Here is a 70,254-nt window from a genome sequence, read left to right on the forward strand (position 1 = left end):
TGCAAAATCATTCTTCTTCCGCGTTACCTGATAAAGGGGGCTTACAATGAGGCTGTAGTTTGGAATGTGCATCCTCCAAAAGCCCACTGCACCCAGGAAAGATTGTGTCTCTTTCTTGCTAGTTGGTGGAGACATGGCAGTGATTTTGTCGATCACATCTGCTGGGATGTGACGACGTCCATCCTGCCACTTTATACCTAAGAACTGAATTTCCTGGGCAGGTCCTTTTACTTTGCTTCGCTTAATAGCAAAGCCAGCTTGTAGAAGAATCCGGATTATCTGCTCTCCTTTTGTGAAAACTTCTTCTGCTGTATCACCCCACACAACAATGTCATCAATGTACTGCAGGTGTTCAGGAGCACCACCCTGTTCCAGTACAGTTTGAACCAACCCATGGCAAATGGTTGGGCTGTGTTTCCACCCCTGGGGCAAACGGTTCCAAGTATACTGAATGCCCCTCCAGGTGAAGGCAAACTGTGGCTTGCATTCTGCGGCCAAAGGAATAGAAAAGAAGGCATTGGCAATGTCAATGGTGGCATACCATTTGGCTGCTTTTGACTCCAGCTCGTACTGGAGTTCCAACATGTCCGGCACAGCAGCGCTCAATGGGGGTGTGACCTCATTCAGGCCACGGTAGTCTACTGTCAGCCTCCATTCTCCACTGGCTTTACGCACTGGCCATATGGGGCTGTTAAAAGGTGAGTGAGTTTTACTGATCACTCCCTGATTCTCCAACTGGCGAATCAAATCATGAATGGGGAGCAAGGAATCCCTGTTGGTGCGATACTGCCGTCTGTGCACTGTCTTTGTAGCAATCGGTACCTGCTGCTCTTTTACTCGTAGCAGCCCCACAACAGACGGGTCCTCTGACAGGCCAGGCAAAACAGACAGCTGCTTAATGTTGTCCATGTCTACAGCAGCTATCCCAAAGGCCCATCGATACCCCTTAGGATCCTTGAAATGCCCCCTTCTGAGGTAATCAATACCCAGTATACATGGAGCCCCTGGGCCAGTCACAATAGGATGTTTTTGCCAGTCTTTGCCAGTGAGGCTTATTTCAGCCTCCAGCACAGTCAATTCTTGAGAGCCCCCAGTCACTCCAGAAATATGGATTGATTCTGTCCCTTCATGACTGGAGGGCATTAGGGTGCACTGTGCACCGGTATCCACCAGCGCCTTATATTCCTGTGGTTCTGATGTGCCAGGCCATCGAATCCACACAGTCCAATAAACTCTATTATCCCTTTCCCTCCCCTGACTGAGGGCAGGGCCCCTCTATTGGTTACCTGTGATGACTGGAGCAACTCCACTGGTGGTTGGTATGTCTAGTAGTTCTTTCACCCGTGCTCGTAGTGCAGACGTGGGCTGATCATGCCACTTCCTCATGTCTTCTCCACGGTCACGTAGGTAGCGCCACATGGAAACACGCGGTGCAATCGTACTGTTGTTCTTTGCTCGAGCTGGGAAGCGTGTGCGTTTAACAGCTGAGACCTTTGATGATGCAGGTGGGGAGTAGGACTGGACTAGTTTGATCAGATCCTTCATTAGACCTGGTGGCCCGTACGAGGATTGACCTTCATCAGTTGTTTCTGATACTATTACGGGATCATTACAATTAGTTGATGGAAACAATTTCTTGCACATTTCATCTACTCGGTTTTCTAGCCGTGAGATGGCAGAAACTGCGGCATGCAGTTGGGGGAGCTGCTGATCGATGGTTTGAAGCATTATAATCAGCTCAACAACTCGGGGCCATCTGTCCACGAATCCTTTAGATCCTGATACCAATGACTGTGCAATTCTCTCTGGTGCTGTACTTGTGATTTTCTGCCACATGTCAGGATCGGCCCTCACTCTCTCAGGGTCAAGTTCGCTTGGATCAGGGCTGTACAACATTTTCGCCATGGCCAATTCCCTCAGGCGCTGAATACCTTTTTGGACGGTATTCCAACTATCAAATTTAGGCTTCAAAGCATCCTTATAGGGGTACCTTTCTCTCACGGCTTCTAACAGCCGCAACCAGAGAGTAGCAGCTCCATCCGAACATCTGCTAATCCCTCTGTCGATACCTGCATCTTGGGCAATGCTTCCTAGTTGGCGAGCTTCATTACCATCTAGAGACAAGCTGTTGGCCCCGTTGTCCCAGCAGCGAAGCAACCAAGCAAGGATACCTTCATCTTGACGCCGTGTAAACTCCTTTCTTGAGCCTTGGATTTCAGTCAGCTTCAGAGGTCGACAATAGGTGATTTCCTCCTCATCATCAGTCTCTTCTTCATGCCTCTTGGTTTTTGCCTTTGCTTTTTTCGGTACTGCTCCATGCCCGGCACCTGGGTCTTCTGCTGCCCCCCCCTGTGCTTCTCCTTCTTTTCGTTCTAGACGCGTGGACACCCGTTTCCATTTCTTGCCTTCCACAGGGGCAACTGATATTGCTACTGATGCCTCCTGTGACTGATCAGAATTAACTTGGGCTTGAATCTCAGATCGGAAACTCTCTCTCTCCAGAATAGTATGATACAAAGCACGGTATGCATAAGCCAAACCCCACATAAGGTTTACCTCCTTAGATCTCTGACCCAAATACTCACTTAATTTCTTAGGGTCCCTTAGGTGTTCAAGAGTGAAATCCCATGACACTGCGGGTCCCCATGCTTCTAAGACTTTTCCTAAACCTTTCCATATTCCCTGCCAGTCATCATTCTCTGGTTCTGGAGGAGACTTCCGCATAGAACGAATGCATAGGAACATATATGCATGCATTGATAGTGATAACATGAATGCAAGTATGAACCCTATCTCAGTTATTGAAAAGCGTGTGGAAATCTGAGAGTACAACCTAAATAAAAAGGGTTTTTTTAGCCTGTACAATGAATTAAACATGGTGGTGTTTGTAAAATTGCCTGTTCCATCTGGGATGCAAGTATTTGTAAAATTGCCTGTTCCATCTGGGATGCAAGTGTTAGTAAGATTCACAATTGCATCTGAGGTGTAGATGCCAAAATTCTGACCATACCACATCTCGTAAAAGTACCAGGCAGGTGTCTCCATCAGTATCCACCTTATTAGGCTATATATCTGCACAATTCCACAACACCAAATTATGGTGTTAATAGTTGACCAATACTTTAAGAAGATCATAATTGCTTTCAATCCCTTAAACAGAGCAACTGGGATGAAGAGTGGATTCATAGCTGGCAGGCTCTGTAAAAGTCAGAGCTAGCTAGCTTTGCTCTAAGGGAGAAAGAAATCCCTTTGTTTTCTACACAAAAGTTAGATAGCAATGCTGAGAATGTGCAGCAGCCCTTAATGTTGACAATTTGTCTGGTATTTCAAGGTCACGTTCTCCGTAAGCAGCTACGGAAAGATAACACTCCGAACACTCCCGTAACGAAGCTCTTTAAGAGCAAAGAGAGAGTTGTTCTAAAAGCTAAAAAGCTCTATGCCCGCATTCTCCACCAAAAAATCTGTCACAGGTTACTTAGATTTACCTATGCCCGTGACAGGGGAAGCCACCCCACGCCCCCCCCCCGGGGCCCGGAAAGGAGGGGGAAAAGGGGAGTGGGATAAAACAGTGACAATCTAAGGAGGAAAAACTTATTTTACTAAATATGATATCGAAATACAAGATAACACAATATAATATAATTAAGGCTAACAAAATCGAACGAAACAGAGAGAGAGAGTCTCCGAAAACCGAGAGGCCTACTGTGAACTCTAGGCGACACGGCTGGAACGCTTCCCACTCTCCGAGAAGTTCGAGAGAAGAAGGAGGGCACTCCAGCCTGGGAACGAGATTATATAGAGTCCTGGTCCCGTGACTTATTGTTACTCCTGTTGTTCTCTGGGATATGTAGTCTTCTTCTGTGGACTGCACATTCAACAGAAGTATCCATACTTGACATGATGTTATGATGTGGAATACTGATAGCAAAATTACAAAATTACAAAACCATGACAGTGTCCTAAGAACTTGTAGTCAGAGGCATTGCACTTGCCTTTGGTTTGTTGAATCCCACGTTGACGACCATTCGTTCCATGTTCTGTAAATGTAATGATCTGTCGTGAATCCATTGATACCTTTCTAATTGTACATTTCTCATTAGTCTGAGAGTTTAGCACGGAGGTAGATCTCTCACTCCAGCTGCAGTAGATATTGCTCTGGTGTCAGTATATTTTGCACAAGATCTGGTAAATTTTAACTTAGACTCCAGATAGCCATGGGCACATCAGCTGCATTCTGAGTGACCATTAGTGAGCTGGCTGATGACGAGGGTTTGTCTTCTGTTTTATTTGTAGCTGCACTCTACAGGTTTTTGCTCATAAGTCATCTTGTTCTCTGTTAACTTTACAGTTCTCGTCTTGTATTCTGCGCTGATTAGGACAGGGAATCTGTTTTCTCCTCTTCTTTCTTATGGCAGTGAACACATTGGAGCTTAATCCTGGTCAAGGTTTGGCATTTGGTCAGCTATGTGGAGGAGCAACTGTACTGGGAGTCTACTGCCTTTCTGCTCACACAGACCTGGTGTCCTTGCAGGGCATAGCTTGCGTTCTGTTCCCTTGTAAAGGTTGCAGTCTTTGCTCTCTCCATCTTGGGGCATTCTGCTCCTTCAGTCCCTGGTGTGCAATATATCTCTGCTCCTGTAGTAGACAGTTTTGCTGCTGCCTGTGGTGTAGACTCTAAACCATCAGCTCTTACTGTTCCCACACCACGTGGATGTGATTCTGGGGCCTTTGGATCTGTTCTGTGAGTTGTGTAGCTCATGCTTTTGGCTCAGGAAACTGGCAGTTTCAGCAAATAGTGGTTTACAGAAAGGGTAGATTTGGGAGGTATCTGTCAGAGCAAATGAAACATGAACGTTGACAGAAAGACTATGGCAACAGCTGGAATCAACCAAGTTAATCCTCAGCAGCCAAAGCCAGCCCACGTCTTATTGCAGAGGTGTAGGGAGAAAACCCAGAAATGTAGTGCTTTTACTCTTGAATTTTGCTAGCTGAGGGCTATTATTAGCTGTTTGCCTCAGAAACCAAAGGTTTTCTGTTCTCTTTCAGACCGGATGAGCTCATGGCTGCACAGGGTAATGTAATACCTCCTCCTCTGCCATACGTGGAGAGTGCTTGCCTAGCTACTGTTGCTGTATTTCTTATGTATTTCTCACTGTAACATGATGTGCAAGTCCAGCCCTCACTGCAAAATGATGTGGTGTGAAAGTCAGGAGGGATTATGAGTACTCTTGGAGTGGCTGGCTCTTTCACTACAGAAATCCTCATCTTACTAGCTTCTCCCAAAGTGCAATGGCTTTCTGAGTCTTAATTTGTCCTCTTACCATTGCACTCAGAAAGATTTTCAGCGTTCCTCTACCCCAGGGTTCCACTGGTAGCACAGAACAATCCCATTTTAAGGACATGTTGAATGTTAGGTGCTGAGTGTTGAGCATTATGGGATGCAGATTAGACCTTCTTGCTTAAAAGAAACAAGTGCTGCACACCTTGGAAACCTATAGAAAACTAGAGTAAAAAGGGCTGATTCTGCCATCTCATTATCTCAGTATTTGTGGTGCATGCTGAAATCCTTATTTGAAGTGGGCCAAAGCTCCATTGCATTTGTGAGAAGTTTTGCATCACCTGTTTGGTCTAGGCCATGTTTGTTGTCTTGCTAATAAGCAACCCTTCTGATCTTCATCAAATCATTTCGGTTGGAAAAGACCACAAAGATCCCCACATCCAGCCTCACCCCATCCTACCATGCACACTGCCCACGTCCCTTAGTGCCACATCTCCATGGTTATTGAACACTTCCAGGGATGGTGACCCCGCCACCTCCCTGCAAAGCTGTGCCACCACATCACCATTCCTCTTCAGAAGAAGTTTTTCTTAACATCCAACTTGAACCTCCCCTGAAAACCATCAGTCAAAACAGGGGCTGTTGAAGATGGGCGGAGAGAATGATGCTTCTACAGTCAATTCAAGCAGGGAGATCAAATGTAGAGTGTATCAACTGCATTCTTGCATTGGCTTGCTGCCCTGCTCCCTCGCCTTCAGTGGACTGCAGTGCTGGTGGTAGAGCTGTGGTGTGAATCCTGGGATTGCACGTACTGCAGCGGTCAGCAGCACAGGAACTTGAGCTGAACTTACCCTCCTGGGCAGCTGCTGCCAATCAGAATTCAGACAGCATGCAGAGGAGAAAGTCATGAAGGAAGGGAAAGGGGTGGCAGCAGAAGGCTTCACAGAGTGACAGCGGGGAGGAAGGAGATAGGGGACAGGTCCTGGAAGGGTTTGCCATGACTGCTGGGGAGCAGGAGCCTTCCCGGTCACCTGAGCTGGGTATGCCTGAATATGCTTGCATGAATGATCTGAATGAGTGGTCTTTCATGTCTCCACTGCAAATAAAAGGCAATGTCAATCCCCCTCACACCTGCTAGTCCTGCATTCATGCTTGGAGCCTCTGTCTTGGTATCAGCATCAGGACCCTGGGATCTTTCCTGGGACCCAAACAAGCATAGGAAGCTTATTCAAAATTGCTCTGCTGTTAGAAGCTGGCTAGCACTAGAGAAGTCCATGATGTAAGTGCGTCAGAAATATTCTGCACTTCTACAGCCTTCTGTAGGGCAAACCATGGAATAGAAATGGAAGCCCATTTATTTAGGATTTATCTGTTCTTCCACGCCTCACATAGGAACTAGCATGAACGCTCTCAGCAACCAGTTGTTGGTAAAAGGAGAATCAGATAAAACAGTCATTAAAGTAATCAATAAAAGATTCAATGTATCAATCGATCCCACTTAGCAAAGTGATTAACTGAATCACCTTAACTGAAGTGTGTATGCCTAACTAATTACACTTGATATCTTTCTGATGCTAACTCCATTTGTTGACACAAAGGGTAAGGTGGGCTTTAAACACTTTCTTCTATATGTGTTAGGTATTAAGAGGAGATGACCTCAGCCAGTTCTCTGAAGAATCAGGGGTTGCTGTGAGAACAAAACCATGCTTTATGCATAAAACTGAGCTACAAAATCTAATGTAGGCCAAATATTCACCATATTAAGGGCTATATCATTACCAAAGGGTAGAGTCAAATGATGGTTTTCTGCTCTTAAATTTCTATGGTTTCCTGATTTTGAGGTCTTCATAATTGAGCTGTACTTGGCTGATATCCAGTGCAGAGTGGAGCAATATCAAAAAGACAGACAGATGAAGATCTGTCATTGTCTTCATTAGAAGTAATCTGAAAATTAGGAGTCCAAGCTGATAGTAAAGACTACCCAGAGGGATGGGATGACCATAGGGACTGTGCTGAGGATGCATTATAATGTGTGATAAACACTGTGAAGCAGAGTTGCTCCAGGAAATGGTCGAATACAACATAGAAGCAACTTTTAATGTCTTCCAGTCACAAGTTGCTCATATCTAATGTATATTTTACCCAATGTTTTCCAGTTCAATTCCAGAAGCAGAGGATGCCTTTATGAACAAGCAGAAGGTGCAGAAGGAGGTGAAGGCTGCACCAACAGAAAATGCCACGCTGAGCTGTGAGGTGGCCCAGGAGAAGACGGAGGTGAAGTGGTACAAGGAGGGGAAACTGATCACCTCGAGCAAGAAGTTCAAGGTGGAGTCAGAGGGCAAACAGCGTCGGCTGGTGGTGAGCCAGGTGGAGAAGAAAGATGCAGGGGAGTACAGCTGCGAGGCTGCTGGCCAGAAACTCACTTTCAAGATTGATGTCACAGATGAGAGAAATTGTTTCGACTGTATTGAACCCCCCAACAAAGAAGGAGGGGAAAGTTAAGTGGTTTGACACATTTAACCCCAGCATTCAGTGATGTAGACGGTGCTTAAATTCTGTTTAATTTGTGTACATTCCTGTTTGCCTTCTGAAGCTATGAACGCAGAGGACTTGGGAAGCCTCAGCTTAAGACAGGCTGGAAATAATTTGGGAATTTCCCTGGGGATCTCAAGTAGATGCAATGATAGCAAAACGAGAAGTCAATAATTTCAGGGGAAATTAAAGAATATTAAAGATATCTTCAGGGCACAAGCACACCCCTGCAAATGCTTCTTCCTAAATAGTCTCAGAGACAGCATTTGGTCACAATGCTAGACGGCGGCATTGGTGGTTTCTATTAAATTAAAGAAACCTTCAACTAAAAAGGTTTTCCAGTATTTTCTTTTGTTTTCTTCTCTATAGCAGGTACAAAAGAAATGCTTAAAAATAGAAAGGCTTCAAGCTGGTGCTTTTCATTCCAAAATGGAGGAAGACAGGCGTTCTATTTATGAAGAGAGTCTGATAAGAAAGTGGAAAAAGGCTTTTTACCAGGGTCTGTAGCAACATAAGAAGGGGCAATGGTTTCAAAAGTGAAGAGGGTAGACTCAGTTTGGACATGAGAAAAGTTCTTTATGATGAGGGTGGTGATACACTGGAACAGATTGTCCAGTGCAGGTTGTGGGTGACTCATCATTGGAGTGTCCAAGGCCAGGCTGGATGGGGACCCTGGGCAGCCTCATTTAGTGAATGATGTCCCTGACCACGGCAAGAGGTTGGACTGGATGATCTTTAAAGCTTCCTTCTATACCCAAACCGTTCTATGATTCCATAGGGGAAACCATTTTATTACTGCCTCTGAAAACTCAGGAGATATTAGAACTGTTTTCAGAAATAAGTAGGTGAGAAAAATACATTTCCTCACTATGACTTAATCACAAACAGAATTTAACCTTGACCCCTCACCTGGCTTTTGCTGGCAAAGCAACTTACAGCTGTCAGCTTGTTTGGACAATTTAATGCCTGTCCCTTTGTATGAAACAGACTTTTCAATGACTGCGTATGCTGGTGTGCTGCTGGACAGTGGGGAAAGGGGTGTTTTTTAATTTTTGAAGATTTTGGAACATGATACTGGTGGAAATGAAAACAAGTTTAGGGCTATCTAAACTGTTTTGGTCTGGCAGGGAGGAAGTTCTTCACTGGCAATTGATATAGTTGAGATGTTGGCATTCAGTTCATAGCACTGTCAGGAAATGTGAGTGGGAAAGCTGTCCTCAACGGTACAGTCCAAAGACTAATTTGGGCATTTGGAGAAGGCTGTGTAGAAAAGATTCATGTCTTAAATGTGCCCATTTGCCTTCAATTCCAGAAGCAGAAGATGCTTTTATCAACAAGGAGAAGGTGCAGAAGGAGGTGAAGGCTGCACCAACAGAAAATGCCACGCTGAGCTGTGAGGTGGCCCAGGAGAAGATGGAGGTGAAGTGGTACAAGGAGGGGAAACTGATCAGCTCGAGCAAGAAGTTCAAGGCTGAGTCAGAGGGCAAACAGCGTCGGCTGGTGGTGAGCCAGGTGGAGAAGAAAGGTGCAGGGGAGTACAGCTGCGAGGCTGCTGGCCAGAAACTCACCTTCAAGATTCATGTCACAGGTAAGACAGGTGTTGTCTGAAATACAGCAGAGATCAGTAAAGTAAAATCTAGTTTCTATTATACAGTGATCCAGTTGCAGTAGTCTGTGCTGAGGTTTTACTCCTATACTTGATTGCCTGGGTTTGTAGCAAGTATTTGGATTTAGTATGGCACAAAGACCTGTTTCAGTCTGTCTGTAGAATAATAATTACTGATATATGTACAATGGAAGCAATATTCAAGATATTATTCAAATCTCTCCAGTGCCTGAGATCCCAAACTGTAATTCTTGTTCACCGAAACATTTGACTAAGAGAAGTATGTGCAGTGAGGCTGGAGTGCATGTTCTACGTGCAGCCTTTCATGGCAGGAGAAGCAGGAACTTCTCCTAGTAGTACACTGCCTTTTTACTATGCCTTTATGTTGGAGGCTGCATCTGGATAGGTGAGTCTGCTACTCACAGTAAGAGACCTGGTAGAGCTGACTATTCCCAGAGCTCAAAGTAAAATAGATATCTGCAAATCACACACAAAGAACAAAGGACTGCGTTGGTGAGCATATTTCCTTTGTGCCTTTGACAGTCACAGTTGTGGCAATGGTAGAGGCCATGAGGAGTCTGTTCAGGAAGCTAGGAGTACTGTTCTGGGTCATGAAAAAGCAGCCAGTGGTTTGACTATCACATGTGTATGTGTTTTGATGTTTCACAGTGGGTCTTAAGTAAAAGGAACTCAGGTTTTGGTTGCCTGCAGGACAGATGTTCTTTTGGGTTCAATATGTTTGCATAGTGACTTGCAACCATGGGACTGGTGTTCAAGGACCCTCTTGGTTCCTTCAGTTCCTAGGTTCTTTCTTGCCTAGATTTGACACTTTGTGTCAACAGAAGAGCTGATATTCTCTAGTGAAGGCTATTAGTTCGGGCACAAGTGGTAACCTAAACCTGTTCCAACCTGTACATAAAACCTGCAAGATGGTCTCATTTCAGTCCCTCAGTCAATACTTTTTCTTTTCTTCCCTCAGAGCCAAAACCTGTGTTTATAAAGCAGGAGAAGGTGCAGAAAGAGGTGAGTGCTGCCCTGGCATCAAGTGCCTCCCTCAGCTGTGAAGTAGCACAGGATCCAAGCGAAGTAAAATGGTACGAGGATGGAAGACTGCTTGCCTCCTCCAGAAAGTTCAAACTGGAATCTGTGGGCAAAACACGGCGTCTGGTTGTGGAGCAGCTGGAGAAGAAAGATGCTGGAGAATACATCTGCGAGGCTGCTGGCCAGAAGATGACCTTCAAGTTGGAAACAGCTGGTGAGCATTCGCTTTGGGAGCACTAAGCAGCTTTGGTGGGATGTGGATGTGGGGGAATGGGTGGTTTCATTGACATGAGAGAACAGGCAGTGATGCTGTGAAACCAGATGGATGATGCTCAGCCTGGCTAAATGACCTTAAAGATTCATTCCATTCTATTGTTTTTCTACCCTTAATTTTGCTGCAAAGGTTTTAGAATAAATGAGATTCTGGTTTCCATAAAACTGTTTGCAGGGAGCTCCTTTGTAGCTAGTAAGTCTGTCTTTAGGTTCAAGGGCAATAATGCATTGACTGTGTTGAAGAGAGAAATGACTCGTGAATGGATGATGGTTTAGAATAAAACAAAATCCTACTTATTTTCTATGTAAATATGTGTAAGGAAAAGATGCTGCGCTCAGTTCTGGAAATACCCTGACAAATATATCTCTAGTGGTTCACAGCTGGAGATATCAAGATTGTTAAACCACTGGAAGATGTGGAAGTGAATGAATATGGGAGTGCATATTTGGCTGTCATATTTCACACGATGAGGTTCAGAGCCAGTGGAACAAAGATGACAACAAGCTGAAGGCTGATGACAACATCAGAATGCGGCAAGATGGTAGGGTGTAAGAGGGGGATCTTTCTCCTGAGTGGGGGGTGGGTTGGAGATCAAGCAGAAAGTACATCTGAAATGAAGAAGGTTCAAAAGGGAGTTTCCCTTTTGTTTTGGGACTGAGGTTAGGGTGGAACAAGTGACATGATGGGAAGCTTAGTGTGGGAAGTGTGATGCTATCCCACCATCCCACACTGCCAGGAGCAGGTAGGAAATGAGTGCAGTTCTTTCCAAAGTGGGGGTGAACAGGGCAGTCAGTTCACCTCTCCAAAGAGGTTTTGCCTGACAGTGAGTGTGATCCTTCTGTATCAGGTACTTTGAAGGTGACGACGGCCACAGAATCACACAGAATCACAGAATTACCCGGGTTGGAAGGGACCTCAAGGATCATGTAGTTCCAACCCCCCTGCCTAGCAGGGCCACCAAACATACACATTTACTAGATCAGGTTGCCCAGGGCCCTGTCCAACCTGGTCTTGAACACCTCCAAGGACGGGGCATCCACAACCTCACTGGGCAGCCTGTTCCAGGACCTAACCACCCTTCTAGTAAAGAACTTTCCCCTAACATCCAACCTAAATCTTCCCTCCTTCAACTTAAAACCATTTCCCCTAGTCCTGCTATTATCAGCCCTTTCGAAGAGTTTACTCCCCTCCTGGGAGTAAGTTCCCTTCAGGTACTGAAAGGCTGCAATGAGGTCACCCCGCAACCTTCTCTTCTCCAGGCTGAACAAACCCAACTCCCTCAGCCTGTCCTCATAGGGGAGGTGCTCCAGCCCCCTGATCATCTTTGTGGCCCTCCTCTGGACCCTTTCCAAAATCTCCATATCTTTTTTGTACTGAGGGCTCCACACCTGGACACAGTACTCCAGATGGGGCCTCACAAGAGCAGAGTAGAGAGGGACGATCACCTCCCTATCCCTGCTGACCACCCCTCTCCTGATGGAGCCCAGGATCCCATTTGCTTTCCGGGCTGCCAGAGCACACTGCTGGCTCATGTTAAGTTTCTCATCTATCAGGACCCCTAGGTCTTTTTCAGCCGAGCTGCTCTCAAGGACAACTCCTCCCAGCCTGTACAGGTGCCTGGGGTTCTTCCGGCCCAAGTGCAAAACCTTGCACTTTGCCGTGTTGAACCTCATTAGGTTCACCCGAGCCCAGCTTTCCAGCCTGTCAAGGTCCCTCTGAATGGCATCCGTTCCCTCCACCGTATCAACTGCACCACTCAGCTTGGTGTCATCAGCAAACTTGCTGAGGGTGCACGCCATTCCCTCATCGATGTCATTAATAAAGATGTTAAAGAGCACCGGTCCCAAGACAGACCCTTGAGGGACACCGCTCGTTACCGGCCTCCACCTGGACATAGAGCCATTGACCACCACCCTCTGTCTGCGGCCTTTCAACCAATTGCTTATCCATCTAGTTGTCCACCCATCAAATCCACCTCCCTCCAGTTTGGAGATGAGGATGTGATGGGGGACCATGTCAAAGGCCTTGCTCAGGTCCAGGTAAATGACATCGGTCGCCTTCCCTTCATCCACCAACGCCGTCACTCCATCATAGAAGGCCACAAGATTAGTTAAGCATGACCTTCCCCTGGTGAAGCCATGCTGGCTGTCTCGGATCACATGCTTGTTCTTTATGTGATCAAGCATGTTGTCCAGGAGGATCTGTTCCATAATCTTCCCAGGCACAGAGGTGAGACTCACCGGCCTGTAGTTACCTGGGTCGTCCCTGCTCCCCTTCTTGTAAATGGGAGTGACGTGACCCTTCCTCCAATCATCCGGGACCTCACCTGACAGCCACGACTTCTCAAATATGATGGAGAGCGGCTCAGCAACCACCTCAGCCAGCTCCTTCAGGACCCTGGGATGCACGCCATCTGGCCCCATAGACTTATACTCATTCAGTCTAAGGAGGCACTCTCGGACTTGCTCTACCCTTACAGTGGGGAGGGATTTACCTCCTTGGTCCCCACATGGAGGTATGGGGGTGCAAGACTTAGGGACGTGAAAAAGACTAGAATCCTGGCCACCAGTGAAGACCGAGGTGAAGAACTCATTCAGCACCTCAGCTTTCTCTTCATCTGTTGAAGCCATTTCTCCTTTTAAATTTACCAGAGTAGGTACGCCCATTTTGGCCTGTCTCTTCTGGCCAATGTACCTGTAGAAGGTTTTCTTATTGTTTTTCACATCCCTCGCCAAGTTCAGTTCTGCCTTCGCCTTGGCTTTCCTGATCCCACATCTGCAAGTTCGGACGGCATCCCTGTAGTCTTCCCGGGTGACACAGCCTTGTTTCCAGAGCTTGTACACCCCTTTCTTCACCCTCAGTTCTCTTAGCAGGTCCTTGCTGAGCCATGCCGGTTTTCTACCTCTCCTGCCCACTTTCTTAATCAGGGGAATGGAGACCTCTTGTGCTGCCAGGAGGGCATCCTTGAACAGTAGCCAGCTCTCCTCAACGTTCTTATCTTTGAGGGCAGCGCGCCAGGGGATCTTGGCCAGCATTCCATTGAGTAGCTTGAAGTCTGCTCTTCTAAAGTTGAGCATCCTGGTCCTGCTCTTTGCCAGGCCCACATCGCTTGAGATCACAAACTCAACCAGGGCATGATCGCTGGAGCCCAGGCAGCCTCCAACCTTGACGCCTTTGATGATCTCCTCAGCGTTGGTGAGCAGCAGGTCCAGCAACGCTTGACCTCTGGTCGGTCTGTCCAATACCTGAACCAGAAAGCTATCATCAATGGATTCCAAGAGCCTTCTGGAGCTCTTGCAGCTCGCCGTGTGGTTTTCCCAACAGATGTCAGGATGGTTGAAGTCCCCCACCAGGACAAGAGCCCGTGAGCCAGACGCCTCACGCATCTGGAGCAAGAAAGCCTCATCAGCAGCCTCCCCTTGATCAGGTGGCCTGTAGTATACCCCTAATACCAGCTGACCTTTATTAGTCCCATCTCTAATCCTAACCCACAGGCTCTCAACCTGTTCTTGACTGTTTCTCATGGGGAGCTCCTCACAGTTTATCCAATCTCTGACATAAAGGGCGACTCTCCCACCCTTCCTACCTCGCCTATCTTTCCTAAAGAGCCTATAGCCATCGATGGTAGTATCCCAATTGTGGGAGTCATCCCACCATGTTTCTGTGATAGCAACAATGTCATAATTTTTAGAGTGCATCACAGTTTCCAGTTCCTCCTGCTTGTTACTCAGGCTCCGTGCATTAGTATAAAGGCACTTCAGCCGGGCTGTCCGTCTCACCACCTTCATAAGCGATCCAGGATCCGCTAGAACAGCGGCATCCCCAGCATCCCCCTGCCCTACTCCCTCCTTTTGCACTCTGCAATCTTTGCCCACAGAGTTTGGTACAATCCCTCGAATGCACCGTTCAACCCCAGTAGCCCTTATTTTGCCCCCTTCCCCCTTCGTTCCTAGTTTAAAGACCTATCAATGAGTCCCGCTAATTCTTCAGCTAATACCCTCTTACCCCTCAAGGACAGGCTGCTTGCATCAGCAGCCATCATTCCAGGTGCAGTGTAGATTGCCCCATGGTCAAAATAGCCGAAATTCTTGTGTCTGCACCAGCTCTTAAGCCATCTGTTTAAGAGATGGGTTTTTTGGATCCTCCCTGTATCTTTTCCTGACACCACGGGTATAGAAGAAAAGATCACCTGCACCCCAGCTCCTTCAAGTATTCGCCCCATTCCCCTGAAGTCTTTCTTGATGGACCTCAGGCTTTGCTTGCCAACTTCCTCACTGCCAGCCTGAATTATTAAAAGTGGGTAGTAGTCTGAAGGATGAATCAATCTAGAAATTTTCTTTGAAATGTCCCTGACCCGTGCCCCAGGAAGGCAGCACACTTCTCTGCGGGTAGGGTCAGGCCGGCATATAGGGCCTTCTGTTCCTTGCAGAAGGGAGTCACCTACAACAATCACCCTTCTGTCCTTACGTGTAGAAGCAGTCTTGAGGCTTCGGGGTGACCGCTTCACCTGAGGCAACCTCATGGGTGCACCTGTTTCCACACTCTCACTAGTCCCCCCCTCAAGTTCCAGGGCCTCAAACCGGTTTCGCAGAGGCACCTGGGGAGCCAGGGATGGTCGTGATGGAGGATGCCCCTTCCGTCGAGCAGGTACCCGTTTCCACTTCTTCTCCCTTCTCAAATTACTGCTGGGGGGAAGAGAGGACAGGGGGCCGGCTGCTGTGTTGCCCTTTACCACCTGTTTTTGTGGCAGGGGCTGACATGCTCCATTAGGAGCCTCGACTGTGTGCTGAGAACTTGAGGCTGAGAGGGACTGACACCACCAGTCAATCTCCCTCTCACACTCTTTTATAGTCCTCAGCCTCTCCACTTCCTCCTTCAGGTCAACTACGAGGCTGAGCAAGTAGTTCACCTGGTCGCAGTGAACACAATCACTGCCTCCCTCACCCAGCACTGCAAGGGCCAGGCTCTGGCACTCAGTACAGCCAGAGACCTGCACACCAGCATCTTGGGTTGGGGGCTCAGTCTGAGTTTCCTCAGACATTCTGGCAGCAGCCTTCCTATAAGGCATGTGCAGGACCTCAGTCTGGGTCTCTGCAGTCTTCTTGGTTGCTGCCTCCCGTTTCTGTGAGATCGGGACCCTTGTCTTGGCCTCCTCAGTATTTCTGGCAGCAGCCTTTCGCCGGGGAGCACCCATGTCGGAGCAGAATACTTACCAGAGCTGAAACAGGAAGTCAAGAGGTGCACGAGCCCCGCCTCTTCCTGACCGTTTCTGGTGGGCAGCGACTAGTCGCTGCCCTCCTTGTGCCCGTTTAAATCTCCCTCCGTAGGCAGGGAACGCCCACACGCTGCGTCAGCGGCTGCGTCAGCTGCTCCCTGAGAGCTGCCGGGCTTCTCCTCTACCCGGGGGTTCCCTGCTTGAAGGAACCGCCCGAGATCCCCCTTGACCACGCGGTCAGCTGCTGCTGATCGGTCCGGGACGGCTCCGAGTCAGGCGACTTCGGCGATCAGAAAGGTTATCAGAAAGGCCACATTTGGTCAGTCCTTGTAGAAGCCATATTTAGATTACACTTTGGTAGGGATGTGGACGTGGGGGAATGGGTGGTTTCATTGACATGAGAGAACAGGCAGTGATGCTGTGAAACCAGATGGGTGATGCTCAGCCTGGCCATGTGCCTCAGAACTCTTTGCTCAAGGAAGCCAAGTATAGTTGTGGGTTTGCTCTCAAGAGCACAGTTTGGTAGGGATGAGTTGGTGGCTGGACTAGATGACCTTAGTGGTCTTTCCCAGCCTTAGTGACTCTGTGGTTCTCTGCTTCAGGAAGGACCTACTCGCTGACTTACACACGTGTCCAAGTCTAGGATGCCGCAGAAATAAAATCTGTTGCAGAAAAGGCAGAATCTCGTGCCCATCTTACAGTTAAAGGTAATTATGGTTCAGATGATGATTTTGCTTAAATTATCTTATCTTATAAACTAGCTAACATCCTTTGCTTGAATGTCAAGGAAGTTAAACACCACCAGGACCTTTCACAGAAATGCAAACTCCTACCTACCTACCTTTCTGCCCACAAAATATCCAGCTTGTCTTTTGGAATTTACTTTTGGTAAGTAAAACAGATTATTTTCTTAGGAGGTTTATTTTCTACCTTTCGACTTCAGATTTGTGTTTGAACGTTTTGGGATAAAAAACATAGATTGACTTTTTCTTCATTTTCTCTGTTTGTTTGAAAAGAGCTCAGAGTTGTTTTTTTTTTTAATATATACAATGTTAGGGTATATATATGATGTTAAGTGTGGTAAAGAAAAGGGAGACATTTGAGTTAGCACACTACTCAAGAGTTCAGTCCCCAGCTTTGCCACTGTTACAATTATAAGGGCAAGAAAATCCTGGAAAATGAATTTCTCCTAAGTAGAGCCATTACATTTGAGCTACAGAGACCTTTACTAGGAGAAATCTTGTTGTTCAGAGCTAAGTTGCTGTATTTAACCAAAGTAATTATCAATGTCCATGTTTCAGTGAACCTCTATTCCATTTCGTAATGCGAGGAGTTTGATATCGGGATGGGAAGGTCATGGTTTGATTTGGATGTTGGACTGGGAATCAGAAGATCTGGGCTCTCTTCAGGTTGCCAGTCATATTGTCTGACTTCTTAACAACATTCCTTTCTTTCTAGTATTTTTTAATGATGTTTTAAGGCATTTTGAGGTGATAGGTGTAGTGTTCATGTGCAGTAATGCTGACGTGAGTAAGTAGGGTGATAATGTAAGGGTTTTTTACATTCCTTCTAAATCTCTGCTTTCTCTCCTTCCATCCTTCTTAAAGAGCAATCCATTAATCTAGTAAAGGAGCTGTGTGATGAGTATTTGACTGAGCCTGAAGAAGCCAAATTTGAATGCGAGATATCCATTCCTTCTGTGAAACCTCCCAAGTGGTATCTGCGTGGAGAAATCTTACAGGCTGGCAGAAACTTGATTATGCAGCAAGAAGGCACCATCCACCAGCTGAGCATACTGAAAACCATCACTGATATGACTGGCACCATTCAGTTCTCAATTGGCAAATCAAAATCCACAGCCAATCTGCTCATCAGAGGTAACATATCCTGGCTTGATTTACATCATGAAGATGAAGAATTAATTAACGTACAGTCTTCCTTCACTGGGGTCTTTGAAATATTGTGTGTGTTTCTGGAGGGTCTGCTCCATTTCCAGTTCAAAGTCGTTGGACACTAAATGAGACAGCTGCATCTCAGTAAAAGATCTGTTTGAATAGTTGTGATGTGCTTACTATTCAGATCTGCAGAGCTGAGGTTTTGTCCTTGGCTATACCAAAGAAGTCAAATCAGGTGAAATTAATTGTATTTCTGAAGTAGACAAGTTTGAGTTTGGTAGCACCTAAATTTGATGCAGTTTGTCATTGATTTCATCTGAAAGAAACTTCCAGGCTTTTTATCTGCTGTTGTCCCCAGCGTAAGAGTCTCCATTCACATCCTAAAGTACTTGTTATATTTTCAACTCACTCTTATTTGAATAATTGCCTCAACTGGGAGCAGTTTAATAAGCACAGAGCAAGAGCTGGACCTTGCATTTGGTATATAGTATACAGTGTTACTTTATGGAAATGTAGTCAATGGCATTCCCTATAGGCAGTCGTTTGTTTTATCTTTAGAGTGGTTCAAAGAACCATCGTGAACATGACATTAATTGAAATGGAGTAGACGCAAGAGACTTTCCTCCAATTGTCCTCATCCTTTCTTCTCTTCCACCCCTGCTTTGCAGATTACCATATACAAATCACCAGGAAGTTGGAGGACAAGACAGATTTGGAACGTCATTCTGTCATCCTGTCCTGTGACTTCAGGCCTTCTCCAAAGGTTGTGAAATGGTTCCAGGGCCACACACCCATTGAGCTCTCTGAGAAGTACAAGATCAAGAGGGATAAGCATTCAGCAGAGCTCAAGATTCTGAAGCTGAAGCCCGATGATGCTGGTGTGTACAAGTGCAAGGCAGAAATTGCAGAGACTGAGGCCACGCTGACAGCTGAAGGTATGAGCAGGGAGGATGGCCTCTTCCATGTCCTATTTCACCTCAGATTTCTCTTCTTGAGGTTGATTTCTGCCGTTCTCTCCTGCTAACTTTATAAATGTATAATCTTCACTGAGAAGATTACACAAAGATCATCTAGTCCAACCATTCTACCACATCCCAGTATGATTTATAGTAACAGTGGTAACAGTTCACCTTGTTTCCCCACAGCCCGCAATGTAGAAGTGAAGAAGCACCTGCAGGATGTGGAAATTGAAGAAGAGAGCTCTACTGTCTTCTCCTGCGAGCTGTCCCATGATGACAAGGACGTGGAATGGTTCCTGAATGGCAACCTCCTTTACACCAACAATTACAATGACATCAAGAACGTTGGCAATTGCTGCACACTGATAATGAAGCAGGTTACGCCTGAGGATGCTGGCACAGTGACAGTGAAGTCAGACAGGGTATCAGAAAGCGCGCGCCTGAAGGTGATAGGTGGGTCTGATCACACCCCTCCTGGATGTAAGAGATGCTAAGGAGCTCCAGTTCATTCTATTGTGCAGCAATCCTGCTTCTCAAGCTCACCACTATGGGGTGACAAGTCATCAGGGGCTTCTTCCAGTGGAAGGTTCCATTGCAGCAGATATCAACGAAGGAGGATGGTTTTGGTGTCCTGCCAAAGCATTCCATTGCTTTTTATCATCATTTTCCTTAACACAAGGAGAGTTACAAGAGCAATTTCTTTTACTGCTTCAGTAACATGCAGTGTCAATGCTGTTGTCTCCAAGGATTTATGACTGCAGCGAGAAATCGTTCAGTGTGTGTTTTGCCTCCGGGATGACTAATGACCAGGCTGTGAGCAACCTGATCGAGCTCTGAATGTCCCTGTTTATTGCAGGGGAGCTGGGCAAGATGGCCTTTAAGGTTCTCTTCCAATTCTAAGGAACTCGTGCCTGAAGTGCAGAAGTGGATTCTGCACTTCTTCATCAGTGGATCCACTTCTTCATATCCTCCCCATGATTACACTGGAAATACAACAAAAGAACATGCATGGTCTTACTGTTGTCATTTGCTTGAATACGAAGACGTCTCTTTTTTATGGTTGAGATTTTTGATGATATGAGTCGGGAGGAATTCACGTTGTTTAGCTTTCTCAATAGGCGATCGTGGGAACCATGGTCTCCATCATCTGGTACCCCCGTGGATTCATCTACATCAGGCACGAGTGAAAGAATTAAAACACAAAACAACCACCAAGGTGAACCCTTCCAAAAGGGGGAAAGTTCCAGTTGCTGCAAGCCACCGAGGTAACCAATAGAGGGGCCCTGATCCCCCTCATGCCATCGGGATGCTCTGGCGCTGTATGTGCCTCAAACTCAAAGCTCCTTCCCACCTCCCAAGGAAAAGCAAAGCAACCCAAGCATCTCCAGCAAAGCTGCCCAGCAGACAGCAGGGAATGCAAACAGCTTCTGGCTGCTCCCTTGCACTCCCGTCCTAAGTAAGTGACCCCTCGAGGACTGGCTGGAAAATCAGTGCATGACACACGTGAGTGTGCACAGAATTGTGCAAAGCAGTGGGGATCCATGTGTGTGTGTGTGTGTGTATATGTGCATGGATGGTGTTGTACACACATTTGTGTCCATGAGTGTACAAACCAGTGGTGTTGCTCAGGTGTGTGTAGGTCTGTGGGTATGTGTGCAAGGACGAGCATGCACATATATGTACGTGCACAGGGGTGTGCAGAGTGTTGGAGCTGCACAAGGACATTGTGGTACCGGTGTGTGCGTGCACTTTGGGAGTGAAAGGAAGGGGTTACACATGTGTGAGTGTGTGTGCGCACAGGGCTGCACTAAGGGATGTGGTTGTGTGAGTGTGTGTGAGCACATGGATAGTGCGTGGATGCGGTGGCACAAATGTGTGCTTGCACAGGGCTGTGCTGAGGAGTTGGGCTGCACACAGGTGCACACAAAGGGATGTTTGAACCCTTTGCCCCTAAGAACAGTTTTCCAGTGTCCCTCGTCCAAGAATTCTTTGAACAGCCTGCAGCTGACTCTCCTGAAGCTCAGGGTCCTGACTTTGCTTTTTGCCAGGCCCGCATTCCTTGAGATGAGGAACTCTAGGAGGGCATGGTCACTACAGCCCTGACCACCTCCAGTCTTAACCCCTGCTGTGCAGCATGTCCAGTAATGCTTCCCTTCTGCTTGGTGTGCTTAATGCTTGGCCCACAAAGTTATTGTCAGTGCACTCCAGCAGTCTCTCAGACAGCTTGCAGCCAGCCATGCTGATTTCCCAGCCTGACTGGAATCCCCCATCAAGTTGAGAGTCAGTGAACGCGGTGCTTCTGGTAGCTGCAGTAAGCAGGGCCCATCAACAGGCTCCCTTGACCAGGCGGCCTGGAGCAGACCCTCACCTCCAGAAGCCCATTATTGGTTCAGTCCCGAATTTTACCCGCAAGTTCTCAACGTGATCGTGGCTGTTCTTAGTCCTTTGCAGTCAGCTTCTTCATAGAGAGGGCAAATACCTTGCCCTCCGGAATTCCATAGTAACAATTATGTCTCCTTTATGTCAGGTGAGGTGTTTTTTGTTGTTGTTGTTTTTTGTTTGCTTGTTTGTTTGTTTTCCATTTTCTAGGTAGAAAATTTAATTTCTGAGCCAGGAGAAGAAGAAGAAGTGCAACATGTAACAATCTTCCTGGCACTGTGCAGTTTGCATGAGTAGCCAAGTGCTCCTCAGGTAACGTGTGCTGCAGAGCTGACCTTGGTGGCAGGGGTTGTGTCTTCATTTTCTTCCTGTCATGTGGGAACATAAGAAGACTCTTCAGAGCAGGAGCTGCAGAGCAAGATGAACGGCATGAGAAGGTAAGGCTGGGAACCAAGGACACCTCCAGAAAGAACAGAAAAACTAAGTCATTTAAGATGCATGATGGCTGTGTGATACTGTCCGTGACTGGAGGAGAAGCACATGGCTAGGAATGACTAATGGCTCTGGTGGGATGAGTGCCTACGTGCACCGTAAAGGAGAGTTTGTGGGATGTTCTGTGGACATGTGAAGGCTGTGGGAAAGTTAAGAGAGAAAACGTGTGAATTCACAGAAGTGGTATTAGAACCTGGAATAAACCATTTGGATCACGCACATCTGAGTCCGTGCCAGATTGTCGCACTGTCAGAACCTGAGGCCTGGGATTTTCCTTTAGTAGTGCCAACTGCCTGTTGTAAATGAGAAAAGATATTACTAAACATAGCTTCCCTCCTTGTAGGTTTGATATTTCTGTCTTTGCATTCCTTTAGCACCCAGGGTGTTGATGCAGCTGCACAAATCCGCTGTATTGTCCTCCTGTTTTGCATGGAAGAATGGTAAAATAGCAATCTCTGGGTGAAATTTTGTTCAGGTGTTTTCCTTTCTGTGCCCCTAGGAAGCAATGGCTTGGAAATGGCAGTGCCGCCTGGGAACCCACACAGCAACCCAGTATCTCATTGTCTGGGTCTGTGAAAAACCACAATGATGACAAAAGATGTTTCAATTGTGTCTGTGCTGTCAGTGCAGCCCTGAGGAGCGGTGTGGGCATGGCATGGCAGGGAGAAGGGATTTCCCTTCCGATGGGAAAGTGCCTGTTCATGTGTTGGTATGTAACCGCTCCATGGCCTGCCCCACGAGCTTCTGAATGGGCAGCTCAACTTTTGTGTCACTCAGGCACCTGTGGCAGAGGTCAGGATTTCTGCAGGTACGGGATATATCCCATCACTTAGTGCCTTACAAGGAGCTGAGAAGCTTTTCTTGCTCAAGTCCTGCTTAACCACTTACAATGAAGTTGATGTCATTTTTCTAGTGTCCTTCAATTCCGTGTCCGCATTTTCCCAAAAGCAAAAGAATTTGGAGGTAACCAGCTGCAGTGAAGTGAGCGATTTCAGTGCCTATTTCTGATGGTGGCAATGACTGCAGAGGTCACACTGAATTGACGGTGCCTGTCTCCATTCTGACAAAGGCTGTAGTTGCAGCTGACTTCCCGAGGCTGCCATACGTGGTGGTGACGCAGCCTTGGGCTTGTGCGTTTGCATGACTCCCACCTTTCCTTTCTGTGTCTTGCAGGTCAGCTGGTGCTGGAAGCAGCCGGTATCTGAGTAGGAATGAAGGTGAGTGCAGGAGCAGCTGCTGAGGGGAGGAAGGAAGTCCATGCTAATGAGCTCTGAAGCATCTGCGGGTCCGGTACCAGAATAGGCAGCAGTGATGCAGGGGGCTCCCCAGCAGGAAGCTGTCTGATCCAAATGCTTGCTGAGAGTTTGGAAGCCCAAACCCTTATGGTCTCTGTAAGGGTGGCTAATAAAAAGATGTTAACCAAGATGGTGGTAAATAGTCAAAGGTTATTAGCAAAGGGAAACTCACCAATATCGATACCTTGACCAGAAAGCTGAGGCAGTCTCAACTGGGGAGCAATCTCCAAAAGATGCTGCCTCAGTGGTGGTCAGCCTTTAAATGAGGTCTCAAAGGAGGTTGAGTCGAGGTGCACCCCTTCTGGGAGCACAGCTAGATTACTCTCACCTGTGCTCCCGCAGCTGACCCAACACTTGCCTCAGCTGATTAATCAGAGGTTCAAGCTGTGATTTCCCATACAGTCTCAAAGCTGAAGGCAGCATCTCCTTGATCTGATGGTGGTGTGCCTGAGTGAGGGAGTGATCCAAGCTGGATGCAGAAGAGTCATCTTAATTTCTCTGCTATTTTACTTCAGATGACACCTATTGGGTGTTGGTTTCTTAAAATTTGGATCTAGGAGGTGGCCTCTCCCTTTGCTTCTGGTGAAAGCACAGAAGTGCAGCAGGAGTAGAAGACAAAGAGGTTTTCTTGGTGACAGGAACACCAATTATTTGATTCAAATGTGTAACTGTGATGAAGATGGTGAAGAACAGATCCGCCTCAAAGACATGCTTGATCACATAAGGAATGAGCATGTGATCCAAGACAGCCAGCGTGGCTTTAGCAGGGGAAGGCCATGCCGAACCAGTCTGGTGGCCTTCTATGATGGAGTGATGGCATTTGTGGACAAAAGGAAGGTAACAGATGTCATTGACCTGGACTTGAGCAAGATCTTTGACATGGCCCTCCACCACATCCTTATCTCTAAACTGGAGGGATGTGGATTTGGCAGGTGGACCACCTGGTGGATAAGAGATTGGTTGAAAGGCCACAGACAGAGGGTGGTGATTCGTGGTTCGATGTCGAGGTGGAAGCCGATAACAAGTGGTGTCATCCAGGAATCTGTCTTGGGACCAGTGCTTTTTTACATGGTTATCAGTGATACCAATGATGCAATGGAGTGCACCCTCTGCTGTTTGCTGAGTGGTGCGGCTGACGCAGTGGAAGGAAGGGATGCCATTCAGAGGGAGCTCAACCGAGAGGTTGGCCTAGGTGAATCTAATGAGGTTCAACACAGCAAAGTGCAAGGTTTTGCACTTGGGCTGGAGGAATCCCAGGCATTTCTACAGACTGGGAGGAGCAGTCCTTAAGAGAAGCCCCGCAGAGAAGGACCTGGGGGTCCTGGTGGATGAAAAACAGAACGTGAGCCATCAGCGTGCTCTTGCAGCTCAGAGAGCAAATGGTCCCCTGGGCTCCATCAGAAGAGGGGATGGCCAGCAGGGACAGGGAGGTGATTGATCTTCATGATCCTTGAGGTCCCTTCCAACCCGGGCCATTCTATGATTCTGTGATTACACTCGCTGTCAGAAATAACGGCAGCTGTACAGAAGCTGGATATATTTTGGGACAGTTCTTGTAACCAGCTGATTTTAAGACCTTGCCCGAGTCAAGAGTCTTAATTGCATGTCAGAAGAATGCTGGGAAAGTGGTTATTCCTCATTCTTTTTCATTTGCTGATTCTTTCTCTAGGGTTCCTTTTCCAAAGGAGATTCTGGTGATGGAAGCAGTTGAAGAAAGAACCAAAGCAGCTCTTGCCAAGAGTGCAAGAGTTCCCCTGTGGAGAGAAGCAAAGAACTTGGGCTTCCTCTTGGATGCTCCCCACCATGTCTCAGGAAGGAGACAACTGCTGTTCCACTTTCTGCTTTGTGTGTGGAAAGGTACGTCTGGGTTTCTTCTGCTTGTTTTTTCTTTCTTTTTCTGGCTTTGAAGGAGAAGGGGTGGAGCAAGGGGAGACCCACTGGTCATTTGTTACCTCAAGAGCAGGATGGATTTTACATTCACTGTGAAAAACCTGGGCTAGTAGCATGGGCATGTTTCAGGCTGGACTCTTCTTTTGCTGCTTGGTTTCCTTTTGGCTACAGGGAGACAGCTGTCTAAAGGTGTGTTTTCAGACCCACTCTCCAAAACCATGTTTCATTGTTGCAGGTGGTTCAGTGTGCTCTTGCCGGGTAGATGCTGTAGTTTGCTGTAGAATCTGAATGGTTTCTGTTCCTAGGGGAGGACTGGGAGGAGGTAGTGAGAAGAGAATTCAATGCCTTAGGTGTATCTTAGTGAGAAATGTTGGCATGAGATGATGAAAGTCTTGAGCTGTCAAAGGCCAGTGAGGCTCAGACTCCTTAACCTGTTGGAGCAGGGTGGAAGCAAGGAGTGGGCACTGCCGTCACACAAGCTGCACTTGGTTCTGGTCTGCCAGGTCTGTGCTGGCCTGGATTTCTTCTGAGAAGTTTGTTGGAGCTGCTTGGAGTAGTGAAGGGTGGGGAAGAAGTGCTGCTCCAGAGCTATGAGACGTGCAGCTCCTTCTGAAGTGCTCCTGAGAAGGACGGAGCGCATTTGCTGCAGCTTTCTCTGCAGATGTGCTCCTCACCTTGAAATCCTCATGGTTTGTCCTCAGCTCCTGACCACGGCCTGTGCTCTGTTTTGCAGGCTGATAACATGCAGAAGCCGCAGCTGGTGCGTGCTATGTCATCTTTAAACGTACCAGCGATTGCGGCAGCCCATGTTATTAAGAGCCACGTTGCCCAGGGGCCAGATGAGCTCTCTCTGGAGGTAAGCAGTTCCAGGCGTTCCTTGTTGTTGTGCATATAAGAGGGCAGTCCTTTCTGCTTTGTTTTCCTACCAGATTTGCTGAATCTGGGATTGATGTTTCAATCTCTTGCAGGTCGGAGATCTGGTGAGCATTGTTGATATGAGGACATATCAACAGGCTGAGCCCCTGGGGGAGAGGCAAGCGTGGCTTTGAGGTAGACACACGTTTTTGACTAGAGAGCACAACTTCAGTAGAGTTGGGAATCTCAGCTTGGAGCTGCTCTGCCTGCACAGGATGGCTGCTGGATGCAAACAGTTGCCCTGTGTCACTGTCAGTGGACCTTCCCTTTGGCTCTGGGCTCGGGCTAATGCTCACCTGTCTTTTTGTTCTAATTACAGGTTGGGCTTTTCCCTGGTGAGTGCATGGAACTCATCAGCGGAAAAGTTCCCGATTCCCTCCTCAATTCATTGCCAAAGCCAGGTGCGTAATTTACATTTGACAACGCGAGTTAGTCAAATAGGGTCAGAACGCTACTTTCAGTGGGTTTGTTTATGCCCAAGTTCAGCAAGCTTAGAAAGAGAACTGCATTAAGCTCCTTGGGCACCTCCAGGGATGGGGAAAATCCATTCTTGCGTGCCCTTGTTGGGAATGTTCTTCCCATTGTTACATGCTCTGTCGAATGCGTTGCGCTCAGCTTCGTCCAACCGAGCCAGGCCTGAAATGAACTGGTTTCTTTGTTTTGTTGCACAGAGCCAAAGAAATGGGGCAAGCTCATCAACCGCCTTCATTCCCTGGTGAAGGCCAGCCCCGGGAGAGCGAAGCAGCCTGAGCCTCCGACATTCTCCGGATCCATGTCCTTGCTTGACATCGTTGAGAGGTATTTAGCCTTCAGGACTTGAGGGCTGAGCTGTAGGAATGGAAGCATCCTCTGCTGTTTGAAACAGAGGGCGTTTCTAAGCTGTGTTTCAGCAGAAAGCAGGCAATGCCCGGAACAGGCAACTTTTGGCCAGGGCTCGGTGCAGCTCTTCCTTCACCCTGCACCACGACTGACAGCATGCTCTGTTTTCTCTCTCCAGACCAAGTTCTCCCAGTAAGAGGGCAGAGTCAGCAGCTTGCAGTTGATGTTCCTGCTTCTGCCTGGGCAAACCATCCCCTGTGGCCAAACGCCGACTGCAGAGCAGTGCCAAGGAGCCCTCTGAAGCAGAAGTCTTGGTCCTGGCAGGTAAGCATGCAAATCCAGCTTACAAAACACTGCTTGTCAGCAACACAGGTAGAATTCATGCTTTCAGTGGGCTTGTACCTCCTTCTGGCGTTCAAGGCCGTGCCTGACATCTTCAGTTGACACCCGTCTTTCCCAAATGAGTCTCTTGTCAACACAAGAGCTGGACCTGCACGTGGATCACTTTCAAGACAGTGACACTGTTGCTAGAAGCCTATTTGCTTCTGCCCACCACCACTACATAGCCAAATGGCAAGAATCTCCATGGTTCATCTTGCGAACGTTCGACACTAACCGCTGTACATCTACTCCTTCCTAGGTGACCCGAGCCCTTGTATATCCCCAAGACGCAGGGCATGTTACGATGACGCATCTTCCATCAATGAAGAGTTGTTACTAAGCACAGGATGCTGCAGTTCAGATGAAAGCCTTCCGTATAACATCAGCTATCAAGAGAAGAATGTCATCATCGTTGAAGCGCTCATTCATCCCATCCATACTGAAGCTGCTGACCTGAGCCTGCCAGACTCCTCAGGCACCAGCCTGGACTCAATGTCTCTGCAGTGCAGCCCAGCCCAAGCACAGCCCGAGTGCCCCGACAGCAGCACCACCATGCAGGCTCAGGTCAGCATCACCGAGGAGAAGCTGAGCATCTCGCAGGGGGGCACAGAATCAGGACACGAGTCCCAGGCTCTGGGCAACAGCATGGTCTCTGAGCAGCTCTCATGATTACAAGAGAGGATGAGTCCCATCTTTCCTCCAGACCTCACACCCCCTCCTTTCTCCTATTGAATAAAGGCACGCTCGTGCTCAATCAACGCCTTGACTGAATTCCGAGTTTTCATTCGCAGAGATTGGGATGAGTGCAAGAAACATCAAGGCAGCTCAGCTTACAACACTCTGGCTGTGGGGTTTGCGCGGCCGAGCTCTGGGTGTGTTCCCATTTTGCCTGACTTTGGGATGCCTGCAGCGAGAGCTCTGCTGCCGTTGTGTATGGCAGCAAATAGTCTCTAGCATCCTGGATGCTGCTCATGAAAACCTCAAGCTTCCCGGCTGTAGCTCTGTGATTCTTTTCAGGGCCTTTTGATGCTCTTCGATGCCGTAGCTGCTCCCTAACACCTCTGTCCTCCCGCCGTGTCCATTCCTGGCTCCCACCTGTGAGCTGTCCCTGCAGATCATCTCCAGCCCTGCCATCATCGTGCTGCGGCAGGAGGAGCTCGCCTTGACCAACATCAGGCAGTGCTGCCTGCCTCTCACACTCTCTAGACCAAGTGTAACTACGCTGTCGTGGAGACAAATGCTTTCTGTCACATCCTCCATCCCCGCAGACATTTACTTGTAGGTGGCTCTTGCAGAAGAAGATTCAAGCAGCAGAACCTTTTGCTAAGCTACAGCACAAGAATGCTACAAAAGCAGGAACAACCCACAAGATCTGGGTCTGTTTGTCCTGCACAGGCATGCACTAACTGCGTTTGATAGTACCCCCCATCCTTGATTTCCTTCCCTGCTTCTTGTCTGATGGTGCTGCTGAGCCAGGAACAAGCTGCCCAGTGTGGCAGAGCATGGTGCAGAGCTGTGCTGGGACCTCCTCCCCTTCCTCTGCTGCAGATCAGTGCCCCACACGTGCCATCGGGATGCTCTGGCATGGGATGTGCCTCCAACCCAAAGCTCCTTCCCACCTCCCAGGGAAAAACAAAGCAACCCAAGCATCTCCAGCAAAGCTGCCCAGCAGACAGCAGGGAATGCAAACAGCTTCTGGCTGCTCCCCTGCACTCCTGTCCTAAGTAAGAGGCCCTACGAGGACTGGCTGGGAAATCAGTGCATGACACACGTGAGTGTGCACAGGATTGTGCAAAGCAGTGGGGTTCCACGAGTTTGTGTGTGTGTGTATCTCTGCTGTTATGAAAGCATGGGAAGACCTACTGAGTCCCAGATAATTACTTATCCTCAAATGATTTTTCCTGGCCAAATTTAGAGCCTCTCACAGGTAATCGAGACCAACAGGCTGTTGTTGCACAATCAACAGGCACAATCTAGATGATCAGCTGAGGAAAATAAAGCATCATGCCAAGGGTACTAGATAAGTGAGCAGCTTGAGATCTGCACATTTATGTGATACTCATGGTGTTAGACAATATTTGCCTAGAGTGGTGACATTGAATGAAAACAAAATATAAGATGAATGAAAATATGCACAGGAGAAGAAGCCTCTGAGGCTTCTCAAGTGTTATGACCAGAAGACATAAACTCTGTTAAAGCAAACATTTCTCTCTATTTTTTGTGTTATTCCAGGCAGGCCTTGATTACCGCCTGAACACATGTTGAGGAAGCCCAGCTTATGCAGCACCAGAGCTAATCCAGGGCAAAGCGTCTATTGGCTCAGAGGGATGTAGAGCGGTGTTTGTTTTCCCCTCTTTCCCTTCCCTCTCCACAGAGCATTTAAAGGCAGTGGAGCTCAGGTAGGCTCTCTTGGTTTCCCTTCTGAATTCTGCTAGGTTGCATTGCTTGGTAGCTCTCAGAAGCTGTCAGTGGCCACAGACTAGAAAAGTGCAATTGGTCTCAGTTCACACAGCTGGCTGGTTTGTCTCTGGCTAATCCTGAACTGCCTCAAGCGACTGCTTTGGTGCTCTACAGAACAGCAGCTTCAGAGATCTCTTTCTATTACTAAGTTTTTGAAAGAGCAATTTGCTCTGTTAATTATCCATCATTTCTGTGCAGTCTGTTTTGTCAGACTTGTCTTTAGCTTCCAAGTTGTATGTGAAGACTTGTTTGCACTGTAATGCACAATGTACTAAAAATTGAGAGATGTAAATGCAAAGAGTTTTTCCAGCTTTGATTTCATGTCTGTAATTTTGGAACCCACTACTTGCAGTTGTTAATCTGTCCAAACTGGTTTGGTTTGGAATGCCCTCATCCTTCTTGAATCGCTGTTAAAGGCGGAGCAATTCCTACAAGTGCCATGGCCCCACTGTTGTTCTAATTCTTGTTTCTTTGTTTTCCACACGCTGCTTTTCAAGCCTCCTTTTTCTTTACAGTCAAAGTGAGAATTACACTGTGAGGTGTCTGAACCTTGTTGTGCCTCTACATAAATAGAACAGCAGCAAAGCCAGACAGGTGACTGTGCTGACAGCTCTCGTAGCCAGTAACACGTAACTGTGCTAAATCCCTTGTGACGGCTTTGATTTCATTTTTGCCAGTGAAATCCTTGTAAAAGGAACTGCAGCAGTGTGATGAGCTAAGGTGAAGATGCTGGTTTTAGTAGTGCTCTAAGCTGAGTGGAAGGGCAATTGAATGAGGGTTATATGCTTTCTCTGGAACGATAAGGCTTATTTTCCTGAAGGAAAGAGCCAGCTTTTCATGGGCTATATGTGGGCTTTGGCAAGGGCAGACAATCCAGTCTGTCAGGAAGCCATTTGAGGTGCTTCAGGTTTGTAAGCTTGTCTTTTTGTTTTTCAGGCGGATATTTGGAGCATGGGTGTAGTGCTGTATGCTCTGCTGTGTGGGTTTTTCCTTTGGATGATGACAATATGATGGCACTCTACAGGAGGATACCAGTGGATATCAGTGGTGCTAGAATACACTGAGAAGGGAAATAGCAGAGCTTGACAAGAGGCCTTGTTTTTGGATGGCAGAACATGCTGAGCTGTGGGTAGAAAGGCCACAGCACAGTCTGCTGAATATTGTCCCTGTTTTTGCTGCTTTGTCTACCAGTATTTTGTGGATTTGGTTCTACACTTGGTTGGCCTATGTGGCACTGTAGCCTAATTCTGTACCATGATAGCATACAGAATTTAAGGAGAAGTATTTTCTTGCCAATGGGCTGGATTTTTTTGTATCTGGTTCTTCAACTGGCTGCTCCCTATACTATCTGTAGTAAAAATATAGACACATCATTTGATTTCCCTGAAATGAATGTTCCTAAATGCCAGCTCTTCTCATGTCTACAAAGATCAAAGTTCTGCATTTGCTATTAGAATTTCCTCTTCCAGAATCAGGAGGAAATGTAGGACCCCACAGATTGCCTTCAGAATCCAACAGTTAGTTCTGTTTCCTTTCGGAGTGCATAACAACCTGAGCACATGAATTGAATGACGTGGCTTGTTAGTCTGGTAAAAACTCTGCTGTACACTGAAACTTGGTCCATTTGTAAGCAGGACTTTGTCCATCTCTGCAGGACAGCAGAAAACCCTTCGTGCTAATCATGATGCCAAGAAGCAGAATGCGGCAAATGGCAGATGATCCAACTGCTTCAGGTGTTCATTTCCTTAAAACTGCGAATAGTTTTGGACTGAGAGTTTGTAAGCAGAACGGAGCTCTTAAAGCTGTCAGAGATTATTTCTGCACTGTTCAATTCTATCTGCATAACATACATAGGATCTCAGAACTGCGTTGCTTGAATTGGTGGAACTTGCTGAAGTGAACTGGGATGAGCAAGTTTTAGAACTTAGTCAGAGTGCTGTAAAAAATGGATAATCTCATGAGTATTAAGGTACAGGATTGCTATTTCTGCACTGAATTTGTTTTTATTTTACATGGCTGTGATCTGAAAGTTGCTTGAAACGCAGGCACCTCGGCACTGTTGTGTAACTGAATTTCACACATGATAGGTCCTGAAATATCCTGGAATCAAAAACTCTGACTTGCTTTAAGTTTGCTGCTTCAGTATAATCAGGGTCATAGTGTCTGTGTGCAGTGTTTCTTTCCCTGTAATGCTCCACATCATTTCATTTTGGGAATATTGAAGGAAATGGACTATGTGCCATAACTGTTGTTAGAACAAAGTATGTCTGGTGTGATCTTATGCATAGGTTCTGTAACTGCTCTTCACAGCTCAGGTGTTTGACCTTCCTTTTGGTGAAGTGATGAAATACTGCTGGTTTCTATTTGTGCTTCTAGGCACCTTGAAGCTCTTAGGAATAGAACAATTGTCTCCAGTTCTTTTCAATGATATCAGTAACAGCTCGAGTGTTGCTGCCCACTAGGTAGACCCAAAGAAGCAGATTACAGTGAAACAACACACGAGCTGGACCTGCATGAGGATCACTTTCAAGACAGTGGCTCTGTTGCTTGAAGCCTATTTGCTTCTTCCTGCCGCCACTCTATTACCAAGTATCAACAACCTCTTTCATGATTCAACTTGGAAATGTTTGACACTAACCCTTGTGTTTCTATGCCTTCCTAGGTGATTCGAGCCCTTGTCAACCCCAGAGATCCAAACCAAGTAGTGATGTGCAGTGTGTTTCCATCAATGGAGAGTTCTTATTAAGCACGAATCACTGCAATTCGGATGACAGCCTTCCACATGGTAACAGTGATAGACACAAGGGGCTCATCCACGTTCATGCTCTCATATCTCCTGGCTCTGCTGAAGCTCCTGACCTGAGCCTGCCAGACACCACAGTCACTTGCCTGGATTGTGACCCAGCGCCTTTGCAGTGCTGCCCATCCCAAGCACAGCCCGAGTGCCCCAACAGCAGCACCACCATGCAGGAGCAGGTCAGCATCAGTGAGGTGAAGCTGAGCATCTTAGATGGGGACTTAGAGTCAGGCTGCCAGTCCCAGGCACCAGGCAGCAGCACCAGCTCTGAGCCACTCTCATCTTGACAAGAGGAGTCCCATCTTCACCCTTGACCTGTCAAGCCCTCCTGTCTTTTATTGAATAAAGTCACTCTCATGCTCAGTCATCACCTTGACTGCATTCCGAGTCTTCATTCACAGGGATTGGGATGAATGCAACAAACAGCAAGGCAGCTCAGCTTGCAATGCTATGGCTGTGGGGTTCGTGCAGGCAGAGCTCTGGGTTCCCATTTTGCATGGCTTTGGGATGTCAGCAGCAAGATCTCTACCATTTTGTATGGCAGCAAATAATCTCTAGCATCCAGGTTGCTGCTCATGATAATCCCAGTCTTCCTGGCTGTTGCTTTGTGATACTTTTCAAAGCCTTTTGATACTCTTTGATGCCTTGGCTGCTCCCTAACGCCTCTGTCCTCCTGCCATGTTGACTCACGTCTCCCACTTTTAAGCTGGCTTTGCAGATCATCTCCAGCCCTGTCATCATCACGCTGCAGCAGGAGGTGCTCACCTGGCCCAATGTCTGGCAGTACTGCTTGTTCTGCAGATGAGCAGCTGCCTCCTCATCTCTTCAGCTACAGTAGTTTTTCTCAGGGCAGTTAGATGCAGTCACGCTCCTCTGGATTTGGTGTGTTAAATCCATGCTGCATGGCAGCAGTCAGTGCAATACAAAGGTGTTCTGTGTGCCACAGCATTTCTCCAGGGGCTGCCAAAGGTAGAAGCACAACACAGCACCATCCTTCTGACAGTAATGTCTGTGAGTGTTAGACATGTGAGCACTGCATCATCCCCAGCGTGTCAGTGCTTTTCCACACCAACCTGACTCTCACACTCTGCACTGAATGTAACTCTGCTCTTGTGGAGACAAATGCTTTCTGTCACATCCTCCATCCCTGCAACCATTTGCCGGTAGGCAGCTCTTGCAGAAGAATCAAGCAGCAGAACCTTTTGCTCACCCTACAGCATGCAAATGCTATGAAAGCAGAAATAACCTGGCGTGCTCTGGGTCTGCAAGGCTGCACAGATGGGAGAGGTAGATTGTGTTTTTGCAGTGGAAGTTTCCAGTATTTTCAGTACATAGTGTAGGCCCTAACTGAATGTATAACCCTCTTGTAAAACAGCTGTATAAGTAGTTTTTCCACCAAGAAAGTTGCTGAACAGAGTTAAGTTCAGACTGGGGGCATTCTGACATGGGGAGAATTGAGACAAGCACAAGATAAATACACAGGGTGGGTAGAGCCCAGCACAGGACAGAATGAATGTACTGACTGTTGGAAACATTGCCCTTCTCTGTCCGCAGAAAAGTACAAGGCAGACCTAAAAACAAGAGGTTGGTAATTGACCTTATATGGAAATGAATCCTAGCCACAGTCTGGAGGAGTGTGTGAGCCTGAGATGCTCAACCAATGAGAGCCATGAGAGCATCACCTGCATTGGGTTTAGGGCATAGAACAGAATTAATGTCACTGACTGGTGTGCAGTTTCTCCCTTTCCAACAGGGGATGTGCGCTCAGTATTGCAATAATGAATAAGCACTGCTGCTATCGCTGCCAGCTTTGCCTAACTAGAAATCTTTGACTTTGAGAGTTTCTCACACAAGGGGAGAGAGTAAGAAAGTAAAGAGGCACAGAAAACTAAGGGAAACTGCTCTTCTGTATCTTATCTATAAAAATTGATACAATTGATGCTGTCGTGCATTTATTTATTTATTTTTAATTTTTTTTGCCAATGTCAGTTAGATTGTTTTAAAATATCCACACACCAAAATCTGACTACCAAGCAAATGTAATGAAAATGAAATGAAGGTGAGTTAGCGGAAAGCACAAGGCCATATTATATTGGGCTCTAGCAAATTTACAGGCAGTCACTGCACGAAGAGGTAGATCTGAGTTGCACATTATATGATTCCCACAAAGATTAAGGAAATCTGAAGCTTTCAATATATTTTTTTTATGCTTTTTTCATTTTATTTTTAAACACCTGACCCAGACCCCAACCCTCACAGGAGCTGTAAAGATAACAGCATTAACCCGCAATGTAACTCTAATCCTAACCCTTACCCTGATTCTAAAATCATCTCTAACTCCAAATGTAACAACAAAAATGATGCTAGAAGTTTGTAGCAAAAGGAACCTTAACCCTGATCATAATCCAAAAAACAATCATTAAGGTAACAATAATCTTTACCTTAAGAGTAATATTAATCAGAACCCAGATGATGCCTGCATCCAATCAGAAGCATGTTTTGTATTATTTAAGAGTTGTATTTTTTCCAATGAACTCTCTCTATTATCACGTTTATAAAGTAACAGAGTCTGTTCTTTTTCTCCTGACACTGTGCCTTACTCCTGACATCCCCTGGAAATGACCCAGATAGGGCACCATCAAAGTAATGCTAATAGTAATGTCAACCCTAAGGGTATCTCTAGCCTCAGTGCTAATGGGACGCTAACAACAATCCCAACAGCCTTAAACATTCTGGTGGTGTGAAAGAGGTGCTGCCTTGCACATGCTGGGCAGTCCCATTGCCTGTTAAATGCAGGCGGCAGCGTAGAAACATGATGCCCGTGGTCAGAATGCCCTGTGGCAGATCCTGGCACCGGAGAACTGACCGGAGAACCATGAGAGAACTGACAACAAATCACTCAACATCAGAACCGACCCAGTGGTTATTTACAAGCCTTGGGTGACCCAGACAGGATCTCAGAGTGGTGAATGTAGGTACAGAAGTTGTTACTACTCTGTTTTCTTCTAAAAGCTGCTCAGCTGCTTTGCGTTTCAGACCATCCCTGGCTTCACTGTGTGCATCTGTCCAATTGATACCAGGTGTTTTTTCATCTCGGAAGTTGGGGGGGGCGGGGGAGAGGGGAAACAGACATCAATTCAATTAATTACTCATTTATTTATTGACAGACATTCACGTTTGCTACATTTGGAGAAGATTTATTTGTTTGCTGTGGTTTGATTTTTTCTTTTTTTCTTTTCCCACTCCTCCTCCCCCCCCCCCCCCCCCCCCTTTTTTTTTTAATCCATCTTTGTGTTCTTCCCCTATAATCAAAAGAGAACGGATCCCCAGGGTCTGTCTCGCAGACGTTCTTTCCGTGGTCTCTGCTGCCACCTGCTGGCCAATACACGGAACTGCCACTGTTGGGCGTTTGGTGCCGCAGGAAGCACAACGCAGATCTGAGTTCTGACCGGTCTACGCAGCAAATCCGCCAATCTTTATTGTGATAAGCCCTCCACATGGCATTGCGCATGCACTCGAACACGCAACAGGCATAGATTTCTCCTAACTCCTTGAGGAGCAGGCAAGCAGAACAACTGAGCGCACCACTGCTTGTGATTGGGCCACCCCCATCATAGAGATGTGTGTTAGATCTTTTACCCACCCCTGGACTGGCCTTGTTGTTTAACGATAACCTCTGAAATCTGAGTTACTGGATCTACCACCTGTAGTGTATAATAGGTAGCCAATAAATGCTTTTCAACTGTGATGTATCTTTATTCTGCTCCATGCCAAACCTGTGACCAAAACCTCATAGGGGTTCACAAAGAACTCTGGCTCTGCCAGAGCCCCCATCCAGACCCTTCTTGAGTTACATTCACATCTAGTTTGGCTGAAAAGGTTGGACTATAAATACTCAGTGCTTGGGCCTGTTTAACAGATATTTTTTCCTGATTATGCTGTCCATCGATCTTTTTAAACTGAACTCCTGCTCTAATCTGGTCTTTAAACATTTGTTGTCTCAAGACCCTAATGGGTCCAGACTGGATTACCTTAGGGGCTGGACGCCTAAGTCATGGCAGCAGATGGTTCTCTGACCTTTCCACCACCATTCAGAGCCTGCATCTGGCCATAGGCACTCTTGTCTCTCCATCAATTGGGCAGCCTGTTGTATTACAGCACCTGAGGGCCACTGGGGGGTTCAGTATGGATAACATAGACCCATCCTGATGTAAAGGTGATGGCTGTAGGATGAGATCCCTCGTTCCTGATGAAAAATTTATTGACTGGACTCTCAAAATCATCTTCATAGATTGCCTCTTTCATGCCTAATTCTCTAATATAATTTTGTTAGTCCTCCATAGAGGACCACAGGCTGATATTTAATGGTATGTCATTCTTATTTGGCAATGTTATATGACACACAGCCATAAATCATTCACTGATCAAATGGCTATCCTCATTATGTTGGACAGAGCATACAGTCTTTGCCTGAGGGCAGGGTGAGTAGTAATGGATGTCAGTTTTGAAATTTCCAGTCCATTCACCACAGCGCTTTCTGCCTCCATGTCCCATAACCAGAGCAGCTATGCTGGCATGCTCTCTTGGTTTCTGTCTAAACCACTGTACTATATCCAACAGTTCAGCTGCTGTATTATGGGCAGCAGGGTTTGGGGGGTTGGACACTGGTCAGGGCACTCCCACCAGCCTATCCTGCATTTTTTTTTTCATTTTTTGGTTACAATCAGTCAGATCTCAAATAGATCTAGTCCAAAGGGAACCTCAAAATCTGACCTTTTAGTGCCTTCATTTACAGAGTCCATTTTATACAGATTCCCTTGTACAGGGTCCCCATGGTCTTCCAGAGAGATGTCCCTGATCTTCCATAGGAGAATGATTGAATTAGGTTTTTTCCCCATCAAAACTGCCACCTGTCTTTCCAGTTTTTCAACACTGTCATTCAATAGCTGATTTGCATCAGCCTGAGCCTCTTCAGTTATGTTCTGACAGTTCAAGGCCATCAGCCGTGGCCATGCCACCATGAACGCAGCTAACTGTCATTCTCAAGTTGTACGTATGTCTTTGCTAAGACCATGGAAATACTCAGTCAGGTGGGCCAGGGACTCATGGACCCTCCCTCCGTCCCACACAGGGCCCCATTTTTCAGTGACAGAAGAAATGCTGCATTTTGAGGATCCTAGGAATCCCAGGACATGCCCTGACAAAAGGTCATTCAAAGGGGTAGTCTTTCCCCATCCAAACCACCCCATTGATATTCACAGAATCACAGAATTGTAGGGGTTGGAAGGGACCTCCAGAGACCACTGAGTCCAGCCCCCCTGCCAAAGCAGGTTCCCTACACCACGTCGCACAGCTCGGCATCCAGGCAGGTCTTGAATATCTCCAGAGAAGGAGATTCCACAACCACCCTGGGCAGCCTGTTCCAGTGCTCTGTCACTCTCACCATAAAGAAGTTATTGCACACATTAGTGCAGAACTTACTATGGTCCAGTTTCTGTCTGTTTCCCCTTGTCCCGTCTCCACACACTGCTGAAAAGAGTCTGGCCTCACCTCTTTGCCCCCCACACCTCAAATATTTATAGACCTGGATCAGGTCCCCTCTCAGCCTTCTTTTCTCAAGGCTAAACAGACCCAGTTCCCTAAGTCTCTCCTCATAGGGGAGATGCTCCAGGCCCTTCACCATCTTTGTGGCCCTCCACTGGACTCTTTCTAAGAGATCGCTGTCCTTTTTGTACTGGAGAGCCCAGAACTGAACACAATATTCCAGATGAGGCCTCACCAGGGCAGAGTAGAGGGGGAGGATCACCTTCTTCGACCTGCTGGACATGCTCTTTTTAATGCACCCCAGGATGCCATTGGCTTTTTTGGCTACAAGGGCACACTGCTGGCTCATGGTCAATCTGTCGTCCACCAGGACGCCCAGGTCCCTCTCAGCAGAGCTCCTCTCCAGCAGCTCTTCCCCCAGCCTGTACTGGTGCATGCAATTATTTCTACCCAGGTGCAAGACTCTACACTTGCTTTTGTTAAACCTCATCTGGTTTCTTACTGCCCAGCTCTCCAGCCTGTCCAGGTCTCGCTGAATGGCAGCACAGCCTTCAGGCGTGTCAGCCAATCCTCCCAACTTCGTGTCATCAGCAAACTTGCTGAGGGTGGTCATTGATGAAGATGTTGAACAAGACCGGACCCAGCACAGACCCCTGGGGGACGCCGCTAGTTACAGCCCTGCAGCCAGACACTGCACCGCCAACGACAACCCTCTGCACTCTGCCAGTCAGCCAATTCTCGACCCACTTCACTGTCCACTCACCTATCCCATACTTCCTCAGCTTTGGTATAAGTATGTCATGGGAGACTGTATCAGTTATAGAGGTTATAGAGTTCAATTCCTGTAGTCAATTTGGCGGCCCAGGTGGGACCAGCTCTGTTCGCTGCAGGACCAGCTGAGAGGGAGACACTTTTGGCGCACCCTGAGATTTCTCTGAAGGACTCCCTTCCTCACCTGATCACTGCAGGGACAGACAAGGACCACCCATAGGTGGACCAGGTATGTGTATGGTAAGTGGAGCCCATATGTCTTGAGGAGACATCCTACACAGTTTACAGCCATACGTGCTGCTCCCAGGGAGGTGAGCTCATGGCTTTGGTTGCCAGCTGGGGTAGGAAGACTCCTTGGGTGAGTTCCTATGAAAGGCAACTGTATGTCATATGAATGGAAACAAGAACAAATACTCTCTCCCAGGTAGTTGACAATAGGAGGGACCTAGGTTGGTCTCTCCTACGGGTATGGGATATAGTGGATAGCCTGTCAAATGGTAGCCTGGGTTCTCCAAGTTGTAATCACGGGGGTTATAGGTTGTATGTTCAATATTATCATCTGCTTTAAGTGTTTGGTACCGTGTGTCAAGCTGACTCTGGGAAAAACATTAACGTTTGCAACTGGTCGACCAGAGTATGAGTGTTATTAAGATTCCAGCTAGAAAACGTTGTCAGCGTTGTGTAGTATGAATAAACCATGGTTTTTGATCTAAATGTCAGAGTGAGTGTGGTGTGAGTGAGACACAGAACAGCTGCAGGGTGAGTGCCGAGTCCCGATCCATGTTTCCTTCCTCCTGTGAGGGAAATGGCCAGACACGGACAAAGTGAAAGACTGTGTTGTCTGTCCACTCATATGTACTTTCTGCTTGTATGTAAGAAGATGGGAGTTTGTGCTCTGTAGATTAGTAAGATTGTCCTGAGGAGAGGTGTACATTCCACCCGACCAATGAATGTCAACCCATTTATGTAATACTATGTACTGCTTGTGAGGAAGTGTGTGAGGGAGGTGGTTCAGTCAGTGCTGGTTCTGTGGCACAGTGTTTATAACTGAAGAATACAGACTGTATTAAGGGAGTTTATGTGAACTGAAGAACAGTACTGTTTGACAAACTGTTTTGATGGTATAAGAAAGTGTAATTGTTAATGATATATGGAAGTGTACTTGAGGGAATGTGGAAGTGTATGTGAGCATAGAAATAGAGGAAGCATTTACAGAGGAAAAAGGATTAAAGTGAGTTTACCTGCACTGACATGAGAGCAACACCCTGCACCGCTGCCCTGTGAGCTGAGCAGAGCAGAGCAGAGACACAGTCCCCATGTATCAGGTAGTGTTATTCTGCTTACCAAAAGAATGAGTTCACTACAGAAGAGGCAAATCTTCCCCTCTGCTCCATCTGTGCCATTCTCTGGAGTTCAAGGCATTGCAAAGCTATGGCACATCTAATTTCTTTCAATGATGACGCCTTTGTGTGCTCTGGGCTCTCATTTCAATTGCATCTAAAGAAGTCTAGGGTCATGCCAGCTGACAGGAAGCTGGCAAATGTTGTCTCCTTGTAAGGAAGAGCAAGAAAGATGACATGGGCAATTATGGACCTGTCAGTCCAGAGCCTGGTAAAATTATGGAGAAAATGATGGTGGGAGTTATGGAAAAACAGCTGAAGGACAATTCTGTCATTGGTCGCAGCCAACACAAGTTTGTGAGGCAAAGGTCCTGTTTAATTTAAGCTCATTTTGTGACACAGTTATCCGTTTAGTTGACCAAGGGAAGCCAGTTGATGTAATCCTTGAGGATTTCAGTGGAGATTTTGACACTGTTTCTCACAACAACCTTCTGGACAGAATGTTCTGCATATGGCTAGACAGAAACACAATGTGGTGGGTGAGCAGTTGGCCAGTAGGTCAGTCCCAAAGGATTATAGTCAGTGGGTTCCATCAGGCTTGTAGATGGTCACTGTCGGGGTCCCCATGGTTCCATTTTGGGGCCACTTTCCTTTCATGTTTATGCAGATGACTTGCATGCAGGACTAGAAGACGTTCTGAGCAAGTTTGCTGATAAGACCAGATGAGGAGGTGCTGTTGCCTCCACTGAGGGTGGAGAGGACTTGCAGAGAGATGTGGACAAGTCAGAGAAGTGGGTACCAGTTGGTACTAAGCACCAAGTGCATAACTTATAACATGAACAAGTGCCTGATTGTGCACCGCAGAACATAAAGGACATCAAACTCTGGGAGAATGTGCAAAGGAGGGCATTAGAACTGAGAGATGTGAAGTTCAGAGTTTCACAGGGATTGACTGCTTGTTCACACTGGGCCCTTCTCACATCCCACATCCTGCAATGAAACATAGGTCTCATATGGGACATGAACCTCACAGCGTCCTTGCACCACATGTAGAGCCTGGGATCTTCTGTCCCCATGTCTTTCATTTAACATCATACAAAACTCCAACCCATTGCCCCACGAAATGCCAGGAGCCAACATGAGATACAGGATCTCTCTACCACTGGTCTTGCAATCAGGGCTTGACCTGTCTGCTTTGTAAGGCAAAGGAGAGGTTTCTTAGCATGCCAGTGCCTTTGCCTGCCTTTAGTCATGGCTTCCAATTATCTTCTCTAACAAGTCCCTTGGGAAGCTTGCTTGGTAATGGCCCTCACTGGGCCCATTAATACTCCAAGAAACTTCACTGTTACTTCTGACTTTGTCTTGTTGAGCACTTTGTGCAAACTTCTCTCTGCACTGGAGGCTGATGAACTCAGCATCAAATGCGCCCTGGGACAATTATAACCTAAAGAATCTCCTGTGCCTTATGCCATCTTGTTATCTTCTTCAGGTTATCAGAACTTGTTCAGCAAAAAGGAGGGATATCTGGAGAGAGCTTAAAGAGAAAGAATCCATTATAAATTTATTGTCTCTTTATTTATAGCTGGGTTTAAAGCAGCACTGTGCAACTGATACCAATCCAGGATGTCCCAATGAGTTCTGTACTGTTACTGTGTTGACAAAGGTCCTTCTCAACCTCCCCACCCAATTTCTGCTGACATTGGACCTATGGGACTTGCATCACTTTTCTTCACATCACTCTTCTCCTCTGCATTCATCCACTCAGTATTAAAACTGCTTTGCACCAACTCCCACTGGCTTTCCTCAGAGAACCAGCTACACATGGAAAAGAAAGATTTCTCTTTTTTATCTGGCCAGCAAATGGAAAGAAAGGTGATGCAATTGAATGAACAGTAAAACACAGTGATCAACTACATGCCATGTTCAAGCGGCATCTATTGAAGTTTGTCTTTCATATGGAATACTTTTAAAAGAAATGATTTATACTGAGGTAGGATAGGATAGATTGAATCACAGTGAAGGAGTTGACAACAGAGGCCATCAGACTCTGGGAGATGGAGCAAATTCCAGTAATCTTCCTGGGATAGATCAGCCAGGTAGTTGAGAGGTATCAACTTAAAACTGATCAGGACTTCTGAGTATTTCACACATTGAGACGGGTTAACACATTCTCACTGATTCTCAGACTTTGGGGAGATGGAACAAATTCCAGTAATCCCCCTGAAAGTCAGAAATCAGACAGATAATTGGGAGGTATCTGACTGAACAAAGAGCAAGGGATGGAGAAATCTGGAGGGCAGTGGGAGTAGTGTGTGCCCAAATGGCCTGCTGAAAACATGCCCTTAACCATGGCCATTTATTTAGGAGAGCTGAAAACACTTGGAGGATGAGACACATCAAATAGGCAGCAGGGAAGAGTAGTGCTGGGCACCGGGCTATAGTCACAGGGCATTGGCACTGGCACCGCTGTCTGTGTCTCTGAATCTGAAGACATTTGTGTCCACCGAACACAGTTCTGGAAAACATTGTAGTTTCAGTTAAAGAAAAAAAAGAAAGAAAGAAAAAAAAAGACATCAAATCATCTCAAAGATTCATACATACAACTTAAAATGGAACAAGACTCATGAGAATTTTTCATGTTGAGAAGGGTTAACACATTTTCATTGATTTCCATCTTTGTCTTCAATTATTTGTTTCAGTTTTATTGACATTTATGATCAACTATTAAGCTTACAGCCTCAAAATAAATAAAAAGAGATACATTTGCATCTTGCACATGGCCTGATGCCCCTTTGACCTTCACAGTTCCCACAAGTCCTTCCATGCCGGAGAGTATGAGATCCAGCAGAGCACCTCTCCTCTTTGGTTCCTCCACTGCTTGGTCAAGAAGCTGCCATCTGTGCTCTCCATGGATCTGCTGGATGCCACATGCCCTGCTGTGCTGTCCCTGCAGCACATACTGGAGTGAAAAAGGCTCCCAAAGGGCACAAGGGACAGACAACATCAGATTCCCATCTGTCTGCAGAGGGCACCTTCCATTGACTGTCCCTGATCAGGAAGACAGGAAAAGACACTGTTGGTCTCCTCTGTTGGCCATTTCCATTAGCTCTGACCTGTCTGTTCTTCCATCCCCAGGCAGAGCTCAGTGCACTCTCACAGAGGGCATTCACCCTTCTTTATCTCCTCGCCCATCCATCCTAAAGACTCTGTATCCCCCTTGTGCTACAGTGCAGTTGTGGAAGCCATTAAACTGTGTCCCCATGGTCCAAACAGGAGCTCAGGCCTGCAGCTCTACCAAGATTTCTAGCTTCTTGTGCGTTGGTGTTTGCATTAGTGCAAAACCACAGAAGTAAACATCCTAATTGGAAAGCATCACTGGACATAGCCTGACTGGATAGCTCATCTATGGTATCAGTGTGCAGAAGGTGGCACACAAACATTAGACAGATCGTTGGTCTTGGAGCTGACGTAGCAGCACGGACACACCATGGGCATGGCTTTGCTGAAGGCCCTGTGCTGCACTTGAAGCTGCATGTGAATTCATTAGACAGCCAGTGCTATCCCCTGTCTGGCCCTCACCTGATGCCCAGGAAGGAGGTGTCTATCTCAGGGACTTCCCACATCGTTTACAAGCACTGGCACACATCAGGAGCAGCCCAGGCACCTTGGGCATCACCCAGTGTCTGTGTGTGAGCAGCTGCCTCCCCGCTGAAGGACCAAGGACTCAGAGCAGGAGCTCACATGCAGGCAACTCCTTTTGCACTTCTGAACTGAACCAGAGGAATCCCAGCTCCTGTGGGTGTGTAGGGAGCTGAATCCCATTTCAGCTCCAGGATTTCTGTCAAGGGATGAGACTCCTGCACTGCCTCAGCTGGATCACTGTCCTGCACAGGGCAAGTCCAAACCTCGCCTTCCTTGTCTGGGTGCCCTTATTGTTTCATCAAATGAACTCTGGGAGCGCTCCCCATATGTCTCCAATCAGTCACTGACCACTGGACATCTATAGATGAGCTATCCAGTCAGGCAATGTCCAGTGATGCTTTTCAATTAGGATATTTACTTCTGTGCTTTTGCACTAATGCAAACACCAACACACAAGAAGCTAGAAATCTTGATAGAGCTGCAGGCCTGAGCTCCTGTTTGGACCATGGGGACACAGTTTAATGGCTTCCACAACTGCACTGTAGCACAAGGGGGATACCGAGTCTTTAGGATGGATGGGCGAGGAGATAAAGATACATGAGGACTGTGTCTCTGCTCTGCTCTGCTCAGCTCACAGGGCTGCGGTGCAGGGTGTTGCTCTCATGTCAGTGCAGGTAAACTCACTTTAACCTTTTTTCTTCTGTAAATGCTTCCTCTGTTTGTATGCTCAGATACACTTCCACATTCCCTCAAGTACACTTCCATATATCATTAACAATTACAATTTCTTATACCATCAAAACTGTTTGTCAAACAGTACAGTTCTTCAGTTCACATAAACTCCCTTAATACAGTCTGTATTCTTCAGTTATAAACACTGTGCCACAGAACCAGCACTGATTGAACCACCTCCCTCACACACTTCCTCGCAAGCAGTACACAGTATTACATAAATGGGTTGACATTCATTGGTTGGGTGGAATGTACACCTCTCCTCAGGACAATCTTACTAATCTACAGAGTACAAACTCCCGTCTTCTTACATACAAGCAGAAAGTACATATGAGTGGACAGACAACACAGTCTTTCACTTTGTCCGTGTCTGGCCATTTCCCTCACAGGAGGAAGGAAACGTGGATCGGGACTCGGCACTCACCCTGCAGCTGTTCTGTGTCTCACTCACACCACACTCACTCTGACATTTAGATCAAAAACCATTGTTTATTCATACTACACAATGCTGACAACGTTTTCTAGCTGGAATCTTAATAACACTCATACTCTGGTCGACCAGTTGCAAACGTTAATGTTTTTCCCAGAGTCGGCTTGACACACGGTACCAAACACTTAAAGCAGATGATAATATTGAACATACAACCTATAACCCCCGTGATTACAACTTGGAGAACCCAGGCTACCATTTGACAGGCTATCCACTATATCCCATACCCGTAGGAGAGACCAACCTAGGTCCCTCCTATTGTCAACTACCTGGGAGAGAGTATTTGTTCTTGTTTCCATTCATATGACATACAGTTCCCTTTCATAGGAACTCACCCAAGGAGTCTTCCTACCCAGCTGGCAACCAAAGCCATGAGCTCACCTCCCTGGGAGCAGCACGTATGGCTGTAAACTGTGTAGGATGTCTCCTCAAGACATATGGGCTCCACTTACCATACACATACCTGGTCCACCTACGGGTGGTTCTTGTCTGTCCCTGCAGTGATCAGGTGAGGAAGGGAGTCCTTCAGAGAAATCTCAGGGTGCGCCAAAAGTGTCTCCCTCTCAGCTGGTCCTGCAGCGAACAGAGCTGGTCCCACCTGGGCCGCCAAATTGACTACAGGAATTGAACTCTATAACCTCTATAACTGATACAGTCTCCCATGACATACTTATACCAAAGCTGAGGAAGTATGGGATAGGTGATTGGACAGTGAAGTGGGTCGAGAACTGGCTGACTGGCAGAGTGCAGAGGGTTGTCGTTGGCGGTGCAGTGTCTGGCTGCAGGGCTGTAACTAGCGGCGTCCCCCAGGGGTCTGTGCTGGGTCCGGTCTTGTTCAACATCTTCATCAACGACCTTGATTAGGGGATAGTGACCACCCTCAGCAAGTTTGCTGATGACACGAAGTTGGGAGGATTGGCTGACACGCCTGAAGGCTGTGCGGCCATTCAGCGAGACCTGGACAGGCTGGAGAGCTGGGCAGTAAGACACCGGATGAGGTTTAACAACAGCAAGTGTAGAGTCTTGCACCTGGGTAGAAATAATTGCATGCACCGGTACAGGCTGGGGGAAGAGCTGCTGGAGAGGAGCTCTGCTGAGAGGGATCTGGGCGTCCTGGTGGACGACAGATTGACCATGAGCCAGCAGTGTGCCCTTGTAGCCAAAAAAGCCAATGGCATACTGGGGTGCATTAAAAAGAGTGTGTCCAGCAGGTCGAAGGAGGTGATCCTCCCCCTCTACTCTGCTCTGGTGAGGCCTCATCTGGAATATTGTATCCAGTTCTGGGCTCCCCAGTACAAAAAAGACAGGGATCTCTTGGACAGAGTCCAGTGGAGGACCACAAAGATGGTGAAGGGCCTGGAGCATCTCCCCTATGAGGAGAGACTTAGGGAACTGGGTCTGTTTAGCCTTGAGAAAAGAAGGCTGAGAGGGGACCTGATCCAGGTTTATAAATATTTGAGGTGTGGGGGGCAAAGAGGTGAGGCCAGACTCTTTTCAGCAGTGTGTGGAGACGGGACAAGGGGAAACAGACAGAAACTGGACCATAGGAAATTCTGCACTAATGTGTGCAATAACTTCTTTATGGTGAGAGTGACAGAGCACTGGAACAGGCTGCCTAGGGTGGTTGTGGAATCTCCTTCTCTGGAGATATTCAAGACCTGCCTGGATGCTGAGCTGTGCAACGTGGTGTAGGGAACCTGCTTTGGCAGGGGGACTGGACTCAGTGGTCTCTGGAGGTCCCTTCCAACCCCTACAATTCTGTGATTCTGTGAATATCATGGAGTTGTTTGGATGGGGAAAGACTACCCCTTTGAATGACCTTTTGTCAGGGCATGTCCTGGGATTCCTAGGATCCTCAAAATGCAGCACTGCTTCTGTCACTGAAAAATGGGGCCCTGTGTGGCACGGAGGGAGGGTCCATGAGTCCCTGGCTCACCTGACTGAGTATTTCCATGGTCTTAGCAAAGACATACTTACAACTTGAGAATGACAGTTAGCTGTGTTCATGGTGGCATGGCCACTTTTAATGGCCTTGAACTGTCTGAACATAACTGAAGAGGCTCAGACTGATGCAAATCAGCTATTGAATGATAGTGTTGAAAAATTGGAAAGACAGGTGGCAGTTTTGATGGGAAAAAAACCTAATTCAATCATTCTCCTATGGAAGATCAGTAACAACTGTCTGGAGGACCATGGGGGCACTGTACAAGGGAATCTGTATAAAATGGACTCTGTAAATGAAGGCACTAAAAGGTCAGATTTTGAGGTTCCATTTGGACTAGATCTATTTGAGATCTGACTGATTGTAACCCATAAATGAAAAAAAATAAATGCAGGATAGGCTAGTGGGAGTGCCCTGACCAGTGTCCACCCCCCAAACCCTGCTGCCCATAATACAGCAGCTGAACTGATGGATATAGTACAGTGGTTTAGACAGAAACCAAGAGAGCATGCCAGCATAGCTGCTCTGGTTATGGGACATGGAGGCAGAAAGTGCTATGGTGAATGGACTGGAAATTTCAAAACTGACATCCATTACTACTAACCCTGCCCTCAGGCAAAGACTTTATGCTCTTGTCTGGAGGGCTTATCGCAATAAAGATTGGCGGATTTGCTGCGTAGACCGGTCAGAACTCAGATCTGCATTGTGCTTCCTGCGGCACCAAACGCCCAACAGTGGCAGTTCCGTGTATTGGCTAGCAGGTGGCAGCAGAGACCACGGAAAGAACGTCTGCGGGACAGACCCGGGGGATCCGTTCTCTTTTGATTATAGGGGAAGAACACAAAGATGGAAGAGGAGGGAAGGGGGAAAAAAAAAAGAAAAAAAAAATCAAACCACAGCAAACAAATAAAAACTTCTCCAAACGTAGCAAACGTGAATGTCTGTCAATAAATTAATGAGTAATTAAATTGATATCCCTTTCCCGCCCCCCCCCCCCCCCCCCCCAACTTCTGAGATGAAAAAAAAACACTTCTTTTAGAAGAAAACAGAGTAGTAACAACTTCTGTACCTACATTCACCACTCTGAGATCCTGTCTGGGTCACCCAAGGCTTGTAAATAACCACTGGGTCGGTTCTGATGTCGAGTGATTTGTTGTCAGTTCTCTCATGGTTCTCCGGTCAGTTCTCCGGTGCCAGGATCTGCCACAGGGCATTCTGACCACGGGCATCATGTTTCTACGCTGCCGCCTGCATTTAACAGGCAATGGGACTGCCCAGCATGTGCAAGGCAGCACCTCTTTCACACCACCAGAATGTTTAAGGCTGTTGGGATTGTTGTTAGCGTCCCATTAACACTGAGGCTAGAGATACCCTTAGGATTGACATTACTATTAGCATTACTTTGATGGTGCCCTATCTGGGTCATTTCCAGGGGATGTCAGGAGTAAGGCACAGTGTCAGGAGAAAAAGAACAGACTCTGTTACTTTATAAACGTGATAATAGAGAGAGTTCATTGGAAAAAATAAAACTCTTAAATATTGCAAAGCATGCTTCTGATTGGATGCAGGCATCATCTGGGCTCTGATTAATATTACTCTTAAGGTAAAGATTATTGTTACCATAATGATTTTTTTTTTGGATTATGATCAGGGTTAAGGTTCCTTTTGCTACAAACTTCTAGCATCATTTTTGTTGTTACATTTGGAGTTAGGGACGATTTTAGAATCAGGGTAAGGGTTAGGATTAGAGTTACATTGCGGGTTAATGCTGTTATCTTTACAGCTCCTGTGAGGGTTGGGGTCTGGGTCAGGTGTTTAAAAATGAAATGAAAAAAGAATTAAAAAAATATATTGAAAGCTTCAGATTTCCTTAATCTTTGTGGGAATCATATAATGTGCAACTCAGATCTACCTCTTCGTGCAGTGACTGCCTGTAAATTTGCTGGAGCCTAATATAATATGGCCTTGTGCTTTCCGCTAACTCACCTTCATTTCATTTTCATTACATTTGCTTGGTAGTCAGATTTTGGTGTGTGGATATTTTAAAACAATCTAACTGACATTAGCAAAAAATTAAAAATAAAATTAAAAAAAATGCACAACAGCATCGTATCAATTTTTATAGATAAGATAAAGAAGAGCAGTTTCCCTTAGTTTTCTGTGCCTCTTTACTTTCTTACCCTCTCCCCTTGTGTGAGAAACTCTCAAAGTCAAAGATTTCTAGTTAGGCAAAGCTGGCAGCGATAGCAGCAGTGCTTATTCATTATTGCAATACTGCGCGCACATCCCCTATTGGCAAGGGAGAAACTGCACACCAGTCAGTGACATTAATTCTGTTCTATGCCCTAAACCCAATGCAGGTGATGCTCTCATGGCTCTCATTGGTTGAGCATCTCAGGCTCACAGACTCCTCGAGACTGTGGCTAGGATTCATTTCCATAGAAGGTCAATTACCAACCTCTTGTTTTTAGGTCTGCCTTGTACTTTTCTGCGGACAGAGAAGGGCAATGTTTCCAAAAGTCAGTACATTCATTCTGTCCTGTGCTGGGCTCTACCCACCCTGTATTTATCTTGTGCTTGTCTCAATTCTCCCCATGTCAGAATGCCCCCAGTCTGAACTTAACTCTGTTCAGCAACTTTCTTGGTGGAAAAACTACTTATACAGCTGTTTTACAAGAGGGTTATACATTCAGTTAGGGCCTACACTATGTACTGAAAATACTGGAAACTTCCACTGCAAAAACACAATCTACCTCTCCCATCTGTGCAGCCTTGCAGACCCAGAGCATGCCAGGTTATTTCTGCTTTCATAGCATTTGCATGCTGTAGGGTGAGCAAAAGGTTCTGCTGCTTGATTCTTCTGCAAGAGCTGCCTACCGGCAAATGGTTGCAGGGATGGAGGATGTGACAGAAAGCATTTGTCTCCACAAGAGCAGAGTTACATTCAGTGCAGAGTGTGAGAGTCAGGTTGGTGTGGAAAAGCACTGACACGCTGGGGATGATGCAGTGCTCACATGTCTAACACTCACAGACATTACTGTCAGAAGGATGGTGCTGTGTTGTGCTTCTACCTTTGGCAGCCCCTGGAGAAATGCTGTGGCACACAGAACACCTTTGTATTGCACTGACTGCTGCCATGCAGCATGGATTTAACACACCAAATCCAGAGGAGCATGACTGCATCTAACTGCCCTGAGAAAAACTACTGTAGCTGAAGAGATGAGGAGGCAGCTGCTCATCTGCAGAACAAGCAGCACTGCCAGACACTGGGCCAGGTGAGCACCTCCTGCTGCAGCGTGATGATGACAGGGCTGGAGATGATCTGCAAAGCCAGCTTCAAAGTGGGAGACATGAGTCAACATGGCAGGAGGACAGAGGTGTTAGGGAGCAGCCAAGGCATCAAAGAGTATCAAAAGGCTTTGAAAGGTATCACAAAGCGACAGCCAGGAAGACTGGGATTATCATGAGCAGCAACCTGGATGCTAGAGATTATTTGCTGCCATACAAAATGGTAGAGATCTTGCTGCTGACATCCCAAAGCCATGCAAAATGGGAACCCAGAGCTCTGCCTGCACGAACCCCACAGCCATAGCATTGCAAGCTGAGCTGCCTTGCTGTTTGTTGCATTCATCCCAAACCCTGTGAATGAAGACTCGGAATGCAGCCAAGGCGATGATTGAGCATGAGAGTGACTTTATTCAATAAAAGACAGGAGGGCTTGAGAGGTCAAGGGTGAAGATAGGACTCCTCTTGTCAAGATGAGAGTGGCTCAGAGCTGGTGCTGCTGCCTGGTGCCTGGGACTGGCAGCCTGACTCTAAGTCCCCATCTAAGATGCTCAGCTTCACCTCACTGATGCTGCCCTGCTCCTGCATGGTGGTGCTGCTTCTGGGGCACTCGGGCTGTGCTTGGGATGGGCAGCACTGCAAAGGCGCTGGGTCACAATCCAGGCAGGTGACTGCTGTGTCTGGCAGGCTCAGGTCAGGAGCTTCAGCAGAGCCAGGAGATATGAGAGCATGAACGTGGATGAGCCCCTTGTGTCCATCACTGTTACCATGTGGAAGGCTGTCATCCGAATTGCAGCGATTTGTGCTTAATAAGAACTCTCCATTGATGGAAACACACTGCACATCACTACTTGGTTTGGATCTTTGGGGTTGACAAGGGCTCGAATTATCTAGGAAGGCACAGAAACACAAGGGTTAGTGTCAAACGTTTGCAAGTTGAATCATGCAAGAGGTTGCTGATACTTGGTAATAGAGTGGCGGCAGGACGAAGCAAATAAGCTTGAAGCAACAGAGCCACTGTCTTGAAAGTGATCCTCGTGCAGGTCCATAAGTTTTGATTCTGCCTGGACTTCATATGGGGCAGTATGACATCACAAAGGGGTGATATGATGTCACAAATGGGCATTATGACGTCACAAATAAGCATTATGATGTCACAAAGGGGCACTATAATGTCAAAAAGGGGCATTATGACATCACAAATAAGCATTATGACGTCACAAAGGGCATTATGACATCACAAAGGGGCATTGTGACGTCACAAAGGATCATTATGACGTCACAAAGAGGCATTATGACATCACAAAGGGGCATCGTGACGTCAGAAAGGGGCATCGTGATGTCAGAAAGGAGCATTATGACATCACAAAGGGCATTATGACATCACAAAGAAGCATTATGACATCACAAAGGGGCATTATGACATCACAAAGGGGTGTTACCATCACCCTGCGCCCAACTCCTCTCTCCCTCCTATTGGCTCCCTCTCCCACCAATCCCCGATCTCCCCTCCCCTTAGGCATTGAATTCTCTTCTCACTACCTCCTCCCAGTCCTCCCCTAGGAACAGAAACCATTCAGATTCTACAGCAAACTACAGCATCTGCACTGCAAGAGCTCACTGAACCACCTGCAACAATGAAACATGGTTTTGGAGAGTGGGTCTGAAAACACACCTTTAGACAGCTGTCTCCCTGTAGCCAAAAGGAAACCAAGCAGCAAAAGAAGAGTCCAGCCTGAAACATGCCCATGCTACTAGCCCAGGTTTTTCACAGTGAATGTAAAATCCATCCTGCTCTTGAGGTAACAAATGACCAGTGGGTCTCCCCTTGCTCCACCCCTTCTCCTTCAAAGCCAGAAAAAGAAAGAAAAAACAAGCTTCTGTACAGCTGCCGTTATTTCTGACAGCGAGTGTAATCACAGAATCATAGAATGGCCCGGGCTGGAAGGGACCTCAAGGATCATGAAGATCAATCGCCTCCCTGTCCCTGCTGGCCATCCCCTCTTCTGATGGAGCCCAGGGGACCATTTGCTCTCTGAGCTGCAAGAGCACGCTGATGGCTCACGTTCTGTTTTTCATCCACCAGGACCCCCAGGTCCTTCTCTGTGGGGCTTCTCTTAAGGACTGCTCCTCCCAGGCTGTAGAAATGCCTGGGATTCCTCCAGCCCAAGTGCAAAACCTTGCACTTTGCTGTCTTGAACCTCATTAGATTCACCTAGGCCAACCTCTCGGTTGAGCTCCCTCTGAATGGCATCCCTTCCTTCCACTGCATCAGCCGCACCACTCAGCAAACAGCAGAGGGTGCACTCCATTGCATCATTGGTGTCACTGATAACCATGTAAAAAAGCACTGGTCCCAAGACAGACTCCTGGATGACACCACTTGTTATTGGCCTCCACCTGGACACAGAACCATGAATCACCACCCTCTGTCTGTGGCCTTTCAACCAATCCCTTATCCACCAGGTGGTCCACCTGTCAAATCCACATCCCTCCAGTTTAGAGATAAGGATGTGGTGGAGGGCAATGTCAAAGATCTTGCTCAAGTCCAGGTCAATGACATCAGTTTCCTTCCTTTTGTCCACAAATGCCGTCACTCCATCATAGAAGAGCACCAGATTGGTTAGGCATGGCCTTCCCCTGCTAAAGCCACGCTGACTGTCTTGGATCACATGCTCATTCCTTATGTGATCAAGCATGTCTTTGAGGTGTATCTGTTCTTCACCATCTTCATCACAGTTCTACATTTGAATCAAATAATTGGTGTTGCTGTCACGAAGAAAACCTCTTTGTCTTCTACTCCTGCTGCACATCTGTGCTTTCACCAGAAGCAAAGGGAGAGGCCACCTCCTAGATCCAAATTTTAAGAAACCAACACCCAATAGGTGTCATCTGAAGTAAAATAGGAGAGAAATTAAGATGACTCTTTTGCATCCAGCTTGGATCACTCCCTCACTCAGGCACACCACCATCAGATCAAGGAGATGCTGCCTTCAGCTTAGAGACTGTATGGGAAATCACAGCTTGAACCTCTGATTAATCAGCTGAGGCAAGTGTTGGGCCAGCTGCGGGAGCACAGGTGAGAGTAATCTAGCTGTGCTCACAGAAGGGGTGGACCTCGACTGCACCTCTTCTGAGACCTCACCTCATTTAAACGCTGACCACCAGTAAGGCAGAATCTCTTGGAGACTGCTCCCCAGTTGAGACTGCCTCAGCTTTCTGGTCAAGGCATCAACATTGGTCAGTTTTCCTTTGCTAATAATCTTTGACTATTTACCACCATCTTGGTTAACATCTTTTTACTAGCCACCCTTACAGAGACCATAAGGGCTTGGGCTTCCAAACTCTCAGCAAGCATTTGGATCAGACAGCTTCCTGCTGGGGAGCCCCCTGCATCACTGCTGCCTCCTCGTGTTCCGTACCCGCAGATGCTACAGAGCTCATTAGCATGGACTTCCTTCCTCCCCTCAGCAGCTGCTCCTGCACTCACCTTCATTCCTACTCAGATACCGGCCGCTTCCAGCACCAGCTGACCTGCAAGACACAGAAAGGAAAGGTGGGAGTCATGCAAACGCAGAAGCCCAAGGCTGCGTCACCACCACGTATGGCAGCCTCGGGAAGTCAGCTGAAACTACATCCTTTGTCAGAATGGAAACAGGCACCGTCAATTAAGTGTGACCTCTGAACTCATTGCCACCATCAGAAATAGGCACTGAAATTGCTCACTTCACTGCAGCTGGTTACCTCCTGATTTTGGGTAAATGCGGACACTGTCTTGAGGGCTACCAGAAAAACGACATCAACTTCATTGTAGGTGGTTAAGCTTGGAAGCTGGACTTGAGCAAGAAAAGTTTCTCAGCTCAGAATCACAGAATTATCAAGGTTGGAGAAGACCTACAAAATCATCTGGTCCAACCATTACCAATACTTCCCGGATAAATCATACCTCTCAACACAACATCCAAACGTTTCTTGAGCACTCCCATGGTCGGTGACTCCACCACCTCCCTGGGCAGTGCTATCCAATGCCTGAATACCCTTTAGGGGAAGTAATATTTCCTAATGTCCAGCCTGAATCTTTCCTGGCACAGCTTAAAACCATTCCCTCTAGATCTATAACTGATCACACGAGAGAAGAGGCCAAACCCCAGCTCACTACAACCTCCCTTCAGGAAGTTATAGAGAGTTATAAGGTCTCCCCTGAGCCTGCTCTTTTCCAAGCTGAACAATCCTAGTTCCCTCAGCAGCTCCTCGTAAGGTTTGTGCTCCAGACCCCTCACTACCTTTGTAGCTGAAGACGTTCCAGAACCGCAAGGTTTTCTTGCAGGGAGGCGCCCAAAACTGAATAGGTCAAACATCCTTCTCTCCATCATTGCTGTCACGTGGAAGGCTGTCCTTGGAACTGCAGTGACTCATGCATCCTAACTGCACTCCATTGATGGAAGCACAACGTGCATCATTGCAACTTGCTGGTGGGTTCATGTATTGGCAAGGGATCGATTCACCTGGAAAGAGTAGATACACAGCATTTAGCGTCAAACTTTCACTGTCCAAGGAGGCAAAGGCTTGGTGCTGCCTGTCAAGCAGGTTTCAAGCAGCTTGTGAGACTCATCTGGGAAAGACAGGAGTCAACCAAAGATGTCAGGCACAGGCTTGAATGCCAGAAGGAGGTACAAGCCCACTGAAAGCATGAATTCTGCCTGTGTTGCTGACAAGCAGTGTTTTGAAAGCTGGATTTGCACCCTTACCTGCCAGGACCAAGACTTCTACTTCAGAGGACTCCCTGGCACTGCTCTGCAGTTGGTGTTTGGCCACAGGGGATGGTTTGCCCAGGCAGAAGCAGGAACGCCAACTGCCAGCTGCTGACTCTGCCCTCTTACTGGGAGAACTTGGTCTGGAGAGAGAAAACAGAGCATGCTGTCAGTCGTGGTGCAGGGTGAGGGAAGAGCTGCACTGAGCCCTTGCCAATTGTTGCCTGTTCCTGGTAATGCCTGCTTTCTGCTGAAACACAGCTTAGAAACACCCTCTGTTTCAAACAGCAGAGGATGCTTCCATTCCTACAGCTCAGCCCTCAAGTCCTGCTGGCTACATTCCTCTTAATGATTTCAAGCAAGATTCGGAGCATGTGAGCAAAGGCTCCACAGCCAGACAGGAAAGGAGCTGGCAGGCGTAACTGCTTTCTGAGGAACCGTACAGTTATAAGGGAAGCTCAAAAGCATCCCTGACTCTTACGTTAACACCTCCTCGGCCTCAGCTCACTGCCACCTTTAATTTCTAGTGCCAGCAAGTCTGACCAACAGCTCTGCTTACAGGAGAAGCACAATTGGTTTCAGGCACATGGCCCTGAAATCTGGAAAACCCCAAGATTTCCATGTACAGCCAGCACAGAACAGGATAGACGCCAGCATGGCTTTCTGCATCTTGTGACTGCCTGCCCAACCAGGAAGGAAAGGCACCTTGTGTGGCTCCACTGAGGCCATAAGGCAACTGTGTGTTAGTTGAATCCTCAAAGATATAATGGACAAAAAATAAACCAATAAAAATCATCCGAACAATGATGGTAGGGGCTGGAAAGGGAATTCCTCTTTCTTTACCTTTCAGATGGAAAATCAATGATTGCGTTGAAGTTCCTCAGTACAGCTGCAGGCCCTTTCTCCACTTGTATCTTGCTGCTCCGTGTTGCAACAGGAGAGCTGCTCTGGCCTCTCCTCTCAGCCTGTGCCGCCTGCACGGTGAGCAGCTTTGTGGATGGAGAAACCCACACAGACTTGGGCCCAGGCAGAGAACTGTGCCCTGCAAGGGAAAACCACAGCTAAGACAGAAAAGGAAGCAGCAGCACAGCCATCCCCATTCTGCATATCTCTCAGAATTGCTCATCCGAGCCACTGGAAGAAGAGGAGCTCAAAATAACTGTGTGCTCAGAGGTATGCTCGTGGCAAAGGACACAGCCACAATTAAGAGCAGCTCACTGTATCTTAAGAGGCAAACAAAAAGCCTAGAAAAACTAGGGGCCAGAGATCTCAGAAAGCATCACTGCCACACTTCAATCAAGTTTCACCTGCTTGCAAAACATCTTAAGAGCAGTGATGGTTTTCTCTATGTAAGGCTTGGACACTCTCAGGACCCATCAACAGGGCACCATATTCTAACCTAAGCCCAGAAGCCTGCTGTCTCCTCAACAGTAACAGAATTTTCAAAGGTCTTGGAGAAGCCCTGGATTGGATGAAGCTGTCAGATTTAGATCAAGCTAATGGAGGAAGATGCTCACCTACTCCCTCTCCCATGGCTGGTGTGGATTTGGAGCAGAAAAGGACGTCTGTGTAAATAGTACTGTTGAAATATCAACTGGTAGAGCAGTGTTGCACATTGTACAAATCACAGTTGGACATCCATGGACAGCTGATGATAAAAGTAATTGTAGGGGAAGAGCTGGATGAAATATTGTTAAAAACAAATAATCATTTTAGCTGCACGTTTGTAAGCATTTCTTTTCATCCTTCTCAAAACAGTTTCATGGCAGAATAAAGAGGACACGTTCACACAGACATTTCCACAGCCAGACTAGGGAATAATCAAAGAATATCAACCAAAACATGTTTCCTACCAGTTACATGAATCTTGAAGGTGAGTTTCTAGCCAGCAGCCTCGCAGCTGTACTCCCCTTTGTTGCAGTAATTCATTCCTGGATGTAAATCACATGTAGAAAAGTGTTGCTATGATACTAGATGACAGAGAAAGTCCTATAGCCAAAATGTTTTGCACCAGAGAGGCTGTCAGTTGATCCTCCAAATGCAAGACACACAAAATGAAGCGTTCCTTTATCTCTGGGATTCCAAGCATTTTCTCACCTCTGACTTTCACTTGGAATGTTGCTTTGTCATCTTTTGTTTCACAGCTGTAGCTCCCTTGGTCTTTCAGGGTCACATTTTTGACCATGAGCTTGCGGTGCGTCCCCTGGGAGATGATGGTTGTCCTCTGGTCCTGCTTCACCTCTGTTTGATCTTTCTTCCATACGACAGCTCCGCTTGCAGCTGACACCTCACACACCAGCTCCAGGTCTTCAGAAGGACTGACTGATATTTCTGAAGTGGTTTTGGGCTTGCTGACAACATTAATGGCTTCATCTGAAGAAAAAAAGAGAAAGTGGTTTACATCCTGACTCAGGCTTATTCAGCACAGCATGAAGATACAGTTAGAACTGATTGTAATGTCTCTGCTCATTACATTTGGGTGATTGAGTTTCACCTCTGGAGGTACTCACATACAAACGTGTGCTTGATTCTCCTGTGTAAGGAAAGAGTAAGTTCTATGCAGACAGTTGTTATTTCTTTTAATCAATTCTGTATTCTGCACACGTTCTTCTGAAGCTAAAATGAAGGCAGATAAGTAACGTGTTTGCAATGCATGAACAAACCTATTCAACACTTTGTCTCTAAGCTAACAAGCAGAGTTTGATGAGCACATCAGTATTTCATGCCCTTCATTCCATCCAGACAGAACCTGCCTGAGGAGCAAGCTGATGGCTGTCAGCTACAGGCAGACCTAGCTTAGTATTGCATTTCTTAGAGCAACAACTGTTGCTTTCAGTCACTGAATATACCAAGGCCAATTGCTATGCCAGGCACATTTATGGCATCAGTGAACAAATAATGAGTTAAAAATTGTAATAGACAGGAGTCATCTATTCTTGTAAAACTAGGTGACCAAAGAAGAACAGTCCCTCTAGAGTCAAGCTGTTTAGAACTAATAGCATCAATCAATGTCACGTAGATAGATTACTTCCCTGCCCTAAGACCATCTTGTGACCATTTGGTGCTCCTAATTAAGCCCTCTTGATGGCATTTTGTCTGAGCCATGCGACATTTTGTGATAGGAGTTACTGCTAGTGTTCCCTTCACCCTACACCAAAGTAGGAGGTATCCATTCTCAGGGAATCATGCAGGCTTCCTCTGTATTTGATGCTCAGAGACAGCCCCAGAACTTTTTAAATCTTAGCTTAACTCTCATCCAATAATGTTCATCAAACAGTGCAACTTGTACTTTGGGGATGCCTTTGTTCTGCATCAACCAGTTCCAACGGAGTCTTCTCGGCTTGTTTTAGATCAGTTTTTTAACAGATAAAGAAAGGGGCTTTGAATTACAAAGTGAAATTGCAGAATGCATGATTCTCAACCAAACAGAACGGGAGGTGGGATGCAGGGTGAATACCTGAGCCAACACCACCTGCAAGCAATCCTTCAATATCTTAGGAATCTCTAGCCATCCCAAATCCAGTGTTGTGCTTGATCTATCATCTCTGCTGAGTTTTTAGCTAGCTGATGGTGAGCATCTTGGTGGAGATGGGTGAGCAGTCGGACTAGAGGGTCTTAATCAACCTTAAGGATCCTGTGATCAGAGGAACTTGAATGTGCTGTTAAAGGTCACAAGAGCTGCACTGCAGCATGAGCATACACAGCGAAAGGTTTTCAGTAGAGCTTCGGTTCATAAATGAGGACTGGGTTATGGAAAATAGGCTCAAGAAATAAACCAGAAAACAGATCTTAACGCCAGGTTCTGTGAATGCAGCCAGCTGAATTTCACAGATATTGAATTTCAATGACAATTTCTTGTGTTATTTTACCCTCCAGCTCCACCCTGATCAGGAACAGGTCAGTGACAAGCATTACTCCTCCAGGCTTGACCTGACAGTGCTTTACTTGTACTATGAGCTAATGCCAGGAAGAGCAGGAAAAGAGTTTCATCCACGTGCCTTCTCCTTCCTTAGTAAAACCAGTGTGAAACTGCAGCCACGTCAGGCTGAAGGAGACGTCTCAGATGTCCTGCCTGGATGCAGGAGCTCACGTGTCAGAGGATGTCTGGCACGTCAAGTCTCATGGCAGTGCAGTGCATGACAAACTGCAACAACACTTTCCTGTGGGCTCCTTTGGGCACGAGGCCCAGCGGGTGACACACCTCTGGCTGCAGCTCTTCAGAGCCTCCCAGCAGCCACGTGATGCCCATGGGAGAGACACAGCTGACCCGCACAGCAGATGATTTACCAGCTCGCTCTGATTTACAGCAAGAGAAGATACAAGTGGTGATGCTGAATGGTGAAATACTGCGAGTGTGTGGCATAGGTATAAGATTTGTGAGCCTGAGGATGTTCAAAGTCAGGATGGACAGGGCTCAGAGCACCTGATGGAGCTGCGGTGCCCCTGTTCATTGCAAGGGAGTCCAACTAGCTGACCCTTAAGGGTCTCTTCCCTATCTATGAGATACACGAAAGCTGATTCTGCGGTAACCAAGCTACCAACAGCAGCTGTTTGTCTTACAGCTTGCCAACACAGATTTTAAAATAACAGCATTGATTACTCATTTGATAGTCACATTACAGTGCAAAGCACATGGAAACGTCCATCAGCTAATTCATTTAATTCTTTGGGCAGACCTGCCAGTATGAAATATTATGCTAACATGACAGAGAGAAGAAAAGCAAAATTAAGACTAGCTGACAAGCCGTGGCAGGAAGTTCTGCTCTCCATCAATTTAGTCCCATTATTCAATTCTGTTTGGAGATGTCTCCATGACTCTCTGGAGTTTGTTCTTTGAGAAGAAGCAATTAAGTAAGCTCTCCAATGCCAAAGTGCATACACTACTCTAGGCCTTTCTTGTTTCTCCATGGATCAACAAGGGTGACAAGCCAGCAGAAGATGATGAAGAGCCTCATCATGCAAACTCATGCATTTTATCCCCCTCACAGATGCACTGACAACTTACAGCATCATCCATTGAGACATTGTGAATTTTCAGGGTGTGTTTCTTCCCCACAATGTGCAGTTCATATTTTTCACTGGCCTTGAGCTCCTTCCCATCCTTCATCCACTCCACAATAGCGCCTGTGTCTGAAAGCTCAGCCTGCAGTTTGGCTTCCTCACGCAGCCAAGCGCAGATCTTTTCTACATCTTTGCTCTTATTGGTAAATCTCACTGCAGCACCTGTCAGGAGCAAAGGCCTCGTTATTTCAATTTATATCAGGCTAACGTGGTCAATGTTTGCTGCAACATCTCTGAAAAAGTATCACCTTCTGTTCCTGCACTCATCATTGTGTCAGTGCTGAGCAATTCAAGATATTTCATTTGGTCTTCTTGCCGGATTTACTAAGTAAAAATCAACCAAACATCTCCTTCTACTGATTAATAATGCTCTAAACATGCTTCTGCAGAGGTTTCCACCCAATGACAAACAGGTCCTCCCATCATGAATGTTTATTTGTTCTATTTTGTCATGCAAAGCTGATTGATAGAGATATTATTGGAATGATTGCTCCCCTACTTCTAAACTATTCCAGTGCAATCAGAAAGGCTGTCTGAACCTGGAGCTGAAAGTACTGCTCTATGGTGATGCAGTGGTAAACCTGGTGACTGAATGCACTGGCCAGTAGCTGTGAACTGCAGACATTCATCAGCTGGCATGAAGCAATCTGGTTCAGATACCAAGCAGCTGGGTAGACTGGCTTACCCTACACTCAGTGCTATCATGTTTAGGTCATTACCAGGACTCACATCAGTCCATGGAATGCAATTTCAGGTATTTGGTACAGGCAGTGAATGCCTGCAGCCCCAGTTCTAATCATCAGATCACAGCAACTATGCCTTGACTGTAAGAGGAAAGGAGAAGGATCAAAGCAAATACCTCTCACTCTCATCTTGGTGCTGACATCAACATTTTTGGCAACAAATTTCACTTCTGCTCCACCATCATTCTTGGTGATGTTCTTTATGATTAGGCTGTGAGTAGTTTGGGTTCTCTTGATGATGCAGGTCTCGCTTTCCTGTAAGACTTTACCACTGAGGTACCAAGTGCTGCAACACATTGTTGTAAGATCAGTAGTAAACATGGCATCCCCTCCAGGTACAGCTTCACCAGCTGTTAGGGGGGATTTCACAGCCAGGACTGGTTCTGAGGAAGAACAACATGGATGTCTTAATGCTCTTTAGATGCAAGTCTGGTATCTCATTTAGAGATGGAAGATTAAATCATAGGTACATTTCTACTTCTCCCTTTGCATGAGTGCTGGAAGAAGCACTTCTATGCTTAAGATCTGTTACAGAAAGTTCTGCCTCTTGCACATGTGTGATATCAAAAGATAAGGATATTCATGTCTCTGTCACAGAAACAGAACTTGTATCACTTTAGTGGTAGCTGGAGGTTGACAGGAGAACTAGTAATAAAGGAAAGCCTTTGGTGTGTTAATGCACTACTATCCTTAAAGTCAAAGGAAACATCTTTAGGGAACCAACACAGCTGCTCAGCTCACACTGACCCATTTCCATTGGGGTTTTTGTGCTTACCAAGGTGCACGCTCCCTGGGAATTCCAGATACAGGCTCTATCCATGTGCATTGACTGCAGACACTCGGAACTGATCATCAGCCTCTTCAGACAGATTGCTCACCATGAACTCTGGGACGGGGACATGAGACTCGTGGCACCTCACCCACGTGAAGCCAGTTAGTTTCTTGCGTTCCACAATGTAGCCATCGATTGGAATGGGGCGTTGCATCTTCGGAGGGGACCATGCCAGCGTCACTGAGGTTTCTGTTTTATTTTTCACCACGGGGTCAGCTGGGGGCTGGGTGGGAGGTTTTCTGGGAGCTGAACAGAAATAAATACAGAAATATTAGCAGAAGGTCATGTAGGCTGGAAAAGACCTTCAAGATCAGCAGACTCAACTTTCAGCATGACCTACTGAGTCCCACCATTAACTACTGTGGTACCTGAGGACATACATGACAAGCTTATTCCTGCAGGTATTTGCATAGTGAATATATTCACCCTCTGGTTGCTTTGGAACATTTTAGAGGTTAAAATCCCATCAGACTTTTTCACCGTGTGCAGCCACTGGTACAGGCAGGAGGCTGGGAATTACCTGATGGGCTCTAGTTACAGACTACTGACACAGTAAAGGATTGAGTTCATTTCATTTTGGCCATCAAAAAGTTTGGAGTCTGGTTTAAGTCATCCATCTAGACTCCAATTATAATCATATGGAGAACAGCGCATTTAGGAGAACTCATCTCATCTTAATAAACCTGAATGAAATCACAGAATCATAGGATCACGGGAGGGCTTGGGTTGGAAGAAACCTTCAAGATCATCCAGTTCTAAACACCCTGCCATGGGCTGGCTGCCCACTAACCAGCTCAGGCTGCCCATCACCCATCCAACCTCGCCTTCAACACCAAGGACAAGCATCCACAGCTTCTCTGGGCAGCCTGAAATGGAAGCAATGAGCTACATGTTGAAGATACTCAAACATTCATGACTGTAGAGAGAGCCAAATACTCCATACATATTGCCTGCCTGGTCAATGGTATTAAAATGCCAACAACAGACTCATCCAGCTCATTGAAAATGGTGTGAACAAGGCGTACAGGACTCTTCCAGCAGCGAGTTAGATCTGCAAAGTGTAAAAATAGGAAATCTCAATGCAATGCAATTTTCCCTCATAACATAAATAGACACATAACTGTTTTGGGGTGCACTGTTACCAGCCTGTCAGTTGCTGTTGGTCAGTGCTAGATGCCAAAGGTCCCACTAACACAGCATGAAGCCGAAAGCTAGACGCTGGAATCAGATCTCCTGACCTTACCATCAGAAATTGAGATGTCATATTTTGCTCAGAGGTGCCTGCTTGTAGGAGGGACAGCTTCCGAGCTTTTTCTGCTCCAGGAACCAGCTCCAGCTTCAGGATTTAAACAGCAGTCAGAAATTAAACTGAGCTTTGTCACCTCCATCAAACAGAAGGAGTGGTTGGGTGGTACAGCTTTCCAAATCACTTAGAAACTGTCACAACAATCAGATGCCTACCTTTTCTTTTTGAACTTGTTAATACATAGAGCTTAATAGCATCAGAATGCCCCAAGCACTTCAGATAACACGACAGCTGTAAACCCTTCTTTAAGGATTCCTTTGTTTAACCACTGAGTAACTGTAATTCAGTGGTGCTGGTGGGAGAAGGGAAGTCCTAATCTTCCCAGATGGTGAATAGAGTTGATGTTCACATGCAGACTGGTGCTGCAGCACAGCCAGAAACCACTCATTTGGGAAACACAGCACCAAGAAAATAATGGGAATAGCTTCATAAAATCAGGCAGCTTCACCCAAATTTCATGTCAGGTCCATTATTCTTCCTATTTTCAGGAAGAAAGGTTTTCCCTTTTTCTTGTAGTTTTATTTTCTTTTCCTTTCATGCAAGCAGCTTTGTAGCTTAAAAAATTGTTTTCTAATCACCTCCTGGTGTGGACAAATCACACAGGTTTGACTCCATGTTTTACATAATTAGCATTTTATATTTGTTCCAGTATGGAACTGTACAGCCATAGAATGGCCTGGGTTGAAAAGGATCTCAAAGATCATCCAGTTCCAACCCCCTGCTATGTGCAGGGTCGCCAACCACCAGACCAGGCTGCCCAGAGCCACAATCCAGCCTTTCCTCATAGGAGAGCTGCTCCAACCCTCTGATCATCACAGTGGCCCCTCCTCTGGACCCACCCCAACAGCACCACAACCTTATTGTCCACAGAAAGCATATAACCCTCATTCAATTGCCCTTCCACTCAGCTTAGAGCACTACTAAAACCAGCATCTTCACCTTAGCTCATCACTCTGCTGCAGTTCCTTTTACAAGGATTTCACTGGCAAAAATTAAATCAAAGCCATCACAAGGGATTTAGCACAGTTACGTGTTACTGGCTACGAGAGCTGTCAGCACAGTCACCTGTCTGGCTTTGCTGCTGTTCTCTTTATGTAGAGGCACAACAAGGTTCAGACACCTCACAGTGCAATTCTCACTTGGACTGTAAAGAAAAAGGAGGCTTGAAAAGCAGCGTGTGGAAAACAAAGAAACAAGAATTAGAACAACAGTGGGGCCATGGCACTTGTAGGAATTGTTCTGCCTTTAACAGCAGAGCTTTTCAAGAAGTATGAGGGCATTGCAAACCAGACCAGTTTGGAAAGATTAACAACTGCAAGTAGTGGGTTCCAAAATTCCAGACATGAAATCAAAGACAGAAAAAATCTTCACATTTTCATCTCTCAATTTTTCGTACATTGTGCATTACAGTGCAAACAAGTCTTCACATACAACTTGGAAGCTAAAGACAAGTCTGACAAAACAGACTGCACAAAAATGATGGATAATTAACAGAGCAAATTGCTCTTTCAAAAACAGAGTTTATGTCTTCTGGTCATAACACTTCAGAAGCCTCAGAGGCTTCTTCTCCTTTGTATATTTTCATTAATCTTAGATTTTGTTTTCATTCAATGTGACCTCACTAAACAAATATTGTCTAAGACCATGAGTATCACATAAATGTGCAGATCTCAAGCTGCTCACTTATCTAGTACCCTTGGCATGATGCTTTCTTTTCCTCAGCTGATCATCTAGATTGTGCCTGTTGATTGTGCAACAACAGCCTGTTGGTCTCGATTACCTGTGAGAGGCTCTAACTTTGGCCAGGAAAAATCATTTGAGGACAAGTAATTCTCTTGGAATCAGTAAGGCAGTCTTCCCATTCTTTCTTACCAGCACCCATCTTACATGTTAATAAAGGCTTCTGGAAATCAGTTTGAAGATCAAGAAACAATTCAGTTCAAGCATATGCAATCACAGGATTTGTACGTCACCTGCAAAAGTCATTTTATTCTATCCACAATCTCATCCTACATGCAGTTCCTTAGAGGGTTCCTTAGGCACACCAACCCCATGCTCCTATTACAGACCCTTGCATAAGACAGGTGATATACCTACAAGATTATCTACAGCTTAGACTATGAAAACAGGGAGTCTAGCTAGAGAAAATTATCTACCTGTGCTTCTGAGCAATCTGTTAACCACTCTCATACAGTTCAGGCCAATCCAAACAAGATGCAATGACATGTCAGCCACAGAAACAGCTTGATTTTAAGGAGTTTGTTTGGACAAGCCCCTGTTGCATACGGTGGTCAAACATGCATTACTTGGGGGCACATTGTATTTGATTTAACAGATACTCTTACCTTTGGCTTTGCACAGAGTCCAAAGTCTATCAGCTTCAAATTGTCAATCAGCAGATTTTCCCGGTGGATGAGAAAGCAGTCAGGAATGATTTCCACCCAAATGCCCAAGGAAACATCTTTTCTCTTCTCTTATTTCCTGCTGTGGACAGTGGTTCCCAGTCTACTCAAAGCTCGCTCGCTCTCGCTGTCTCAGAGATCTTCACTGACTGCTGGCAAGTTCCCATCTTCCAATATCCCAGGTGGGAAATACTAGCTTGTATCTGTTGGAAAGGACCTGGGGACTAGGAGGACAAGTGGTGAGAGACCACAGGCTGAATGCAAGCCAGCAGTGTGCTCTGACAGAAAAGAAGTACAACAAGATCATCAGCTGCATTAAAAAGCAGCACAACCAGACCAGGACAAGTCATTCCTGCTTCAACACTCATTGCACCACATCTACAATACTGTATCTGGTTTTTGGCCAGGAAGGATAACAACCTGAAACAAACTCTGAAGCAAGTTCTATGGATGACCTCCAGCCTGTGCAGGGGGCTGAAGCTCCCACTCAGAGAAGAGAAGCTGGGGAGAATGATCTTTGTGACAGAAAATCCATTGGATGGGGCCAGAGGAATGCATCTCACCCCATACCCTCTGTACAGCCACCATTTGTTTAAAGGATCACTCTTCCTTGAGGCACAAAACTAGAGCAGGTTACACAACAGACTGACACCACAAGGGCTTCTCTCGAGATACAAACTGCAGCAAAGAGCATCACAAAAATGTGAAACCAACACTCAGATCAGATCTGTGTCTCTGCTCCGCTCATTAGGAGCATCATGTTTTACTCCCCTTTCAGAGGAAGATACTTCTTCAAGGATAACAAAATCCAGCTCAGCTACAGAACACAGTACCACATAGCAATAAATATCTAACATTTCCTGTAGGGAAAGAATCCTAAGCACAAGTTATTGTCTGAGTTTCAGCTGGGACTGAATTATCTTCTTCAGTGTCTGATATAATACTACGTTTTCATTCTAGAGAAACAATGGAGATAGCGCAGTGATGCTTACAGTTGCTGCCAGGCAGCGTTGTACAGAGCCACAGTCAATCTCAGCTGAGAGCCCAAGGAAGTGAGAAGGAACAGAACTAGGACAGCTGACTTAAACTGGCCAAAGGATATTCCATACTATATGACATATTGTGGAAGGAGTTTTGAAGGGGGTATAACTTCATGTCAATCTCTTCCACTACTAGGAGGCTAACTGGACACTGATTGGTAGGTGGTGAGCAATTGCTTTTGCATTCATCATAACTATTATCCTTTTCTCTATCTCAGTACATAATTCTATCTCAACCCATGAGTTCTACTTTGTGTTACTTCTCCCCCCTTCAGTTCTCTCCTGCAATCCACTGGAATGGAGTGGAGTACTGTAACTCTCTCTGCCAACAGAAAAATAAAAACACATTCATTATTATTTATGGAAGACTGACTGCAGTTCAGGCTCACTGGTTTGAGGTCTCTGGGCATAACCCTGACTGTGAACAGAAGCAATTGCTGAAACAGTCTGTCAAAAAAAGACTGGAGCTTCCTCTTCCAAAAGGCGGTCCTTAGAAACAACGCAATCAAACAGCTTCCCTGTAAGATAAGGTTATCTGAAAATGCATTTAGAGAGTATCAGAGAAAGATAAGTAAGAAAGACAGCACAGAAAGCAGAAACTATTTCTTACCTCTATGACTATAAATATTTCTTTGATGTCTCTCTTACGTGATCCAATGGGCAAACATGTTGATGACTTCAGTTCTTCATGGCATCAATTTCTGTTTTAGCATGAGGCAAGTCATCCTTAAGAGACCATAAAAGCAAGCGATGAAATCGCTAACTACTGTGACATACCAGGTACCACATCTGACTGCTGTGGAACAGAACAAGCACATATGGGACAGTACACAATTCAACATCAACTCAGCAATGACTGACATCACTCCCATAGAAATTCTGAAACAGAGCTGTGAAAAATGAAAAGTAAAACATTCAGCATTTTCATTGGCATTTTGGTAAAGTTGCTGTAATAATGTAACAATAATGTAATGTAATGTAATGATGTAATAACTTCCTCCATTTTAAAGCCAGAGAATTCTGCCCTCTGAACAACCAGCAACAAGATTTGTGGTGCTCTGTTAAACTTTTTCCAGCTCTACAGCATCTTTCAAAAGGCAATGGGACCAGTAGGCTGCATTCGTATGTACCATCCCACCTGCCCCCGTGTTCTTGAGAACTCCACAACTCCAACAGAAGATATTATCATATTTAAATGCCTTTTGGCTTACCCCTACAGTAACTTTCTCCATGATTTTTAGTGCAACTTTTTCACCAGACAGAAGATGCCGCATAAGATTTACGTTTGCAAAACCACCTACAAATCAAAACACAGATGCTTAAAGTTGAGTGTGAATTCTTCTCTAATATAACATTACAATTTCCAACTGGTTTAAAAAACGAATTTCAAATTTATACAAATGAAACCTGACTTAGAGAACTGACAAGAGCTGTTAATCTATTCTCAGATTAATTCTAGAGTGGTGAGACAGACTGTTAGGCGTGCTGTTTCTGTACAAAGATGACACTTACCCGTTCCAACTGTTTCATGGAATTCCTAGTACTTGAGAATTTCCTCGTAGTCACTGACAGACATCCTGAATGTGCAAGAACTGAAGATCCTCCAAGCACGTGCAATGAGGAAGTGCCAGCAGTGTTCACATCCTACTTAGGACATATTCTTAGAGGCAGAAGGGACACTCATGGCAGATCCAGCAATGCTCATCTTCTCACCAACGTGCATCCCCCTCTCACCCAGCAACAACAAAACACAGTGCATGAAGCTGGCTTCACTTAGGTTAACAATATGGAACATCCCTCAGGGCTTTGTGCCACAGAGCAGTAGCAGGGCTGGACTACAGCTTGAGGAAGCAGTGGAAGCCTTTCCCTGTATGGTTACAGTGTCCCTGCACGCACCCCACAGCCAGAGCGTTGCAAGCTGAGCTGTCTTGCTGTTTCTTGTACTCATCCCAATCTCTGCGAATGAAAACTCAGAATTCAGTCAAGGCGTTGATTGAGCACGAGCATGCCTTTATTCAATAGGAAAAAGAAGGGGGTGTGAGGTCTGGAGGAAAGATGGGACTCATTCTCTGTTGTCTGACGAGAGTGTCTCAGAAGTCGTGCTGTTGCCTGGAGCCTGGGACTCTTGGCCTGATTCTACCTCCCCCTCCAAGATGTTTGGCTTCTCCTCTGTAATGCTGACCTGAGCCTGCATGGTTGTGCTGCTGTCGGGGCACTCGTGCTGTGCTTGGGATGGGCTGTCTCGAAAGGCACTCGGTTCAGGCTGGTGCCTGAGGAGTCTGGCAGGCTCAGGTCAGCAGCTTCAACAGGTATGGGATGAACGAGAGCTTCAACGATGATGGCATTCTTCTCTTTATAACTGATGTTATACGGAAGGCTTTCATCTGAACTGCAGCATCCTGTGCTTAGTAACAGTTCTTCATTGATGGAATCACAGGATGCTGCATCGTAACATGCCTGGCGTCTTGGAGATATACAAGGGCTCGGGTCACCTAGGAAGGAGTAGACGCACAGCAGTTAGTGTCAAAGTTTCACAAGATGAATCATGAAACAGGTTCTTGACATTTGGCTATGCAGTGATGGTGAGCAGAAGCAAATAGGCTTCTAGCAACAGTGTCACTGTCTTGAAAGTGATCCTCGTGCAGGTCCAGCTCTTGTGTTGACAAGAGACTCATTTGGGAAAGACAGGGGTCAACTGAAGATGTCAGGCACAGGCTTGAATGCCAGAAGGATGTACAAGCCCACTGAAAGCATGAATTCTACCTGTGTTGCTGACAAGCAGTGTTTTGAAAGCTGGATTTGCATGCTTACCTGCCAGGACCAAGACTTCAGCTTCAGAGGGCTCCCTGGCACTGCTCTGCAGTTGGCGTTTGGCCACAGGGGATGGTTTGCCCAGGCAGAAGCAGGAACGCCAACTGCAAGCTGCTGACTCTGCCCTCTTACTGGGAGAACTCATTCTGCAGAGAAAACAGAGCATGCTGTCAGTCGTGGTGCAGGGTGAGGGAAGAGCTGCACCGAACCCTTGCCAATAGTTGCCTGTTCCTGGTAATGCCTGGTTTCTGCTGAAACACAGCTTAGAAAAGCGCTCTGTTTCAAACAGCAGAGGATGCTTCCATTCCTACAGCTCAGCCCTCAAGTCCTGTTGGCTAAATACCTCTCAACGATGTCAAGCAGGGACATGGATCCCGGGAATGTTGGAGGCTCAGGCTGCTTCGCTCTCCTGGGGCAGGCCTTCAACAGGGAACGAAGGCAGGAGATGAACTTGCCCCGTTTCTTTGGCTCTGCGCAACAAAACAAAAAAACAAGTTCATTTCAGCCCTGGCTCGGTTGGACGAAGCCGAGTGCAACACATTCAACAGAACACGTAACAACAGAAAGCATGTTCCCAACAAAGACACGCAAGAACGGATTTTCCCCATCCCTGGAGGTGCCCAAGGAGCTTAATGCAGTTCTCTTTCTAAGCTTGCTCAACTCGGGCATTAATGAACCCCCTGAAAGCCACGTTCAGACCCCATTTTACTAACCCGCATTGTCAAATGTAAAATACGCACCTGGCTTTGGCAACGAATGTAGGATGGACTCGGGCAGTTCTCCCCTGATGAGTTCCACGCACTCACCAGGGAAAAAACCAACCTGTAATAAGAACAAAAAGACAGGTGAGCATTAGCCCGAGCCCAGAGCCAAAGGGAAGGTCCTCTGACACCGACACAGGGCAACTGTTTGCATCCAGAAGCCATCCTGTGCAGGCAGAGCAGCTCCAACCGGAGATTCCCGACTCTACTGAAGCTGTGCTCTCTAGTCAAAAATGTGTGCCTACCTCAAAGCCACGCTTGCCTCTCCACCAGGGGCTCATCTCCTTTGGTGGCATATCAACAATGCACACGATGTCTCCAACCTGCAAAAGATTGAAACATCAATCCCAGCTTCAGCACAGCTAAAACAAAAGCCTTCTTCTACGACACAAAATATGAGAGTATTCCCGAGGCGTTCACACTCTATACTACTCTCTGTGCACAACAACAAGGAACGCCTGGAACTGCTTACCTCCAGAGAGAGCTCATCCGGCCCCTGGGCGACGTGGCTCCTAATAACATGGGCTGCCGCAATCGCTGGTACGTTTAAAGATGACATAGCACGCACCAGCT

General features: G+C 46.5%; 3 protein-coding genes and 2 long non-coding RNA genes across 6 annotated transcripts in view; 3 read left to right on the forward strand and 2 right to left on the reverse strand.

Moving 5' to 3' along the window:
* Positions 1-16,503: 16,503 nt before the first annotated feature.
* Positions 16,504-22,945, forward strand: LOC146755222 (obscurin-like). Of its 2 annotated transcripts, XM_085526253.1 has the most exons (7): positions 16,504-16,653; positions 16,734-16,834; positions 17,554-17,823; positions 18,510-18,776; positions 18,987-20,256; positions 21,390-21,616; positions 22,845-22,945. In XM_085526253.1, the coding sequence occupies exons 3-5, from the start codon at positions 17,706-17,708 to the stop codon at positions 19,292-19,294; spliced, it is 693 nt and encodes a 230-aa protein (XP_085382379.1). In that variant the 5' UTR covers positions 16,504-16,653; positions 16,734-16,834; positions 17,554-17,705; the 3' UTR covers positions 19,295-20,256; positions 21,390-21,616; positions 22,845-22,945. The 2 variants fall into 2 exon arrangements, with proteins under 2 accessions (XP_085382379.1, XP_085382380.1); XM_085526254.1 differs by lacking the exon at positions 16,734-16,834.
* Positions 22,946-24,474: 1,529 nt separating this feature from the next.
* On the forward strand, positions 24,475-26,563 carry LOC146755223 (rho GTPase-activating protein 33-like). The gene is made up of 4 exons (XM_085526296.1): positions 24,475-24,823; positions 25,590-25,712; positions 25,825-26,172; positions 26,443-26,563. Exons 1-3 carry the CDS (start codon positions 24,758-24,760, stop codon positions 25,903-25,905), a joined length of 270 nt encoding a protein of 89 aa, XP_085382422.1. The 5' UTR covers positions 24,475-24,757; the 3' UTR covers positions 25,906-26,172; positions 26,443-26,563.
* A 2,601-nt stretch (positions 26,564-29,164) lies between these two features.
* On the forward strand, positions 29,165-32,598 carry LOC146755224 (uncharacterized). The gene is made up of 2 exons (XR_014938349.1): positions 29,165-29,370; positions 32,094-32,598. It is a non-coding gene; the product is annotated as an uncharacterized LOC146755224 (long non-coding RNA).
* Positions 32,599-50,747: 18,149 nt separating this feature from the next.
* On the reverse strand, positions 50,748-54,476 carry LOC146755225 (uncharacterized). Its single transcript, XR_014938342.1, has 3 exons — positions 54,258-54,476; positions 53,465-53,508; positions 50,748-50,864 (listed from the first exon to the last, which is right to left on the reverse strand). It is a non-coding gene; the product is annotated as an uncharacterized LOC146755225 (long non-coding RNA).
* Positions 54,477-67,388: 12,912 nt separating this feature from the next.
* LOC146755226 (GTPase-activating protein CdGAPr-like) overlaps positions 67,389-70,254 on the reverse strand; it is a 3,327-nt gene continuing 461 nt past the window's right edge. The window contains exons 1-5 of the mRNA XM_085526281.1: positions 69,927-70,254; positions 69,661-69,742; positions 69,264-69,390; positions 68,925-69,066; positions 67,389-67,406 (exon numbers count right to left, since the gene is read on the reverse strand). The exon at positions 69,927-70,254 is cut by the window's right edge and continues 461 nt beyond it. Of these exons, the coding sequence (XP_085382407.1) occupies positions 67,389-67,406; positions 68,925-69,066; positions 69,264-69,390; positions 69,661-69,742; positions 69,927-69,977 (420 nt within the window). The 5' untranslated portion in view covers positions 69,978-70,254. The remainder of the gene's footprint in view (positions 67,407-68,924; positions 69,067-69,263; positions 69,391-69,660; positions 69,743-69,926) is intronic.

This window comes from Coturnix japonica, chromosome 35, assembly GCF_054131305.1.
Source record: "Coturnix japonica strain WE chromosome 35, WE-NBRP24, whole genome shotgun sequence".
Taxonomy (NCBI): domain Eukaryota; kingdom Metazoa; phylum Chordata; class Aves; order Galliformes; family Phasianidae; genus Coturnix; species Coturnix japonica.

Excerpts from the sequence above, each read along its gene's own strand:
- LOC146755222 (XM_085526253.1), top strand. The coding sequence starts at position 17,706 with ATGCAGCAAGAAGGCACCATCCACCAGCTGAGCATACTGAAAACCATC. Across the intron at positions 17,824-18,509 it reads AGCCAATCTGCTCATCAGAG|ATTACCATATACAAATCACC; the intron begins GTAACATATCCT and ends CCTGCTTTGCAG. Across the intron at positions 18,777-18,986 it reads GGCCACGCTGACAGCTGAAG|CCCGCAATGTAGAAGTGAAG; the intron begins GTATGAGCAGGG and ends GTTTCCCCACAG.
- LOC146755223 (XM_085526296.1), top strand. The coding sequence starts at position 24,758 with ATGCTCCCCACCATGTCTCAGGAAGGAGACAACTGCTGTTCCACTTTC. Across the intron at positions 24,824-25,589 it reads TCTGCTTTGTGTGTGGAAAG|GCTGATAACATGCAGAAGCC; the intron begins GTACGTCTGGGT and ends TCTGTTTTGCAG. Across the intron at positions 25,713-25,824 it reads CAGATGAGCTCTCTCTGGAG|GTCGGAGATCTGGTGAGCAT; the intron begins GTAAGCAGTTCC and ends AATCTCTTGCAG.